This window comes from Carassius auratus, unplaced genomic scaffold (assembly GCF_003368295.1).
Source record: "Carassius auratus strain Wakin unplaced genomic scaffold, ASM336829v1 scaf_tig00217245, whole genome shotgun sequence".
Lineage (NCBI taxonomy): Eukaryota > Metazoa > Chordata > Actinopteri > Cypriniformes > Cyprinidae > Carassius > Carassius auratus.
Genome location: NW_020528961.1, coordinates 10,142 through 82,230, shown reverse-complemented (window position 1 = coordinate 82,230; position 72,089 = coordinate 10,142). Strand labels below are relative to the sequence as shown.

Genomic DNA, 72,089 nt, shown 5'->3' with positions numbered 1-72,089 from the left:
CATTAACTCTCAGAAGTCTGATTCGGCGTGTCACTATTGTTGTCATTGTCACTTGAAATGCTAAAGTCCATATCGATCTGGTTTGAAAATCAACAAATGCTGCACAATAGTCCGAATGATGTGTGAATATAATATATTCTTTAACTGACACATAAATTATCTCTGATTATGTCTCTAAGTCACATAAGATACTCTTACAATGGCAACAAATCAATTATTCATTGCATTAAACAACAAAACACCAAAAATGTCAACAGCAAAATAAAATTCTTAATAAATTAATTTAAATTAAAAATTTAGCTCCATTGTGCCCTTATAAAAAACAATATGTGTCAATCTTAGAAAGTGCCTAATATTTTTGACAAGTTGTATTCATAATTTTACAAAAAAATAATTGGGCTGCATTGCATACTTGAAAGGCCAACTGCTCTTTATCAAACAGAGGTCAAAATGACCTTAAGACAAATTAAAGGTTAAAATAAATGTCACTTAATTTGACATGTCATGCATTTTTATTTGTCGTTTTGGTGGTCAAATACTTTAGCACTTTTGTTACAATGACGCCCTCTTCTGACAAAATCCAATGTCTGTTAAACATAAACCTGTTCACATAACACAGAGTATGTCAAAATCATACTGTCCTCGTTTTGCAAAGATCCAGAGTGAACACATACATTTTTCATAATAATTTATCTGATGTCCAGGAATACTTAATGTGCTGAATGTTTTAAAGTCAGTAAATAATAACAAGTGACTTCTGCAGAACACACAAGGAGATTTTTTTGAAAATTGTTGTAAATCAAAACCAACACATTTGTCACGTATGGACAACAATGAGGAAGAGTAAATAATTTTAATTTCTGGTTGAACTATTCTTTTAATTAGGATGATACACTCATAATTAGGATTATACTATCATTGTAGTGCTCTATATCTATCTCTCTATCTATCTATCTTACTCTTTACAGGTGCAGAAATTAAAACTCCTAAGATGAAAAATGACCAAGGAACAAAAGTCACTCAAAAATTATCCATTTACACAGATTACGTTTACAAAAAGTGAACTGTAAACTTTAGGTTTAGCCAACCATTGTCATAATAAATTTAAATTACCAATGTTAAATTACCGTGTTAATTTAAAAGGGCAGACTCTTAAATTATACATGTAAACATGTTTTAACTTGTATATTAAATTAAAGGCCAATATAAAAGTTCAATGTTGTTCAACTAAGGTTTTTTTTTTTTTACGAAAATTATCTAAATAAAAATGTCCTAACTCTTAACATTCTCAACATTTTGTGTTTGACTGCTTTACTCCTGCGGTTATTTATATTAACTCCACTCCCCATAACACCATACTTCAATATGGAATCAATGGAATAATTTCTAAGAATCGGTTCTTTCAACCAACACAATTTCTAAGAACCACTTCTAAGAAACAATTTTTTTTTTTTTTTTACTTCACAATGTAAATTTGTCATCAAGTGATCAATGACATCCCGGCATGGGCTATAAACCAGGGGTCATCAAATGGCGCTTTTCCACTGCATGGTACGACTATGAAGGTATGAAGGTATGGCACAGCTCGACTTGACTAGGCTTGGTTTGCGTTTCCACTGCAGTTTAGTACTGCTTTAGAGTGGGCAGGTTTATTTACATGTTGTTATTGTTTCGCCGCCTATACTGCCACTGTCATGAGAAATCGAGTTCTCTTTCAAGCATACGTTTTGGTGTCTCACTATGGGATACGCCCCTTCCGCGTATTCCTCAGAAGCCCAATTCCATTAAGACATTCAAAAACCTCTTCTAGCTTCACACCAGAAGCCTACCCAAATCTGATATCAACTAGTTGCTGGCATGTCATTCTGGTACTGTGCTTATAGTTGATCTGTTGGCCACTACGCTGCTTTTGTCTACCCCTCAAATCGGCATTCCAGCTCATTGTTAGGGTAATTCAGTACCGCAACTATGGCTGCAACAATGCAGACAACTGTAGCTAGCAAGGGAGATCCGCGGCTTTGCTCATGCGGGAACAATAACTCATGCAAAGACACACAACAGGTTTGCTCTGCATGTCTTGGTCTGAAAATTGCTTAAATGGCAGTCGATAGTCCTGGATCCTGTGACCACTGCACACGTTTCACCATGAAGAGCCTCCGTCGCAGGTTAGCACGCCAAGTTAGCTTGTCTGGCCATGATCCCCAGGTACCCATTTCTGTAGAGCTACTCACAACAGCAATACAATCGTGGGGTGAACAAATGGATGTGTGCGCCCCTCTGGCCGAGAGCTAAACGGGATGCAAGACAACTCCTTCCAATCTTTCCAGAGCTTCTGGAAGAGGTTTCTATCACGCAGAAGGACAACCCATTTACTGGTAAAATGCCAGTGCAAAGGGGGGGTCTGTGCTCAACGTGGAGGGCATGGAGAAGGAGGGCATTTCTTCGCATGCCCACCATGGAGCCTTTATTTGCCGCACATCTGCATCCAAAGTGCACGACGGCTGCAAACCCAACATTGCCATCAAAAGCGGACCGCTCCTAGTGAAGCATGACGGAGCACGCTTACAAAGCAGTCACTCTCTCAGTCCGGGCCATGAACGGCATCTCTCTGCTCATTGCATACCAGGTGGAACTACAAGATGAGGTGTCTGTCACGCCAAGTCAGACACAGTGGGAAGAAATGGGTGTTGCACAGATCTCTCGCTCTGTCTTCAGAGATGTGCCGTTCAGGCTGCGGGGAAGGCCATGACCACAATGGTCTTTCAGGAGAGAGGACACTGGTTTAATTTGGCGAATCTCACAAAGAATAAGGAAACCATCTTAAATGCACCGGTAATCGCAGAAGGCATTTTTGGCTCAGCGCTGACATGGATGCAGATAAGATGAGAGGAAATGAAAAGGGATGACAAGGCCACACAGCCCCCCCCCCCCCCGTCGCTAATCCCCGACCCTCAGATGTTCAGCAGAGAATGAGTTCAGATGTTTACAGATGTTCTGTGGGGAAACCAGAGGCAAGTTGGTCCAGGGGATGCAGAGCAGTGAAGAGAATGAGAGACGATGCAGTGGTGTACACCCACCAACTAGTCACAAGCACTTCATGCTCAAAGTTCAATAAAGTTTTAATTGTTTCCCCCACAAATGTTGCAAAACACTTGATCAAAACACAACGTAACAACCACCTTGTGGAGTCATCGATCCGCGTAAGGTGGGGACCCACGTAAACTCGGTCCAAGCGCTAAGTGTTCTCGCATGCGCAGTACAGACCACAGACCCGTTTTCAACTCGGCCATATGATGGATAATGCGTCGCAGGACAATGCTCAATGCCCTCTGTTCTTCTCTCTGAAGGTTCAGAGCGCACCTCTGGAAATAGATCCACTGGCACACGAGTGGCCTCGTGTAGATATCTCCAGCCCTTCACAGAGTGAGGGAGGAGAGACTGAAAAGGATACTGGTAGCTCCATGGTGGCCAGGAAAATTCTGGCTGGCAGAGATCACACAGTTGCAATCACAATGACTCAACCCCTAATAGACTGCAGTACTTTACAAATACAAGGTTTTCTGAAGATCCAGGATAAAATAAAAATTGCATCTATAACTGTTCACTGGCATATTAAAAGTGGTATTGTCAATATATAATGTAATATTTTTGAGTTATAAGATTTTTGTGCGGCGAGTTGGTCCTCACCGCACACATTTGCAAGGTTCTATAAACTGGATGTTACAGCTCAAACGTTTGCACATGCCATTTTGAGTGTTGGATCTTAAGTTTTAACCAGCCCAATAATAGTTTCTTTGGTTGGCAGGAGACTTTGAGACAGGCTATCTGGCAATACGGGAGTTAGGATATCCCATAGCGAGACACCGAAACGTATGCTTGAAAGAGAAGTTACTTGCATAACCCCGGTTCTATGACAGCATTAAGTGAGGTGTCTCACCAGAACACCCTCCTTGCTGTTCGAAGCAAGGAAGAGGTGTGCTTGTTTTGAATGTCGTAATGATGTTACTGTCATGAGTCCGGACTCGGTGGTCCTCCCTCTCACCAACAGAGGGCACCACTTCCAGTCTCCCGGACTCATCACCTTCACCCACTCACACATTCATTTACACACCTGGTTCACTCTGTACACCGGTGCACATACTCACTTACACAGCTGTTCCCATTTTGCTCACGAGTATATAGTTTCGCCTCACACACCACTCTGTCTGGTTGCATTAATTGTCATTTGTATATGCTGTGGTTCTTGATTCTCGTGTTTTGGCTTGTCACGTCATTTGTTTCTGTTTTGTTTTTGCCGTGTTGGCCTTTTTGTTCTCATGTGTAATAAAGTGTTATTTTCCTGCATTTGGACCCAGACCCTGTTTCTTCCACGGCGCCGTCTCTACCGCGCCGTGACAGCTACGTCATTAATTTTATACAGAAAGGAGGGAGACACTACCTGACAACAACATCATGTCTGCCATCCAATTGGGGCTGGCGTAATGTAATTGGGGTTCTGAGAAATTAGCGGAAACGTTGTATCCCATTATCAATATTTAAAACAGATGAGTACTTTTTTTTCCAGCATTCTTTGATGAATAGAAGGATCCAAAGATCATCATCATCATCATCATCATCATCATTTCTCATATGGCTTCAATCAGCACTCTCCATTGTATTCGGTCCCTGGCAGCATGTTGGGCCTCTCCCCATGACAGGTTCATCTGTTCCAGCTCTTGTGTCACAGTTCTGCGTCAGGTGGTTTTGGGTCTCCCTGGTTTTCTTTTACCAGGTGGTGTCCATCTGGTTTTCTTTTACCAGGTGGTGTCCATCTTAGGGCGACTTTTGTGATGCTTTCCTGCTCCATCCTTAACACATGTCCTAGCCATCTCAAGCGTCTCCGTGTAATCTCCTTGGTGATACTCCAGCTTTCCGTTTTCTTGTACAATTCATTGTTGGAGAAATTATTAGGCAAAAAAATCTGGCATATTCGTCTGAGGCATCCATTATGGAACACTTCCCTTCCCTTCCTTCTCTTCATGTCAGTTTTGATAACTGGCCAGCTCTCTGAACCGTACAGCAGAACAGACTTTACATTACAGTTATATAGGATCATCTTCGTTTTAAGGCTGTATTGTTTTGATCTCCATATAGAACGGAGTTGTGAGAAGGCACCCTGAGCCTTTCCCAGCCTTGCTTTAATATCTTTAGATGCCCCACCGTCCTTACTGATGAGACTGTCCAGATAGGTGAAATTTTCCACAAACTCAAGTGGTTCCTCATTAACAAGGATGGGTGTTGTGGGATTGGAGTTGACACACATCACTTGTGTTTTGGAGGTGTTAATACTGAGCCCAACTTGTCTGGCAAAGTTGTTCAGCCTATCAGTTTTAGCCTGCATGTTGTACTGGTTGGTTGATAGGAGAGCAAGATCATCAGTGAAGTGAAGATATTTCAGCTGGGAGAGTAGAGTCCACTGGATGCCTCCGGGTCTGTCTGCTATGGTGTTGGTTGTGATCCAGTCTATGGCGACCAGGAAGAGGATAGGGGAGGTGATGCACCCTTGTCTCACTCCGGACTGCACAGGAAACCACTCAGAGAGGTGATTTCCCATAATGACACTACACTTAAAATGTTCATAGAATGTTTTTATGATTGAGATGATCTTTGATGGTATTCCATAGGATTGCAGTATCTTCCAGAGGGTGTGTCGATGGACACTGTCGAAGGCCTTCATGAAGTCCACGAAGTTGATGTAGAGGGGTGAATTCCATTCCAAGCACTGCTCTATGATGTTAGGCAAAGCACATATCTGGTCCATACATCCTCTTCCCTTCCTGAAGCCTGCTTGCTCCTGTCTAATTCTGGTGTCAATGGCTGTCTCCATGTGATTGAGAATGACTCTGCAGAACACCTTGCTTGGGATAGACAGAAGAGTAATTCCACGCCAGTTGTCACAGTTCTAAATGTTGCCTTTCTTGGGGATTTTGACAATGAGGCCTTTGGACCAATTTTCAGGAATGGTGTTACTGTTCCAGATGTTTTGGAATAGGTCCGTCAGCACTCTTGTTGATGTTAGAATGTCAACCTTAAGCATCTCTGCATGAATAGCATCTATGCCACATGCCATGCCACTTTTCAGGGTTTGAATGGCAGCTTTAACTTCAGCAGAGTCAAGGGGGTTAGTGTTGATTTCCAGGATATCCTCTGTTGTTGTGATGTTGGCTGGTTGTTCGGGCTCAGGGAGGTTGAATACTTCCCGGAAGTGTTGAACCCATATGGCTGCTTGTTCACTCTCTGATGTACAGATGTTGCCATTCTTGTCCATAACATGGCTAGTTTGGTTTGTGCATCTGCCGCAGAGTCGCATTGTGATTTTGTACACTGTGTCCAGATTTCCATAGGCTGCAGCTTTCTCAGCTTCACTTGTCAGGTGTTCAACAAAGACCCTTTTGTCTTTTCTAGCACTCCTCTTCACCTCTCTGTCCTTGTTTTTATATGACATCTTGGTTTTCTCGAGCAGTCGTTGGGACTTGGTGTTCAGCATCTTTGCCTTCAGCTCTTGCCTCTCTTCGATTTTCAGCCAAGTGTTAGGGGATATCCATTCTTTGGCCCCTTTCTGTTTGAAGCACATGACTTTTTGTGCTGTTTCAGAATATATGATTTTGATAGCATTCCATTTGCTGGGTTCTTCTTCTATTTCACAGGAAGCCTCTAGTGTGCTGAAGCGGTTTCTGAGTTCCAACACAAACTCCTTGATTTTCTTTGAATGTTGGAGTTTTGCAATGTCCAGTTTCTTCTGCCGGTGGCCTTGTGGGATTAACTTCTTCAACTTGAGTTTAATGGTGGCAGCAATTAGGCAGTGGTCGCTATAGGCATCTGCACCTCGGTAGGCTCTAACATCTTGCAGTGACCTGCACCATTTACCGTTAATGATGATGTGGTCGATTTGGTTGATGGTCTTACCATCAGATGACTGCCATGTGCGCTTATGGATGTTTTTTTTGTGGGAAGATGGTGCCGCCGATGACCAGGTTGTTACTCATGCAGAAATCAACAAGGCATTCACCATTGTTGTTTCTGTCGCCACATCCATGTCTGCCCATTGCTCTCTCATTGTTGAAGTTGTTGGTTCCCACTTTGGCATTCATGTCCCCAGTTAGGAGAAGAACGTCGTGTTGGGGTACTTTGGAAACCGCCATTTGCAGTTGTTCATACCAATCTTTTTTAGACCTCCTCTTCAGCCTCGTTGGTTGGTGCATAGCACTGTAATATGTTGAGTTTACAGAACTTTGAGTTGAGGTGTATTTGGATCAGTCTTAATGATGCAATGATGCAATGATGCAGTCACTAATGATGCAAAAAATTCAGCTTTGAAATCTTTGAAAATTACATTTTGAAATATATTCGAATAGAAAAGTTCTTTTAAAATAGGCAAGTAAAAATATTTCAAAATTGTACTGTTTTGCTGTACTTTGGATCAAATAAATGCAGGCTTGGTTAACAGAAGAAACTTCTTTAAAAACATTAACAAGTTACTGTTCAAAAACTGTTGACTGGTAGGCAACTTAAATTTTTCTCTAATTTCTAGATTTTAATTGGCTTAGAAATCTATAACTGCTGGAAAATAACAAAATAATGATTATTTGTTTACATACTACAAACACTTTTTATCGCATAATAAGGCAGAATAGTTTCTATACTGTCATAAATACTGTGTCAATTAGCACTGCATTGTTCATATACTTTATTTATAACCTGCATGAGATGACTATATATGAACCATATATTGTCGCAATTGTATGTTTAATGTCTTCATGTTTCCAAAAGTTTCTGTTTTTCTGTTAAAACAACTGTTTTCATATAGCTATAGCTGGACGCTTTTGTCCATATTAGGAATTTTCTGTTATGACTTTCTGCGCTTGAGCGCCTCTGGGTTTGTGTATGAATTAAACACACAATGCATGTGTGTTTAGCGCTCCGTGATGTTCATCTCGCCTTCTGGGTCCGAATAAAATATAAGGTCATGCACAGACTATCCTGTCTCTTTGAGTTTAAATCTATATTTATTCACACCAGCTCTTGAAAACCTCTATGTGAACACACTTGACCAAAAAAGTGGGGGGGGGGGGGTGGGGGGCTGAATTTCCGTGATATTAAAAGTGGGGGAACACGTCCCCCGCATAATCTACACAGTTTGGTAATGTTTTACAAATGAGGTCTCATTTGTTGAACATGGAATGATAATTTTCTATTTAAAAAAAAAAAAAAAACCTTTCGCCCCATAACACACTCCAATACTGTCAGCTCACTGGGAATGAATCCTGTCTGAAAAAGATGCGGTGCTTGGTTTCCTGTAAGTTGACTCGAGAACATCTCGGTTACGTATGTAACCATGGTTCCCTGAATAGGGAACGAGATGCTGCGGTGACGTCACCTGCTATGGGAACACCTTCGGTGTGACGAATGTCTGAAGCCCTATACCATCCCGCCCGCCAATCCTATTGGCCAAATAGCGCTTGGCACCGCCCTACGCATGCGTATGCATCGTATAACCCGGGTGCCTCGCGCCATTTGGCTCAGATTTCATGACTGAAGAAGAAGAATGCTATCAAGGTATGGCACGGCCAGGACCGCAGCATCTCGTTCCCTATTCAGGGAACAATGGTTACATACGTAACCGAGATGTTCCCTTTCATAGGTCACTTCGATGCTGCGGTGACGTCACCTGTTATGGGAACGCCTGACGTACCTGATAGCTTGGACCCGAGGAAGCATCTGCTCAAGCGGAGAGAACCCGGGAGCCAGGAGCCATCCTCACATTCAGACTGTAGGACTTGATAAAAGTACTCGGTGCGGACCATCCTGCCGCAGCACAGATATCATCCATAAAAGATCCACTAAGAAAAGCTTGAGAAGAAGCCACAGCTCTAGTGGAATGAGCTTTAACTCCTATGGGTGAAGCGAGTCTGCGCGCCTCATAGGCTAAAGATATTGCCTCCACCAGCCAATGGGACATGCGCTGTTTGTAACCGCATGGCCTTACTCCTATGTCCAAACAGACAAACAGCTGGTCAGACTCACGCCATGGGGCTGTACGATACATCCCTAAGGGGCAAAGACTTAGATCTTCTGACCCCGCCTCAGCAGGGGATAAAGCCTCCAGGACCATTTGCTGAAAGTGAAAGGGATTAGATGTGACCTAGGAACATAATTAGGCCTCGGTCGCAACAACACCTACACAGATCCCGGTGCAAATTCCATGCACGAGGGTGTGATAGAGAGAGCCTGTAAATCCCCAACTCTCTTGAGGGAGGATAAAGCCATAAGAAGAAGTGTCTTCAGAGTCAGGATTTTATCCGGTACAGTTTCCAAGGGCTCAACAGATGCCCTGATAACCCTGCAACACAATGTATAAATCCCATGAAGGACTCGCACGGGGCGGAAAGGCCTCAGCCGTCACGCACCTTGTATGAAACGAGAAACCAGTGGATAACAGCCGACTGAGGTACCGTCTATATATTTGTGGTAAGCTGAATAGCTGCCACGTAAACCTTAGAGTGACTGGCATCTCTCTATTCGAAAAATGATCCTGAAGGAACTCCAGCACTGAAGCCACTGGGCAGTAAACTGGATCCACATTATGATTTTCACACCATGTCGTAAACAGTCTTCACTTGAAAGCATATAAACGTCTGGTAGAAGCTGCTCTAGAATTCAGTATAGTCTCGGTAGTTTCAACAGAAAGACCGGGACATACTAACTCACTCTGCTCAGAGACCACGCCCACAGTTTCCACAGATCTGGCCTCAGGTGCCAAATCAGTCCCTGTGCTTGTGATAATAAATCCTGTCTGAGAGGAAACTCCATGGAGAGCCTGCTAACAGACTGGTCAGGTCCGCAAACCACGGCTGCGTGTGCCATCACGGAGCCACCAGCAGCAGCTGTTCCACTCTGTCCAACCTTATTAGGATAATACCGCTGGGATCAAATGAATCGGGGAAAAAACAAACAGACCGGTCCTGGGACAACTGTGAGCTAACGCAGCAAAGCCCAGGGGTGATGGGGAGAAGCATAGTGGGCAATGCATAGGCCATAAGAGATTCACTGTTTGGGGGTGTAATCTCCTTTCCCCTTGTTCCAGAGCCTGTCTGGATAGCATATCCACTCAGAAGTTCAAACGTCCGGGGACATGAACAGCTCGAATCGACAGAAATTTGTTCTGAGACCAAAGAAGAACATGTCTCGCCAGCCTGCACAGGGGGCGAGAGTGTAATCCTTCCTGATGATTCAGGTATGACACAACTGCTGTGTTGTCTGATCTGAGTAGCACAAGACGGCCGATCAGCAGATTCGTGAAATACTGGAGAGCCAGAAAAACTGCCAGTAATTCCAACTTGTTTATATGCCAACTGCATTGTGCCGCTGTCCACACTCCGTGGGCTGGTCGCCCTTGACAAACAGCTCCCCAACCGGTCAAAGACGCATCCGTCGTGACGGTCTCTGGAAAGCACAAATCCCCAGCTGAACCCCTGTAGGAGAAATTCGGTTGGCATCCATAGTTTTAACGACATCACACAATTCAGTTTCACCGAAATCGTACGATGCGGAAGACAACGGGGTGAAATATTTCGTCTTTTCACCCATTTTTCCACTGAAAAGGGCGCATGTGAAGTAACCCCAGACAAATTACGGGGAATGCCGCTGCCATTAGACCTAAAAGTCTGAGGCACAATCTCGCTGTCACTGTGCAACCCGCTTTGAAGCGCCGCATGCATGACGCAATCGACTGAGCACGCGGGAGAGAAAGCTTTGCTGTCATCGCGCGAGAGTCCAATTCTATTCCCAGAAAGGTTATCCGTTGAGAGGAGATTAAAACACTTCTCTGAAAATTTGTGTGTAAGCCCAGGCTCTTTAAGTGATTCAGCACAAGAACCTGATGAGAGTGTGCTTGAGTCTGCGATTGCGCTTAAACCTGCCAATCGTCGAAGTGGTTCAAACACGGACGCCCTGGAGCCGCAACGGGGCCAGAGCTGCATCCATGCATTTTGAGAAGTACGGGGTCATAATCCGCCGTCTTTTTTTTTTTTTTTTTACAAAATAACGGCTGTAAAACCCTGCCTCCATCTGAGAGGGGTGTACGTCTTCTATAGCCCCTTTGCTCAGCAGAGTTGGCATCTCCTGTCGCAACACCGCTATTTCCATTGGTTTAGCACAGTGGAAATAATTCAGTGGAAAAGAGGCGGGCCTCTTAAAAACTGAATGGTGTATCCGTGACAAATTGTGCGTAACACCCATTGAGAAATGCCGGGCAAGCGTTCCACAAGGCCTGAAACAATACTAGCGGTCTCAAAATTTCTGCAACGCTTTCCGCTTTCTGCAACGATGTCATACACATTAAATGCCCGTGCATTGGAAAAACCTGCGGCATTTGTGCACAGGGGAAGTGTATGCATAAACGCAATTGCGTCCCGTTGTGTATAATCTTGAAACGTGTCCACGGCAGGAATTAGGCCAACGAATTGAACATCGGGCTCTGCCGCTAACGAAAAGCGGCGGCTGTGCGAGCCGTCATTAACGGGTCGTCTGTGTAGGACCCTTGAATCGCCCCTCGAATTCTGAAAGCTGGATTGCTCTTTTTACGTTTGGTGTTACAGCCCGATCTAATGCTGCTCGAAGCGCTGTTTGCTGCGAGACAGTCAATGTTAGAGCGTAGGGACGGCAGTGAGAGTGTTAGATGTGCATTAGCGGTCCAACAGCACTCTATAGTGGAGGGCACAGTGCCTGGCAAACATGAAGGAAAGCGCATGTGTAAAACTCACTGCGTTTCGTTGTGTTTAATCCTGAAGCGTATCCACGGCAGGATTTAATCCAACAAGATAAAAATCGGGCCACGCCGCTAGCGAGAACGTGGCAGCTGTGTGAGCAGTCATAAACTGGCCATCTTTGCCAGCCTTTTGTGCCGTCCCTCAAACTCTGAAGGCTGGATTGTGCAGAGTGTCTGAGCGGGGGCGCTCAAATGATAGCTCAATCCAATGATGCTCGAGGTGGCTTTGCTGCGAGACAGTCAATGTTAGAGCATGGGGGTTAAGAACGAGAGGCTTCTCGTTAAGAACCGCCATAAAGAACCGTTCGGCTAGAGAGGTAGTCAAACGGCATCGCTGTATAATAGCAGCCATGCCGTTCGTGATATGCGCTGATTAAGGCTGCTTCCAGGACCTCGAAACCTCTTGGTGGAGGTCCGTGAGAAGGGTAGTTTATCCACCGTGCAGATAGCCACATAAATAGCACATTGAGGAAGGGGAGGCGCGTTTCTACTGTCCGCTCGGAGGGAGAGAACCACGTATGCCGGCCAGAGCCTACTCTGAGTTCGAAGCTGCGGTTAGACAAACATAGTAGAAACTGCTCTGATTAACGCGCTCGAGTGGGGCAGAGCGAGCAAGTGGAAAAACTCCATTACATAACTGTATTCATAGTCGTCAAGGCGCACATATCACCCCTAATCAACACCTCGTGCGGGGCCTCGGCGACCGCAGAAGCGAACGGTGGGGGTTAGACGCGAGGCTACTTAAGAAATAGACTCCAGAGCACGGATACTTTTTTTATTTTACCGTAGCCGTAGGCTATCACAGAGAGAACATGTAGAGAGGCTGCTAACGAATCTCTCATGAGTGCCTCCCTGTGATAAACCCATTATACGGCTCTTACCTTTCGTTGACTCATCGCGTCCGTGAAAGAGGAGTTAAACACTGCTCGTAGAAACCGCTGGAGAACGCGAGATGATTCTTAGGGCACAGATGATTTGCTTCCCTGAACGAATGAAATCTGAGCGAAATGGCGCGCGGCACCCAGGTATACGATGCGTACGCATGTGTAGGGCGGTGCCAAATCGCTATTTGGCCAATGGAATTGGCGGGATGGTATAGGGCTTCAGACATTCGTCACACTGAAGGTGTTCCCATAGCAGGGGGCGTCACCGCAGCATCGAAGTGACCTATGAAAGGGAACTGCGGTTACTGCTTCAGTCTAATTTGTGAACGAATTCTTTCAGACTGATTATATGAACAGATTCATTTGATTCCTTTAAAGATTCGACTGAAAAGAACGACTCACTCGCGATTCGAACGTCGCTATAACAACATTCTAGAACAGAGAGAAAGGCAGCGGATTCCTTTCCTGCTGCTACTAAAAGAGTCACACACAGACAGAGACAGACAGACGCATTTTCCCACATTAATGGAGGCACGGTCATCGGGCGCAATCAAACAGCCCTAAACATGGTGAAGGACCAAGAAGTGGAGCGCGTCGCAAAGAAGCTGGACAAAATGGTGCATAAGAAAAACACTGTAAGTGTGACAGATTTCCTTAAAGCAGCTGAAAAACATGTAGGAGAGAGAACTGTTGATTTCTGTTTGTCTTCATTAAACAAGCACATGATCTGGTTACTGTGTGTGTGTGTGTGTGTGTGTGATTTATCACCCGTTTAATTCATCCTCATCCAGATAACCGCCAGGCTCTTATTGGCCAATCTTCATGCACAGTCGGCTTTTACTCTCATGTTTGGAGCGTTTGTGCACTGTGATGAGCTGACAGCTGGTTGTTCTCCAGATTTCTCCAGTGTAAACAAATGCCTCATTTAGCCAACACTTCACACCAGCCAGTCCCAGTTTGTCCCCAAAACACAGCCTAGTTGTTGGAGTCTGTGTTTACTAATGCTTTTGAGAAGTTGTTGTATAACTGTCCTTCCACTTCGTTGCATTTTTATCTTCAGGATGGTGCCATTGACCTGCTTCGGGAGCTGAAGAACATGAAGATGTCTTTGGAGACCCTACAGGTATGTGTCTGTGAGCCAAGCATGTGCCACGTTGGGTTACATAATCATGGCTTTCTCTTCCAGTCAGGGAATCTGGCTTGTTTGGAATGGCGTACTGTTTGTACCATGTCTGCAGTGTCTAGAATGTAATCAGTGCTTAGTATGCAAAATCTAGGCATGCATAGAATATCTGGATGACCAGAAATTGCAGTACCCAACACACTCAAAAAAAATAACTCTTTGAATGAACATTAAAAAAAAATCATGGAAAGGATTTCCACATGATTAATTTGCTTTATTTCAGCATTATGCAATTCTGTTACTCCAATTTAATGTACTTACGCTGGGTCAACTTAACTTATTAAGGTTGATTCAACTTATTTACTATGGTTGGGCAAAGCTTAATTTAATAGTGTCAGCCCAACTAATTTGCAATGTTTTGGACAATGTTTTTAATAATTAAGTTCATTTTACAAAATAAGTTTAAGTAAACTTAACAGACCTTAATAGAGTCAACAAACAACAAATGAGTTAATTGTACCTGAAAATGTTAAATAATGATGACATAAAATTTGAATAATGCCACATTAGGAATGCCACCCCCTTGCATTAGGACCATGAGCAGCTGATTAACATTACTCTTCATTCAGACCTTTCTATAAGTATAGTTTATCAATTATGTCACAAACATATTTGAAACATAAAGCAACATATCAAACCATTTGTTTCAAAACTTATTAGAACAACTTCATTGCTATAAGTTGTATTACTCATCTACCTATCTAATGGTGCTACACTTCTCCAAGAGGGTGACAGAATAACAATTACCCATAATACACTTCAGAAATCCTCAGCCAATGAGATGCAAGTCTGTGTTGGTTTCATTAATCAGTTACTATTATGCAACAATGTTATGTTGGCTGAAAAAATAATTTTTAATTAAAGCTGACAATACACACTTTTTTGTTGAATGAACTAGATTAAATCAAGTTCACATTGTTAAATAAATTTTTTTAAGTAATCATAACATGAATGGATTAAGTAAAATTGGCAAAGGTGAAAGTACATTTTTTTGAGTGCAGCACATTTTGCATGTAATGTTAAATAACACAATGGAGTGTGCTCAGCCTTCAATGTCCAGTCTGATGAGTGAATAATTTGGATTTACCCAAATCACATCGATCCTGATAATATTTTCACACATTACTCGATCATAATGACTAAAATTACATCATTTAAACAATGCTAAGTAATACTTTTTCTAGACCTCAGATGCAGATGTTGCTTAGTTGCGTAGTTTTTTTTTTTTTTTTTATCATGCTTCGTATTAAATGCACTGCATTTGAAGAGCTGAAAATCTGAAAATGACTTCTTTTGATGTTCTTTTATTCACTTATGATCTCCCCTCTTTTGAGCACTTTATAGCAGAAGAACGATCAGGTAGTCAAAGCATCATAAATTGGTTATTCGATACTGGATTGGATGTTGTGATAATCCAGAGGTATATCTAATGTAACAAACGTGGGCTTCCCTCCGTTTAATTAATCCATGGTGCAGTCCACACGGATTGGGATGTCAGTGAATGCAGTGCGGAAGCAGAGCTCAGATGAGGAGGTGCACTCACTGGCCAAATCGCTCATCAAGACCTGGAAGAAACTGCTGGGTACTGCATCCCTATTCACACACACACACAGAAAGAAAAAGCCACTTATTTGAGAGTGACTGAGAACGAGACTGAAGAATTTCCTTCTAAAAAGTGGTGGGACGAAGCTGCTGTCTGTTTGCTTTCCAGGTTTTATTGTCTTTAGGATGTTACTAGTTTACTTGGTGATAGTGAATGTAGTGTGTGTGTCCTGATGTTAATGCTGGATTCTTTAATGTAGATGGATCTGAGAGTAAATTGGAGGAGAAGACAAAAGGAGTATCTCCCCTCCAGTCCTCATCTTCTAAAGACTATCCTGGATCCAGCGACACCAGGTGTGTGGAATCTGACCATTGAAGTCGCCATGAAATTACAATTCATTCTACTTATTTTCGAAATGCATATTACAGATCTTATCATGAACAATTCATCCATGCAAATGTTTCATTTTAAAAAGGGTAAAGAGTAAAACCAATAAAAACAGTTAATTTCATTTAAATATGAACGAAAGTTCATTGCACTTGATATAAAAGTTAAGTGAAATTGAGGGAACTAAAATGTTCAGATAACTGTTATTAAATGTATTTGTATTTTATTTGCAAAAGATGACTTAAACTTCGTTAGTGTTTAGATTAAAAATTTATAGTTGTTAATATATATATATATATATATATATATATATATATATATATATATATATAAATATAATTTTTTTTCTCTTTCTCCGGTGATTACCAGACAATAGGCGTAGACTGTGAAGACCTGGCAGCACAGATTGAAGACAATATCCTTTTCATAACCAAAAGTTACATTAGCTAGTGTTATGTCGGGATGATCTTTTTTTTTTTTTTTTTTTATACACTACATTACGTTTCCATTTGCCAATGAATGGTTTACTTACATTAGGCTTGCTGTGAAAGGTGAATATATTAACATATAAATAAGAATGCTTCACCTTTAAAGGAAAATATAAAATAATGCAGTCGAGTTTGTGCTTTCTTGACTGTACTTCATGACACGTGTCTACCAGGAGTTCAAGTCTACTGACATGAAGTACAAAACCAGACTGAGGAGTCGCATCTCCAACCTCAAGGACCAGAAAAACCCAGACTTACGCTGGAACGTCCTGTGCGGCAACATCTCTGCAGACCGCATCGCCAGCATGAATGCAGAGGTGCGTTTGGGTCGGACTTTGGTCCGCAAAGGGTTAAACTGCAGCTTCTCTGTTGGATGTGAAGCCTGTCTGAAAGGAAGTTTGCAAGTGGGCTTAAACTGCATTGAAGCGTGAAGTGAGCAGGAATGCACAATCTCTCTCCGCAGGTCCAGACACGCAGCGCAGATGAACCCATGACCACCTTCGTGCTGTGCAACGAGTGTGGAAACCGGTGGAAGGTAAGAATCTCCCTAAACACCTGAAAACTTTGAAAACTGTCAAATCCATTATGTGAACATGATACGTGTTTGTTCAATGTAGCCACAAGGTGGCAGTATTTACTCACTGTAGACAAACTTCACAGCTGTACTTTGCAATAAAAGTTTACCAGATTGACTGACTAAATTGGCTATAAGGAAAGAATGGATTTAATGAGGTTTATATTTTATAAAAAATATGTTTACATTTTATGGAAATGCAAAATGGCAGACTCCCATCTTAGCATGTTGTCACCAAAAGCAAATAAAATAAAAAGTGTGACAACTAGCCCCACTGTCTACACAATACATGTGTGACCCTGGACCACAAAACCACCAGTAAGTGTCCATTTTTCAAAACAATATTTGACTGAGATACAACTATTTGAAAATTTGGAATCTGAGGACGAAAAAAATAAAAATAAAATCGAAATATTGAGAAATATCGCCTTTTGCAGTTGTCCAAATGAGTTCTTAGCAATGCATATTACTAATCAAAATTAAGTTTTGATTTATTTATGGTAGGGAATTTACAAAATATCTTAACGGAACATGATCTTTACTTAATATCCTAATGATTGTTGGCATAAAAGAAAAAGATGATTTTGACCTATACAATGTATTTTTTGGCTATTGCTACAAATATACCCCAGCAACTTAAGACTGGTTTTGTGCTCCAGGGTCAAATATTCAGAATATCAGGGGGGAGGGAAGTATCAACTATCTTGCAATTTTGTTTCTCAGGTATTTTCACAATGAAACAATTATTCATCATATTCCACTAGTTGTTATTTTTCATTTATAGAATAGAAAACGTATATTCATTTGTCTTCTGTTTTTTTTCTCTTCATAGTTTTGTTAAAGACAAAAGTGAGCAGGATTCTTCATATGAAGAGATGACCTGAATTCATAGTGTAAGGAAATGTTTTTCAATTTTTTTTTTCTTTTTTTTTTTTTTTTACTTTTTTTGCTAATTTTATTAATTTTCATAGCTTTGTAATTTTATAATGAGTGTCACAAAAAGCAGTTCCTGTAATTAATTTTTTTTTTTACTGGTGTATTACCATTGCCTTTCATGTCCTCCCAATATCTTAGACCTAGTAAGTCAGCTGGCTTGTTCTGTCTCGCTTTGCCTTTTGATATACGGTAGCACTTGTGCCTTTCTGCTGTATGAGTGCAAAGTAATTGCTGAAATAATCTGTACACATTCATTTTTTGGGGGGTGGGGGAGGTCATGTGCTTTTCATATGTACTCTATATGATGGTTATGCACTTCGCAGCTGATTTATTTAACCAAATCTTGAATGGTTGGTTGCTTTTCTAGAGTTGAGGAAGACTTAAATTAATATTTGAGCCTCAGTGTAATCTGTAGTTTGCTTCTTGTAGAGAACCAGATGAAGGAAAAAAAACAGAATGTGGCCCATAATTGAAGGTTCATAGGTATTGTATGAATAATTGGACTGTTCTGTCTCAGTAAATTTGGCTAAGAATATTTGGTGGCTTAAGTGTGTGTGTTTTTGCGCGCGTGTGTGTGTGAGTAGGGAACAGGTAGAGTCAGGCGAACTTAAGCTGCTGAACATCATTTTATAAAGTGGTTTGTATGACTGTACACCATATTTGGAGCAATTCTGAAGTCATACAGTAACTTTAGGTGAGGAATAGAACTAAAATTAGTCATGACTCCTAAAATCTGTTCATCCATTCATATACATCACTGCTCAAAAGTATAAGGGTCGGTGAGATAAAAAAAAAAAAAAAGTCTTTGTTCACCAAGACTGCATTTATTTGTTCAAAAATATAGTAAAAATAATAATATTGTGAAATGTTCTTATTTTGTAAGTAATGATGCAGAATTATTTAGCATTGTTACAGTCTTATGGTCACCGACTTTTTTATCTCTCTCTCTCTCTCTCTCTCTCTCTCTCTCTCTCGCTCTCTCTCTCTGAGTGATTAACCACTTATTTTGGTAGCATGTACCACTTTTATGGTGATTTTTGTTGTTTTGGACTCTCCTCATCTACAGTCACTATATCTTTGTGTGGTAAACAGTTCAGAACATCTTTAAAGATATTTCTGTGTCCCACATAAAAAAATAAAAATAAAAAAAAAATATATATATAAATCCCCAGTAGTCGAGTGAAGGTGAATGAAGGTGAGCTAATGAATATCAAGGTAAACTATTCTATATATATATATTATCCAAACTAGTATTTGTTGCTTGGTTTTTATTGTGCTTCAGATGTTTTCCACTAGAGAGAGCAGTCGACCAATACTCAACTGAGAGTGAACAGCTGTTCAGTGCCATCATTTGTCTGCTGTATGAACTGAACTCTGTATCATGATCTGATGAGGCTGATGATTGAATCCAGCGTTTGATCTCCTTGATCCTGAGGACTTGGACATGAAACTGGCCCTGCTATACTTTGGAAACGTCCCATTAACATATTTGTATTACGAAGCTGACCTTAATCAAATCTGAGAATAGAACTGACGCTTTGTGACTTGTGTAAGGCACAGCTGGTGAAATATGTCTGGCCTTTGCCTGAGCAGTAATTTTCTACAAGCTGTCACAACATTTCTTAATTATGGCGACCGAAAATAAAAGCCGTCAGATGGTTTTGGATTGAGGAGATCAGTGAAGATGCTCATGAAAGCTCCTAAATGACACCACATTTGGGTTTAGTCCCGCCAGATCATTAAGAAATCAAAGCACTTTGAACCTGTGATGGAACATGGTGGAAATCTCCTAAACAGTTGTCTCCATTGAGCCTCCACAGAGGTCATGGGGGCTTTAGAGGGTCAGTAGACGAGCGATTTGATCTGCTGATTTCAAATGAATGGCTGGGTTTATGAAAATGCTAAGTGTTTGGAGGAATGTTATATGCCCTTCAAGGGAATACACCATGGATCGAAGCCCTCAGGTGAAGGAGAAAGGTGCTACATGTACACTTAAATACAGTATAGATAGCTCTTTAAGATAACTAATGGCAAGTTATACATATTTTTTACAGAGATACCATTTTTAGTTAGTTTTTTATGTAGGCTACCAGGAACGAAGAGTTGTTCTAAAGCAGGGTAAAATACCCATAGGGTCAAATGATATCAAAAATCTCAATCTCCATATCCAAATGTAATCGCATTCGTTCAAGACACACAAAAATAAGCATGCAACGTTTTAATAAAGTCACAGTGACTTAGAAATAGAAATATAAAATTAAATCTGATCTGTTCAGACTGAGCTGCGTTAACATCAATTTTAATTCTAATTGGATTTCAAACCACTCACAAATGTATAACTATAAGACTATGAATAACGAAAAGGTTTTAATGATGTTAGAATTACAAATTATAGCTACTGTAATAATAACACTAGCTTCTGATTAATTCAGTGCCTCAATCAAAACTCGGAAACGTTACAATAATGTTATTTGTTAATATTAACTACATTAGTTAGATGAAGTATAATAAATTCTAAAGCATTTGTTAACACATTTACTAACACGTTATTAAAATCAAAAGATGTAACTCTTAACATGGTTTAATGGACAAGGCTTACCATGAACTAACAATGCATGGTTTTATTTTTAATAACTTGCATTAGCATAGATTTATAAATACTGTAACAAATGTATTGCTCATTGTTAATATGCATTAGCTAATGTTAACTAATAGGATCTGACTGTAAAGTGTTATCCCAAGCATTGAAATACTTGATACCATAGTTTCTTTAAAAAATAATCAGATTTCTTTAATAAAAAGTCTGCGCTCCGAAGCATTAAATATTTAAGTTTAAGTAAAAAAAATAATAATAATTAAAAAAAAAAAAATTCCTAACTGAAATACAGTACATACATTGATTAAATTGGCAGAGGGTTAATTGGACTAAATGATTGGAGAAGTCACAATAACGTCTACATGCATGTACAAAATATATGGAGTGAATTTTAAGTGCATGCCAATTTTAAGTAGGTACACCGAATGTTATGCTGTCATACAGAGCAAGTTTCTCATGTCTTTGTCTATTAAGGGTCTGCTAGTGTCCTTCATCATGTAACTCGTGTGTTTTATTGAGAAGAGCAAATCTTCTCTGTCCAGATGACGGGTCTCGGCTCTCATCGGCGCAACCTTCTACTGCCAGTTTCTTGTTATCATGGCAGCGCGAACTGAGCTTTAAGTTCAACTGCAGGAATGTTTGTGGAACTTGAAGGGGGAGGGAAAAATGTCTCTCTGTATTGGTATTTCCGTCTCACATTTTTAGCCATTTGTTTTCTCCTTCATACATACTGTACAAACTTTATGCAGCACAGATGTTTTGAACAGTGCTGATGCATGCATAAAGCGTTTGTACTGTACACTGTTGCTTGTTCGAGTCAGCGGTGACCTACACAGCAGAAACCGAGAGCCGCCTGACTGCTGCCCGTGTTTGTCTTGGCAATATGACAATATTTCCATACATGTTCTCAGAGATGGCAACAAGAACGATAAAGCCAGAGAAAATCCCTCAGCATTTTAGGATTCTCACACTGGGTTAGATATTGTATGTGGTTACGGTTAGTCCTGCCGTTGAAAGGATCCAGTCAACACAATAATAATGAAAATGATCATAGGAAACCTCTGTAGTCCAATCCGAAAAGGGCATTTATAGCTACTGATATTATTAATAAGGCAAGGTGAGGAAAGACCATTCATATTTCCATCATCTAGAGCTCTTAATTATAAACAAAATGTCCACAAATGCTGCTTGCATCCCAGTCAACTTCCTTAAAGTAAAACCAGATGTGCAGAAGGGGGTCAGCTTAAGTGGAGGACCCAACTGTCCTATATTTTCTATATCACACAATGTTTCATTTTGGGTTGGTGATTACATCCTAACAGGGTACAGTGGGGTTAAAGGCACAACTCACTTTCACTACATATCACTCCAATAATAATGCATGATTACAGAAAAAAATGAAATAAAACAGTTTGTCCACAATCTTTGAAACAACAAACTTGCAGTACCAGTAGACACCATGGTGATAAATGTTTGTTTGAGGGGCTTAAGAGATGCAATTAACTCTACACACTCATAAGTAACTTCTGGAGCAAAATAAAGCTTTCTTCAAACTATCAAATGTAGTAGATTTTGAAAGGCTTTGAGTTCAGCTGAACATACAGGTATACAAGAATACAGTGTCTGAATATGTGTGCTTCTATACTATTTAGAATGTGAAAAACATAAATAGTAGTAAAACTCATAGTATTCGAAAATAGTAGGTGAAAAGTACCGGATAATTGGACATCTACTAGAGTGTGCACTCAACGGACACTTTACAATCCAAAGAGGTCAGTGATTGGCAGTGAAACAACACAACTGGTGCTAGACGTCATGTGACAGTAACAACGTGATTTTATTACTACCCATATTCATATTATATAGAACATACTTAAAAAAAAAAAAAAAACGAAAAAAAAAAAAAAAACTTGATGTAGTTCTACACAGTGAATTCAGATGCAGTGTAAGCATTCGCATCGAAACTGAATTGTACTTTGAGCTTAAAGGTGTTAGGGTTGAGTAGAGTGAGAAAAGCACTTTTGGGGGTCACAGTAAATCTCTTGGCAAGCTGTAAATGAATAATAACACAAACATCTTTATTTTTTATCTTTATAGTCATATCTTCTCTATAAAAAAAACATAAAAAAAAATCTGCAACCAAGTCAAAAGTAATGGAGTATAACAGATGAGTTCTTGATGAAATCAACTCTGGGTAAAAAGGAACCTCAAGTCCCAACCACAACCTGAAGAGGGCGTCCTGCTATGGCACCCGAGGATGAGGGGAGGTCACACAGTAATGGTCACCGACTTTGGGAAACAAAGACAAAAATCCATAAACATACTCTTTAAAACATAACATGATTTATTTTTATACAAAATATAACGCTAATGTCAATAAATAAGTGTCCATAGAAGTCCAAGAGTCACTGACCGGTCTTACTGCTGTATGTCATGGCACTGCAGATCTCGTGCATGACAAAAAGAGAGAATCTCACAGAGCGACCGGTGAGAACGTAAGAAAGTGAGGGAAGACAGACAGCATGGCAAAACCTCGAGGCTGTAGCATGTGAAGTGAGCGCTTGACACTGAATCCAAACATATTGTAACGAAGAGCAGTGGGAGCATTTGATGACGGAGACACATCGGTTACTGACAGATTCACTCCTGCTCCAAACAAAGCTCCTTAGATTGAGACCGTTAGAAGGCTAGATTCATTTTGGCACCTTAAAGACATTTATGTAAACATAAGCAGCTCTAGGTCACAGTCCCTGTCTCCAGTCAAATACAAGTGTGTGAAAGTTTGTCTGATTTGTGCAGCTGTTGAAAGAGTATGAGGGCAACTGCTAGTGAGTGATACAACGGAGTAAAACACTCCTATTATGAATTAACGAAGTTGGCTGCACTGCAAGCATGTGTTGAGATGCATGATATCTTGGTACCATATTGGTTTTCAGTCAATATTAAAGAATGTATATTTAATTGTGTTGCTTATTTCACATATTTTGACATAATATACACTATAAAATATAAGGCCTGAATTTAATGTAATTGAATTGCATATAAAGTTTTCATTAATTTGGATCACTGTTTAACTTATAAACTTAATGTGATGCATATTTGTCAGTCATACATAAATGCATGAGGTAAGAATTATGTAAAAGGTTGTTCTTATCAATAAATTTGTTTCAACATGTTAACTAATTGAATGTTGCTAGCCATATTTTAACCACGTTTCTGCTTTAACTGAATACATTTGATTGTTTGAACAATGAATAAATTAATTCTGATTCTAAACAGTTTTAATTTATTTTGTAAATATGATTATTTAATAATAATAATAATTGGGGCAAATAGTTATTAATAAACTATAGCTTGATAATTTTTTTTTTACTTTTTTAATTTTTTAATTTATTTTTTTTAAGTACAGAAATCTTACCCATTTCATTTATGTATGACTGACAAATATGCATTGTGTCATCCAAATAAATCAAATAAAAAATCGTAAATTTAAGCCTAAGTATTTTTGTGTAGACCGCCTTCATCTAATATTCACTTAAATTTGATCTTTTAAAATACTAATAATCTGTAAAAAAAAAAAAAAAAAAAAAAAAGTGTAAATAATAATAAAATGTAATATTTAGCACACAAATAATGAACATCCATAAATGAATATCCAATTTTATTAACTGTACAGTACATTATAATGTTGTAATGCCTAAATTAACTTAAATAAATTCAGATTTTAGTGTTTAGTGTTTTAACAGCTTACTGTTTCAGGCCAGAATTTTAATATCAGTGCATCCTTATGTATTTCGCTAACTTGAAGCATAAATACTAAATTTGAAAATAATTACACATTTAAATGTTTAAAAGCATTTTTTAAAAAGTTGAAAATTATAACATTCAAATTTAAATTAAATGTTAAATCCAGCTTGCCTTATTTTCATTTTGATTATAATAGGAAAGTTTAAATCTGTTGCATCACACTGGTTGCAAAGTGTACACACTGACAGCGATTTTGAAAGCAAACTGAAGTAGCTTTCAGTGTGAGTTGACAATCTGAGGCAATGTAAGCGACAGCTGAGCCGAGTTCATGTGATCCACTGATACAGTACAGTACAGTGTCCTCTCAATCGCTTTCAGTGTGAATGCAAAGTGCACGTGAAACATTGAGAGGTCCACCAGCAAGCTTCCCTCTTTGAGTGTGTCTTAAAGAGCGGGACGGTGCGTAACTGTGCGTATCCCTGTGTAATTGAGTGTTCACTGTCAAAGGCAGCAATGACATTGACATCTATCTCCCATTCTCTTAAGAATGTTCACTTTGATCACACTCACTCACACACTCACACACACACACACATCTGGCTTAAGTAAGACTGGTCACATCATTTCGGACAATATGAGCAATACTAAATATATGTTCATGTACATATATAACCATATACACAACTATTTTACACATATTCCAAAATGTACATATTCATGCACAACTGATGAAACAAACTAAATAAAATAAAAAAGTGTTTTTTTTTTTTTTTTTTTTGTACTACAGTACATGAAGTTCCTCTAAATTGTCATGTGACACTCGAAATCCCACTTTCAGAGTCCTTAATTCATTATACATTTATTTACTGTACATATAAATATTTACAAAGGACCAAATCCTGAAAGTTCCAGGATGTACCAAGCGGATGTGAATGATTTACCTCATTTCAATGTGAAATGACACATCTGATATTAAGGTTTCTTTGCTCAGACTAAAACAACTGCTTAAGGAAGGAGAACATTTAGAGGAAAAAAAGAAAATCTGTTTTTCAGATCAGCACTGATATAAAAAGCCTAACTCTATAATACAAATTCTTTATTATTGAGGACTCACTCGCACAGTACTGGTTGGTTTCAGATTCACATTATGAAATGTATAAAATATTTCATGATACATAAGTTTCGAGCGGTAGCGCAGCTCACAGTGTTAACATCAGTCCAGCCAGCTCTCTAAAATTCCTATTAATTTCTAAATATGGAGTAAGTTCAGAGTCTGTTGAAGGCATCTGTAAAGAAAATGAGTTTTAGCACGAACACTGAGCATTGAATGTGAATAAATGAAGTGCACTGGACCAGTGAAATCTTTTGAATGGGTTTTACAGCAGCTCATGGCTTCTTTTTGAAAATTTCCTGTACAATACTATAAAACCTGTGCAATGCTTTTCTTATTCGCTAATGCTAATTGCTGACATTTTTTTTTTTTTTGTCATTTGAGAGACATTCTCTTTAAAACGTATGTTGTGTGATAAACTGACAAAAAAAAAAAAAAAAAAAAAAAAAAAAAAAAACTTTGCTGACAGGAAAGAGTTAAATTCAAATGTATCATATGCTATTACTGCAACAACATAAATTGTTATTAAACTACAACAATTTTGCCATGATTTTAGATAGTTTTAGAGGTGGATGCAAGTTTTGACATTTACAAAGATACGGTATTTTCCGTGGAATAACGTGCACTGACCAATAAAGCTAATTTTGATTTCACGTTGACTAAGATCGTCTGCTTTTGCTTAAAGAAAAGGCGGGAACACTGAAAAACGGCTTGCAAAACTGCCTACAGGGGGCGCCAGAGAGACTTGTGAGTTCCACACTCTTCACCCTCCGTCACATTTACACACAGTGAGGCCAGAGAGAGATACAGCGCAATTGAGCACTCACCACTAACAGCTTGCTCGGTATGTCGCGTATGTTCCAGATTCTCTTTCATATATGTACAGGAAAAACGAATCTGGTCACAATTTAACAAAATAAAAAATAAATAACATTTAAAATACTCATTTTAAAATGTGAGTGACCAGTCTAATTAAGACCATGTCATTCTCTCATCTCTCTTATGTTTGTTTCATTTAATATATCTATATAAAATTGGCAGTCCTCCTCTTTTTTTTTTCTTCTCTCTCCTGTGTTACCAATATTGTTGTTTGAAATTAACAGGCCCACATGAAATCTGTACATGCAGAAATATCAAACAGAATAGTTATGCCGTCTTTTATAAAATTCGATGTCCATCTGCCTTTGTTTATTCATTTATTTTGGCCAATTTGATAATGCTTTCAGCTACCAGTATGAGTTTAGTGCTCTCATTTTATCATATTTAAATCCCTTCCTCAGATTTTCCCTTAGGATCAGTGCAGAAAATCTGTAAAATTCCATCTGGGCCTGGAAACTGATTTCCATTCTAAATAATGTGTAAATATTGTTGTACCTATCTGTGTAGCACCTTGAAAAAGTGTCATTCCTCTCTTTACGATGCAGCCAATCACGTCTCGACCCCTCGCCTCAGAGAGCCAATCAGAGCACAGAGACAGTGGACAGGTCAGGGGTCAGGCCCCTCCAGTGTATGTTATTGCAGAGGCCCTCTCAACTCTCTTCAGCTAGAGATGTCAGGAGATAAAAGTAGCATGTTTGCGTAAAAAAAAAAGGAGAAAAAAAAGATGGTTGTGAAAATCAGTAGTTAATGCTGCTGCTGCCACATACACTTGGAATGATGGTACAGAAGAAAAAAAAAACAATAATAATAAAGATCTGAAAAAATGACAACTGCTGTCTTCCTGCATCATTCTGTCCGGTTTCAGGAGAAACACCTCCCAAAAATGAGGAATTCCCGTTAAAATGAAAGCGGAACATGGAATAAGCAAAAAAGAAAAAAAAGTAATCCAACCATGACAACAACAACAAAAAAAAGAGTACTTTCTCCTCGAGTGGTTGTGCAATGTTGAGAAATGGGGAGAAACTGGGTGGAGAGAGTGAGAGAAAGAAAGAGGAGGGAGTCGGGGGTCTATGACTCGGATGAGGAGCGTGAGCCCCCCTGCACCAGTGATCTGTAGACAGAGGAGTTGAGGAATCGTGGGTAAGAGTCTCTGTGCATGAGAGTGTAGATCTGCAGCTGTGCGTCCTCAAATATGTGAGGGGTGGGATCCTGCAACCTCCTGTTGATCACTTCCCTTACACGAGAGTCCAGACTCACCTTAAAGACAGAAAGACAGCATTGTGAATGCCAAGAAACATAGTTAGGATAATATTGATTCAAATGCTAATCAATAGTCATTTTATGATAATGCTCAAGGTTAGGAAGGTCAAAATGTAGAATTATGATTAATGAGTTTTAAAGCCTGGGATAAACAGACTTTTGAAAGGGGCTTTTAATCCTGAGTTGTGAAGGTCTGCTTCGAATTCCATATGCTAGAATCGGTTAACCAATCAGAAACTGAACCACGCTTGCCTTTACTGAAATTTGATGCACGTTGTACAGTTGCAGAATGGATAACAAGCCGTTTTGTTTCAGCAGCTATACAAAAACAAATGTTGGACAGTGACATTTTGACCAACAAATTTCAGTTTCCTCAAAAAATATGATGCAACATAACATAACAGCAACATTGATGATAATAAGAAATGTTTCTTGAGCAGCAAACCAGCACATCAGAATGATTTCTGAATGATCATGTGACACTTAAGACTGGGGTAATGATGCTGAAAATTCAGCTTTGCATCACAAGAATAAATTGCATTTCTAAAATAGATTAAAATAAAAATCAGTTATTTGAAATTGTAACAATATTTCCAAAATTTTACAGTTTTTAATGTATTTGCAATCAAATAAATGCAACACTGGTGAGCAGAAGAGAACAAGCATAAATGTATCTCTTAAAAAAAAAACTATTCTAATCCCAGTTTTGAACGGCAATGTACCTAAAAAAACAATTCTTGGATATATTTTCAAGTTTCAGTCCTATGAATCTCTTAAACTTTATGAAGCCTGTACGCTATTGGACGTGACTATCGCTGACCTCTCTTTCACTTTCTTTCATGACTCTATATAAGGATTCCTTTCATTCTCATACCAGACACTCACAAGTGTACAAGTATTGGAACTAGGAGCTGAGGTCAACATAGAGCTCATCCATCTGAACTTACTGACTCCCACTTTTGCTCTACGGCCCCATTATATAACCGCTTTACAGTAGAGTCCAGCAGGGATCAATTTATAGCTTCCTTTGCTCAACCTTTGCTCCTTTATTTACTTCTAGAAATGATGTTTTCCTCAGCTGCCTCTTGCATGTTGTGGAGTCTGAAGGTGTGAGTTCTGGCTCCGAGGATGAAAAAGCCAAGAGGCACATTCGGCATGTCAACATAATGAATTAAACAGCATACCAGCAGCACATGTGCGCACAGAGAACACTATGATAGTGTGTACAATACATCCACACCCTGCTGTCTCACATCGACAGGAGATAAAACATAAAAAATCGTAATAGAAAGCAGAATCAACCGCCACATATGGTTCTAGATGCCTGCATCTCAGGAAACGAGCCTTATAAAACATTAAGCTTCAATCATACATCTGGCAGAATTCCTTCACGCCTCGTTTCTTTGTCACACAAAATCTTAAATGTTTACTTTCTTAACATTTAGTGGTGTGAAGTTCATGCCAAGCATCCAGATAAATTTAGTGGGGTGAAGTTCATGCCAAGCATCCAAATAAGATTTTTTTTTTTTTTTAAGATAAGGCCCCATTCGCTTCTCATTGGTGAGAATGCAGCCAATCATAGACCTGCACATAGCCTGAAATCTGCATTCCACGGAGGGGAAACAAGACAGAGGTGATAAAGAACAGCTAGCCATCTTTCCGCTGCAGCTACAACTGGTCTTTTTATGGATATAATATTCTGTGCCTTTCTTAGAATAGATTTGCATACGTACATGCATGAAACCTCCTCCTATCCAGATAGAATACAGATATCTGTCTGTATTAAACCTAGTGATTCTCAACCTGTTAAACTTGAAGCCCCCCACCCCCACACTGGTAAACACAATAACTAAAGGTCCGAATCACACGATCAGAATAACTGTCTAAATACTATGCCTGATGAAGTAAAACAGTAAAACTGTCACTGAGGCAGTAGTATTAAAGGGACCTTAGCTGGTCCTAAAAATGCATTTTAGTACCTATATGTACTAATATGTACCATTAAGGTACTACTATGAACATTTCAGGGGTAAATAAGATATGTCAATTTAAGGGTGCTGCTCCAGTGACAAGATGTTGTACCTATAAAAGTATAATATATTAACATTTTTACTGAGATACTGTAGAAGAATTCTCTTCAATAGAAACAAAAAATGTTGAGAGGGGAAAATGAATTTCATTTTATTATCATTATTATATATATATATATATATATATATATATATATATATATATATATATATATATATATATATATATATATATATATATATATATATATATATATATATATATATATATATATATATATATATATATATATATATATATATATATAATTTTTTATTTTGTTGTCCTGCTTTTTTATCAAAAGTACATACATAAGAGGCTTAAAGGCACAGTGTGTAATTGTTTTTGCTGCTAGAGGGCGCATATTAGAAATAAACAAAGACCAGGTAGCGTAGTTTGATGACACCGTGACTGAGTGTGGAATCGTGGGAGAGGTCTTCATCCCTACAGATGATGCAGTCTAATGGGACTCGGGCAAAAATCATGCTCATGGATGAGCTAATGATTTATCAGCATAGTAGAATGAAGCAGGGTAAGGCTGAAAGTTGTCGTAGTGAAACGATTTCGCTGAACGAGCGCTACACACAGCTCGAAAGCAGTGGAGCTTTTATTAGTGTAGTGTAGACTACAGGAGCACTGAGCAGCATAGAGCGCCCTCTCGTGGCTGTAGACGGTAATGTTTTCTCTCGGTTCATTTCTCTTGGTTCATGTCAAATTAATTTTGATAAATAAGTCGCACCTGACTATATGTCGCAGGACCATCCAAACATAAAAAAAAAAATAGTCCGGAAAATATGGTAGCACTGTTCTAGTGGTTTTGGACATTTTACATATTGTGCCTTTAACAGTATTTTCAGATGATGCACTCTCTCACAGTTGTGCTTATAGGACAAAACCTTGATTATAAAGACAGCGAAGAAGTTTACTCTGAACCATTGTGCTACTTCACACTGTCATTATGTGTGTGTGTGTTGATTAAGGTGTGTGTGTGTTCGTGTCTGTGTATCAGTACCTCTTTGGGCGAGAGGATAGAGATGTAGTCTTCATAGATCAAACGAGTCTTCTCCTCGATGGCACTCTTGTTGATCTCATTCCTCAGGTCCTCGCAGGCCAGCCAGAAGAGCATGTTCTCCTCGCTGTACTCCGTCCGCAGGAACTCACGGAACTTGTTCCGTCCTGCTGGGTTCTTCATCAGCTTATCGAAAGACTGCGCCCACTGTTTAATATCTTCTATCGTCGGTTTGGGGCTGATAGAGAGAGACAGAGAGAGAGAGAGAGAGAGAGAGAGAGAGAGAGAGAGAGATAAATTAGGTACGTTTACATTCCTAACAAACATACAGTAATAGTCCATGATTACTTGGTTGAGAGAAACAGCTCAACCCTCATGATGAAAACAGTATCTCATGTATGTGTGTGTTCTCACCAAGGTTCACATGGAAAGGGCTCCAGCCTTGTCTCCTGGGCTTTCCTCCGCTCACGCTTGTCATCTTCACTCCTAACAGTGAGACTAGAAGGTGGTAAAATGGCATTGAGAAATAACAGCAGTGCCTGAACAAAACAAAAAAATCTAGACACACACGCAACATTCTCACATGCAATATGAAAGGCCCTTCAACTTCATGTTCAGGTGAATTCACTCAATTTGAATTTTGTAAAAGAACTGGTTTATAAGATTTGTTCGGGACTTTGATGGACTACTTTGCTAATTTCTTAACTGACCTAGTGTTGGCTGCAGATAAAATTGTAATTGTTGGTGATTTTAATCCATGTACTGTAGATAATGAAATAGATGCACTGGGATCAGCATTTATAGACACTCTAAACTCTATTGGGGTTAGACAACACGTGTCAGGAACTACTCATTTTCATAATCATACTTTAGATCTAACACTATCACATGGAATTGATGTTAATGGTATTAAAATTGAAAGATTTTAAAATCTTCCTTATTACTTATGAAGCCCTGAATGGTTTATCTCCTCAGTACTTGAGCAAGCTCTTATCGCATTATAGTTCTTCACATCCTTTGCAATCTCAAAACTCTGGCCATTTGATAATATTTAGAACCTAATATAGTCCGTTTTATTCTTATTTCAAGGTCACCGTAGTCACCCAGATCTAGTCCATATCCAGATCAGATGGTCATTGCAGCCACCATGATCCAACCCGTATCCAGTCCAGATGGTGGATCAGCACCTAGAGGCGACCTCTATAGCCCCGAATGTCATTGGAGACCATGTCAACTAGATGAGTCCCTGAGACAGATCCCATTTGAAGACCTTGTTGGCCATTGGTACAACGCCATGAGAACCAGACGAGTCCTTTGCGCAATCTGGCGTGCGTTGCAACCTGGAATTAAACCACACCATGCGGGTTTGGTCTGGCAAGGGGAGAATTGGCCCACTGACTGAGCCTGGTTTCTCTCAAAGTTTTTCTTCTCCATTTCTATTACTGATGGAGTCTTGGTTCCTTGCCACTGTTGCTTTTGGCTTGCTAGCTTAGTTGGGGAACAGTTTTTGGCAACATTGTTGACTTGACTGCACAGTCACTATTTGAAGATAAATGAACTGAGCTGGACGGTGACATCACTGATTCAACAATGAATTGACTTTAACTGATAAACGGACTGCTTTCTATTGTCCTCTTGTATTATCAGCACATATTTTTCCTGTTTAACACTATAAAGCTACTTTGACACTATCTGTATTGTATAAAGTGCTATATAAATAAAGGTGACTGGACTTGACTTAAAAAAATAAAATAAAATCTGAATCAGTTGGACAATTCTGGTCATGCTGTATGGTTTTCATTCACCAGAAATAACCAGTTTATAAAAGGCATTCATTTGGAAACTGTTTGGACTACATTAGTTGCACTGCATGGCTTTGAAATCTTTAAAGACAACTGTTCATAATTTGTTCACAAATCAAAAAGAACTTGTTCATATACGTCATTCATTCGGGAATCGTTTGGACCACACTGATTAAAAAGCTTTGAATCACAAATTATTATTTTTTTTTTCTGAAATATCTACGGAATGAGCTATATTAATGAAATCCTGTCATTAAGAAGTCATGAGAGTTTGGATCTCAGTGGTCACTGTAAATAGCTGTGTGCAGCAGGTGTGTTTGAAGAATGAGTGTGAGTGTATAAGTGTGTGAAAGATGTGTGGGTGTGAATATGCCTTCCGTTTCCTCCAGGGCTTCTGGTGTAACGAGAGCAAACTTAACCACATTTACTCTCCTGACTCATAGTACACTTGAATTTCACTCATCCAGAGAAGCGCACACACACTTACACAGCAATTAACGTGTGTGTATGCTCACAGAAGCATGTACTCACCTGTACTCATAAGCATACCATATTTCACACTGAAAAACATTTCATTTACACGCATATAAAAATAACTGAGTGTTGTGTTGAGGGATCTTGATATAACCGTAGGAGGGAGCGCTTCATAGCATATTCAACTCAATGTGGCATATTTGCGAGTGAAACTGAATATCCAGACGCAAATAACACAGGATTGATTTTGTCCTCAGGGATTTGATTGTATCATAAAAAGTAGGCTATTATATTATTGCATTTAGGAAATTGTATTACAGTTTGATGACAAAAAAACAAACATTTTAATCTTTAGGATAACATGCAATGACGAATTGTGCACCATAAAACAAGGAAGATGTTTTAAGAAAGTAAACAAGGTCTATTATTAGTTATTGTTGACTTTAAATAGAAATCAAACACACATATTATTACTCGATTCAGTTTTTCATTACCATTTTCTTTCTTTGTGTTTATTGCTTTTTAAGACCCGTATTTAAATAGCTTTGCATGTAAATAAGTAGGAGTGAATTGCACATTTAATTCATTCATTACATTACCCTTTCTAACAATAATAATAATAATAATAATAATAATAATAATAATAATAATAATAATAATAATAATAATAATAATAATAATAATAATAATTTATGAATCAATAAATCAATTCTGATGATTGTATTCAGGCTTCCATATTCATTTGGGAAGATTATCATAATAAACACAAATTTTAGCTGATCACAAAGCTTGTTTTCTGCAGTAATCCAAAAGCGAATAGAAGAAACCCATGAAGTTTTTGCAGAGAATAAAAGTGACACTAACTCATCACTGCAGTGCTCTTTATGGAGGTGAATATAATCACAGTGAAGGATTGGTGGAATGTAACTCTAGCAGTGGAGATGAGTGGAATGTACCATGTGGAGACAGAGACAGGTGAGTGGGTCGTACCATGAGCAGCTACAGCAGCAGCACCAGCAGAAGCAGCAGGTGTTGGGTTTCTGTGTGGACGAGGGATGCTGGGCGCGACTGGGGGACGGCTCGCTCCGCGTCATCGGAGACTCGCGGTCTGCCGGGACAGGCCCTGTGTACTGATACACATTAGAGTAAATACCCACCCACTCACGGACACACACACACACACACACACACACAGGAAATCCTCTACATCTGGTGACTTGAGTTTGGAAATTAACATGCACATGGTCATGAGGACCTAATCAGTCCCTCTAAACAACCCCACACGGTCATAATCCTCTGACAAACATACAAATATTAGCTTCCACCAGCAATCCATCCTTGAAGGGGGCAAAGACTCAACCTGTCACTTAACGCAGCCAATCAGAATGAAGACTGGAGATTATCAGTGAGCATGGGCCCTGATCGAACCAATCACATTTCAGATGTGACGGAGCTAGTGAGTGGCGATAATGAATTGGAGCATGTAAAAGAGACCCAGGGACAGAGTCTATTAGACCATTATGCGATATGGGAGTAGCTTGATTGTTGTCAACACAAGTGCAAACAGAAACTGACTGGAATAACCAGAGAGGAACTCAAATAAACAAATGTATCAACCAACCACTGTATAAGAATTCTTCTTCGATTACTTTATGGGCAATTGTGGTTCATGAACTTTTAGAAAAGAAACACACTTTTCACTCCCATGAGATGAATCTGTCCACTTACACACTGCACATCAGAGAAGAACGGTCTTTTTTTCTGAAAGTCATGAAAATCCCCACCTTATCTTAACTGATTTATTGAGTTTAACAGCATTCAGTGGCATAAATTACATTTTACGGTTTGATAGGAGTAAAATTTGGGTGACGCCTCAAAAGTATTGAGTTACAAATAAAATGAAGGTTTCATATAACAATTTCCATTGAGTTTACCCAGTCAAATCACTCGTGGTTCAATGGCTTAAATCTTTCAACTGGAAGATGTTTTTTTTTTTTTTTTTGTTTTTTTTTTTTTATAATAATAATAATTCCTATGAGACTATTAGTAATTTATGTCCTAAGATAATTTTTTGGTGAAAATTACAATTTATACACAGAAAAGCTAGGACTGTTGTTAATTTTGTAGAAGCTGATGTGATATTTAGGTGTTTCTTAATATCAATATCTAAAATATATAAAAGTAATTTAACAATTTAACAAAAAGACACTTTGACCAGAAATGGGCATTCCGATAAATGACTTATCTGTGTTTTTACAAACTAAGTGACGAGTCAATGATTTTCTCTGGTAATCAATAGCATGATCCAGTATTGAACCTGGAACATTCCTTTAAAGTGGAACAGGGAGTGGGGTGTTGTGTTTAAACTCCCCTCTCCTCCCCCAAATGACCTTCTCAATTCAAAGGTTATTTTTAATTCGCTAAAAGGCCTAGGCCATAATTCTTTTCCAATTACATTTGGGCCAGCTGTCTTAAATAGAGAGGCCCTGTCCTACTGCATACCAAACATCTCTAATGCCATCACAACAGACACACAATCATACATGTGTGTATGTGTTTGTTGATGTAGGGAAAGAAAAATCACACAGCATTATAACAAAAGGCTTTTGTGTTGTTTAATGACAACTTCAGAGTAAACGGGTCATATTCAGATGCATGTGTTTTAAAATCCAATCTTCCATACACACAGACAGACAACTGCTCCACAGTCTCAGGAACTTCCACAGTCTCTTGCATATCCAACAACAAACCCCTGAGTGTCTATGGATTGAAATGAGCGCCTGTCTGCAAGTGAGGAAAGGTTGGTCGCTGTAATGAGGAAACGCAAGTTAAAAAGGCAAGAGGAAGCATGCGTGAGGGTGACAGGGAAGTAGTGCTTTACACCCACAATAGCAGTACAATATGGCGGAATGTGTCCCTCTCCTTGTGAGTCTGCCTTCATGGAAAAAAACAGGGAGTACAGAGCCTTTTATGGGGTTTTGAGGCCAGTCATTCTCTCGTGATGGCTGCAAGAACATTTTCTTAGTATAAAGAATGTTTTAATAATCAGAAGAAACTATTCCCACTTTAAAGAATGCTTTGTAAAATGGAAATTATGGATTTTAAAGATTCTTCATGGAACCAGCGATGCCAATAAAGAACCTTTATTTTGTAAAGTATGTAATGCTTCATCCACACCAGTAGGTGTCAGTATAAAACATTAAAGATAAGTGACTGAATATTATGAAGAACCGAATATTTTTTCAGAATAATTTTAATGCTGGCAAACAACTCATAAATGGTAGTAGAATCATAATGAAAAGGAAGCAGCGACATGTCTTTTTTGCTACATAGTGACGTAAATCGAAGTGTAATGGATAAACAAATTAAGAAAAACATAATAATAGTTGGAGAAGGCACTTCAATCGTTCAATCCAATGGTTGTTGATTGGATAGAGGCAGAAAGGGGCAGGGTTTAAGCATATCTCACCAGAATAAAAAATTTATTTGCAGAAAAAATTACGAAGTCAAATTTATGTGAATGAAACATTAAAATTGTTCAAAATAAGATCAACAACATGGGCATGCTTTTAAAACATAGACAGGATAAATTGAAATTTTGTGACACAACTTCTACATTATTTTGTCTAATTAAATAAAAATAAAACATTAAAATCTAGAGAAAAAAATGCATCCCCTCCTATGACCCATGATTTATCTGTTTGTGTATTCAGAGCCAGTGAGAATAATAATAATGAAAAAGTGAGAATAATAATAAAAATTAAAAAACTGCATTAATGCGTGATAAAATATTTATTGGCATTAATCATATATATATATATATATATATATATGCACCTTTAATGTATTAGCCAAAGGTGTCTATGTTGTTTCTATCATTCTCAAAAGAAGGCAAGTTACCAGGCAGCTACAATTAACTAACCCTTCTTTTTTTCTTCTTTTCTCTCAGCCTTCAGTGGGCTGTAAAAGAGGCATGAGGAGACATCCCCTCAACACCTACTTCGCAGTTTTCCTTTCTTGACTTTCATTTGATTTTCCAAAAGTTTTCACAACTTTTCTCCTCATTCCCCCTCGCATGTGAAATTCTCTCCACTGTAAAGATGGCTACAGCCGCCTGAGGTATTTTTAGATTTTGGCAGACCCCCATTCATCCTCCCCTCTCCAGCTCTCTTTTTCTTAGCTGGAGAGCTATTTTCTGTGCCGGGGTCAGCAGTGGCCAAAACTTTTGACAACACACTCCACACTTCACAAATACTGTTGAAGCAAACAAGGGATAAATCCTCCCCCATCCCTTTCGTTCTCAAGCCGCGTGGTGTTGTATTTCCCTCCAGAAATTCTGTCTGTATTAAACACCTCTCCTGTTTGCTTTTTTAGAGTTGCACAATGACAGTCTCAAATGAGGTCTTGTAAACATTTGTGTTTTGTTTAGTCTGCGTCTTTTTCTTCTTCCTCTTTTTTTTTTCCTCACTGTAAATCAAAGGGTCACAAGTTTCCTTGACAGACTACACACAGGGAAATAACATGAATGTACAAAACTGCGTTAAGCACTGCAGAATCAATGGCATGTAAACCATAACACGCTTTATGTATTTATGGGTCTAATACACGATTCGGCCAAATATAAATAGACAAATGAGTGTGTTGGTCCAGTGTTGAGGCGTAGTGGCAGCTCAGTCCTTTCTATTCTTGTTAACCCTCCGTCCAATCTTGTTAGATTGTTAGTGGTGACCAACACCACTGACAACTTCCTCATAAAATAAAATAAAAATCTAGGTTGAATAATCGCTGTTTTACATTAAAGGGGGGGTGAAATGCTCATTTTCACTCAATATCCTGTTAATCTTGAGTACCTATAGAGTAGTACTGCGTCCTTCATAACTCCAAAAAATCTTTATTTTTATTATATTTATAAGAGAAAGATAGTCTGTAACGATTTTTCCCGGAAAAACACAAGCGCCTAGAGGCGTGACGTGTGGACGGAGCTAAAGAATCACGAGCGCCAGTAGGCTTTTGTGTTGAGAGCGTTTGGAAGCTGTGACACAGATCCAGAGGCTGAAATTTAACGAGAGCAGCATCAGCAAAGGCGTCTCTATGTGGTATGTACTGAAACTGTATATATTTGCTTAGCGGTTTTGGAAAATGACTAAGTTCCACTTTATGTCGTCTTTTTTTTTTTCTTTTTTTAAGCTGTACATGTGGAAAGTGCAGTTTGATGACAACGTCGCATGTTGTTTACTTGATGTGCTTACACGGTGATAGCTAAGTTAACAACACAGAGATATTTGAAGCAGTTTTACTCACCGCATGCGGTTCCAACACACGATCGTGACCCTTTTTCGTTGGGATTGCATTATCCTTAAGAAATAAACGATGTGCAAATCCGTCGTCAAACTGGGCCTTGTTTGTAAAACAAGCATCTTCGAAATGCAGGGAACAAACACAAACACTTGCACAACTCTGTCGATGCTCTGTAAAAATAAACTCCATCCACTGGTCCCTTAATGCTGTTTCTCTTTTGGTAATCTGTGCAGGATCGTCTTGCCCTGGCAACCAAAAACACACTCCTTTTGTGACTTTTCGCGACGCTCTCGCTCTGATCAGTGAAATGTGTGCTCAGCCTCGCTATACGGGAGCGCGCGCTCTTCCGGCAGACGTGCCCTTAGGACCCATATAAGGAAATTCCGCTCCATCTAACGTCACACAGAGCCATACTCGAAAAAAACTTTCCGAAACTTGTGACAAACTGGAAGAGGTTTTTTTGGAACAAAAATACTCCTTCAAATGTACAACTTAATTTTTGAAACTTTGTCCATGTTTAGCATGGGAATCCAACTCTTTAACAGTGTAAAAAACTCAGTATGCATGAAATAGCATTTCACCCACCCCTTTAATGTCTAGTTTAACAAAAACACTTGAAGTAATACAATACAGAAATACAACCTGGAGGAGATCTATTTCTGCAGATGAGAAACAGAGGAGAGGCTAATAGAGTGAGCGAGAGACAGGATATGGTGTAAAAGTGATACAGGCCACTGGGAGCTACAGTGTCATCAGGGCCCTTGTAAAGCACATGGCAGAGGCAGAAACTCTTGAGAGTGAGAACCAGAATGGAGGCATGCTGGGACGTGTCTCTCTGGGTAATGTTGCTCTGGTGCTGGAGGACTGAATGAAGCTCTGCTGTTTATGCCCTGGGGCTTAAAGCAATTAAGAGCTCATTTGAGAATTAATCTGTGTGATTATTCCCTCATTATATCACACACAGATCAGCGCTAGAGGACCAAGGACCGCTTGTTTAAATAATGCCAGGCAATTCAAGCATAATGTAGACAAATGAAAACAGGCTCTAAAACACACACATACAGTATGTAAACATGATTGCACAACAGTTAAAGAGAAAGCTGTGACCGCCCTCCTCTAACGGTCTTCAGAAAAAAAAAAGAAAAAAAAAAAAAGAAACATTTAAGAACTAAACAGCTTCATAGTTACACATTGTTATACGAACAACCAGTCATGAACCTAAAGTGTACATCACATTTCTGCTATCGGTTTGAATTGGAAATAACTACAAAATGATTTGCAGGGATCAGTTGTGAGCAACTGAGTATGATTCAATGAGTTTGAAGCTGTATTGTGAAAATTTCGGAGAACCAGTTCATAAGAGTTATTTCTTGTCACATTTGCAACCATTTTAGTCGCAGTCTGCCTAACAAAAATGACGTAATTGAGTCTCAAGGAGTTCTAATATATATAGAGAAAGTATTCTGTCAGCATTCTTTTTCATCTCAATTGGTACTGGTGTGAATAATTGATGGTTTCAGGTTTAAACCTTTTGAAATGCCTAAAAGGAAAATGAATGGGAAATATTCAGTAGTTCCAAGGCTGCTTAAAAAAAGTTAGTAATCACTACACTGCTTGATGATGTTTTGATTGAAAGATGTTCAGCAGTTTGCACTAAAATCCAATGCTGGCAAGATTCCTCAAACAGGCAGAGACATGTATATGTAATTTACATACAAGACAAGTGAAAACACACACTCTCTGATATTTGAGACAGGAACCTCACTTTGGCATAAAAGCAGTACTCTTAATGCTGGTACTTTTGGTGTGAGTCAGAACTGCCGCACCTTAGGGGGGGATTTGGTGTCCATTACAAGGAAGGTCAAAGGTTAAATGTATTAGGGCAAAGGTCGGACAGATATTTCATTGATGCAAAAAGCCCTTACACTGCTTCAGAGGAATTCCCTCTCAACCGATGTTCACAGCAAATGGAAAGGTGTAATAGTGGAAATTCTCTAAACTGAACGACAATACAATACAATAGAATACCCTACACTACAATACACTACACTACAATACAATACCCTACACTACAATACAATACACTACACTACAATACAATACACTAGACTACACTAAAATACAATACACTACACTACAATACAATACACTAGACTACACTAAAATACAATACAATAGAATACACTACACTACACTACACTACAATACACTAAAATACAATGCAATAGAATACACTACACTACACTACAATACACTAAAATACAATACAATAGAATACACTACACTAGACTACAATACACTAAAATACAATACAATAGAATACACTACACTAGACTACACTAAAATACAATACAATAGAATACACTACACTACACTAAAATACAATACAATAGAATACACTACACTACAATACAATACAATATACTACACTACACTAGACTACACTAAAATACAATACAATAGAATACACTACACTACACTACAATACACTAAAATACAATACAATAGAATACACTACACTACAATACACTACACTAAAATACAATACACTACACTATAATACAATACACTACACTACAATACAATACACTAGACTACACTAAAATACAATACACTACACTACAATACAATACACTAGACTACACTAAAATACAATACACTACACTACAATACAATACACTAGACTACACTAAAATACAATACAATAGAATACACTACACTACACTACACTACATTACACTAAAATACAATGCAATAGAATACACTACACTACAATACACTACACTAAAATACAATACACTACACTACACTACAATACAATACACTAGACTACACTAAAATACAATACACTACACTACAATACAATACACTAGACTACACTAAAATACAATAAATTAGAATACACTACACTACACTACAATACACTAAAATACAATACAATAGAATACACTACACTACAATACACTACACTACAGTACAATACAAAACACTACACTACACTACACTAAAATACAATACAATACACAACATCACACTACACCACACTACAATACACTACACTACATTACAATACAATACAATACACTACACTACACTACACTACACTACAATACAATAGAATACATAACACTACACTACACTACAATACACTACACTACATTGCAATACAATATAATACACTACACTACACTACAATAGAATACACAACACTACACTACACTACACTTTAGGGGAAGTCGTGGCCTAATGGTTAGAGGGTTGGACTCCCAATCGAAGGGTTGTGAGTTCTAGTCTCGGGCCGGATGGAATTGTGGGTGGGGGGAGTGCATGTCCAGTTCTCTCTCCAACTTCAATACCACGACTTAGGTGCCCATGAGCAAGGCATCGAACCCCCAACTGCTCCCCGGGCGCCGCAACATAAATGGCTGCCCACTGCTCCGGGTGTGTGCTCACAGTGTGTGTGTGTGTGTGTGTGTGTGTGTGTGTGTGTATGTGTTCACTGCACTGTGTGTGTGCATTTCGGATGGGTTAAATGCAGAGCACAAATTCTGAGTATGGGTCACCATACTTGGCTGAATGTCACTTCACTTCCACTTCACTTCCTACACTACACTACACTACAATGCACTACACTACAGTACAATACAAAACACTACACTACACTGCACTAAAATGCAATACAATACACAACATCACACTACACCACACTACAATACACTACACTACAATACACTACACTACACTACAATAGAATACACAACACTACACTACACAACAATACACTACACTACATTGCAATACAATACAATACAATAGAATACACTACAATACACTACAATACAATACAATACAATACACTACACTACACTACACTACACATAGAAACCACTACACTACAATACAATAGAATTCAGTAATTGGTCAAGGCAATATCAGTCTTTCACTAGTATAAGGCTAAAAAATTGGTTCTGTCCAGCATTTGTTCAACGTTTTAACACACATACAAGCGATGTCAGGCAAAATGAGCATTTGAAGCTCCTGATAAAGGTCCAGGGGTCCAAACTTGGAGCTCTGGTGAAGTGGATTTGGTCACAGATTCTCAAAAAGAGGCCAGCCATTCAGACTGGGTGTTAAGTTACCTGTTACACAGAGAAACTATTATAAAACTTCACAGAAGAGAAGAGCATTCGCTAACTCTGATCTTGTTCTAACAGGCTCTGAAACTCAAGCTCCCAGTTGAACAAAGAGAACAAGTTTTCATAACTTCACTCACTGTATGTACACACACACACACACACACACACTAATCTACGTCAGCTTAAAGATTTGTGAGCTAAGAGTAGAAGTACATTCTCTCTTAAATCATCAGCTAACACTGAAAATTCAAAAATCTTGTTTGAAATAACAGCCATATAGTATTATCACACACAGATAGTTTATTTGTTCAATAGATATTTTAATACCAGGAGCTGCAGTAAGTATCCCCCAGAGTTATGTTGTAGTTTGATGTCCTTGTAAGGAGATCCCACTTTAAATTTCGGCTCATTTTGTACAGTCACAAGGGAAACTAAGACCTCAACTATAAAAACCATCAAGAACACCATAATGCTTCACATTGAACTTGCACACTGCCCTTTGATTCAAATATTTAATATTAATAAATAAATAATAATAAAAAAAAAAATATATATATATATATATATATATATATATATATATATATATATATATATATATATATATATATATATATATATATATATATATATATTCATTTATTTTTTTATTGCATAATTATTTCTTTAAATATTCAAGTTAAATATTTATTTAGCACTTTTCCATACAGTGTGCCCATCATGATTGACCTCATAAATATGCAAATAAAAAAATAATCCAGGGTTTACCATAAAAAAAAAAATAGTGTACAGAAGTTTACAGTGACAAGTTTCAAGTGTGAAGAGCCCAAAAGACAGAGAGATAAAGGGACAGTCGAGGAGAGGAAGTGTTGTAACTCTTCAGATGTTGTAAGTGGCACACGGCGGTTGAAATCTAATGAGTCAGCCGCCACCTCTTCCTCTTTCTAGACACTCACCTCTCACCAGATCAAACCGGATGTCCTGACAAACAGTGAGTCCACAACACCACAAATAACGCAGCGCTCATGCTAACATCAGTGCACAATCGCACATGCGCCCTTCATCAGATAACATGCACACCAACATCTCGGCTCAACACAGCTCAATGAGTTGGCTATTTGATCATCTAACTCATCCGGTCTAATGTCCAGTAGCATCAAGATGAAGATTTGGAAATTTCAGCAAATACACTGAGAAAAAAACTCAATGCAACAGCCCCTTCTCCTTAAGGGGATCAAAAGGTGAATTTTTGATAAAAACAGGGCAAATGTGAACTGTAACTGTTACAGTTACAACAACATAAACAGGTGACTGATTAAAGAAATTGATTTTCTTCAGTTAGAAAGTGCTCTCTAAGACTACAGGGGCCTTTCAGATCCACCATTTCTGAATAAAACTAACAGTGTTCCAACGTCCTGCTGGGAAACTCCAATGGGAACTGAGAAACGGTGCTGACATCCTCTTTTCCCTTCAATAGTGGATGAACTCCTCACATGGCATCCCATGATCCCTGATACACTATGTGATTCTAGCGATCTGTTCTAGTCCTACAGCTTTAGGGCGTCTCATGTCTGGGCACATATAATAGATCAGCATGTGAAGAGAACTGAAATTCAATTTAACCGGTGACATTAGAAGTAAACCACTCCACATTTGTTAGTTAAAAGCATAAAAACAAGGACTTAAGCTGTACAAAACAGAGCGAAACAATCAGATGAGCATTAGTGGTCTACGAAAGTAAGAGTTCAGAAAAGAAGGAGCTGCCATACAGAAACAATGAGAAAAGGAAGTGGTTTCATTGAAGAGCAACCGCAACAGAGCAGCGGCCCACCATGAACTGGCTATGTTTTGGTCTTAAATCACTGCAAACACACTTTGCAGCCATTTAAAGCAACACTGAGCTGTATTTGTAGCTTCTCTTTCTTTCTGTCACATGACTAAACTATCACATTTGTTTGGTGGTTACAGCATGAGGCTGAGCAGAATCACACACACTGCAAATTCACCCAACTATCCACTGGGAAAACTGGTGACGTCAGTTCATTTTTCAGTAAGAAACCACATTTTTTTTAAGTTTAACAGAGTGTCTATAACAGTTAGCTGCTAGCACATGCATTACTACTAATAAAGATGTCACTGAATAGAATACAACAGGAGCTTTAACATGCGTTCATGCCATGACACAATTACCGTAATTATTTGATGACAACCTAGACGTTGGAGAAATCAATAGACAAAACTTGTATTGATAAACTTTTAAAGTTTATTTAGTTGTTTTAGCAGGACATTATTGTTTATTGTTTATTGTTTATTGTTAATTTGGATCCCCATTAGCTTCCACAAAGTGGTTGCTAATCTTCCTGGGGTCCACAGAGTTGCACAATACAAAAAAATCATTCAAACAAATAAAATAATAACAAAAATACAATTGCTAATCCAGTCACATTACAAAACTATACCCATACATATTAATAGTAGCAGCACAAGCAGAAGTACGTCTATACCTTTAACAACATGTTTACACAATTTCTTTTAAACACATGTGTTGAATTACTTTTACGTATATTTATAGGAACAACATTCCAAGCAGCAGAGCCACGATACAATACAGTCTTTTTCAGCAAATTTGATTGTGGACATGGTAAAAACAGTTGAGACTTACTCACTTGACGTGTTTTATGATCGTGTCTAAAACCAACATATACAAGCTTTTCAAAGAAAAAACATGGTGTGTGATACTTGATTACCTTATAAAAATATACCAACACTCGTAAATGTAATTTGTCCTTCACTAAAAGCCATGATAATTTTCTATGCATATCAGCAACACTGGCCTGAAATTGATAATGGAGCACCAACCTAGCTGCTCTATTCTGAACAATCTGAAGTTTTATTAGACATTAGTTAGATCCAAATCTGTGCTACCTGCATTAACTTGTATAGTATGTCTTTTCTTTACTTTGAGATTAACCTTGCATTATTAAAGTGCCCCTATCATGCCATTTCAATTACTGCCTTTCATGCAATGTGTAATATAGCTGTCTGTGATTCACATAACGCTTGCTCTTGAAAGATGGATCAGTGCCCACTTTAGACAAGATTGCTCCTCTAAAAACTCTGTAAGTATAATTAATAATTGATGTTTATATTTTCCAACAATCATTCAAAATACACTTAATTCCCTATATAACAGATGCCTTATGCTCTGCTAATCCAGAAACGCTCATGGAAAGGAGGGGTTTAGAGAGACTGAATCGTAGAAGTGCTTTGAATGAATCGTGACACAAATGCAATGCAATGAAATGTATTATTTTTAAATGAAAAAAAAAGTTTTTTTTTACCTTGCTGTGTTTATTTATCATTATATGCAAAATAATTCAAAAGTCATTAATGGTTATATTTACATACGAAATTGTCATAATATGAATATGTTGGAGGTATGGTTATTAAATTGTCATTAAATTATGTAAGTTTCATCATTTTAATTATTTAAACTGTACGTGCTTTTGATTAATAAAATTGAATTTAGTCCAGAGCATTTCGAAATCCAGAAAAACGTATGTTTTCATGGAAAAATCTAAATTTGAAAAAACAAACAAAAAAACTATAATAATAATAATAATAATAATATAAAAGCATGTGGAGAAACAAACACACAAACATACAAAAACATTTCATAGGGCCCTATATCTAGCTGCAGGGGCTAACAGGGTCAGGCTAACTAGTTAAACCTTGACCACATGATTGCACTAAAAGAACCTCTCAGTATACAGTGTATCCTGCACAGTATTCAGTACACTAGCATTCTGTTCCAAACATAGCCCACAAAGTTCATGCATGATCACTACAGCACACCAGCACGGTGACTGTTAATCAATCCTTGTAAGACTGGAACCTTTAGCTTTTTGGAAAGCAGCCCAGATCCACTAGGCTACACCACCTCCATCCCTTTTAAAAAGACATCGGCGGTTGTTTTCTAAAAGGAGTATAAAAACCAACTGGCTTGAGAGCACAGAGCACCCCCAACCTGGCATCCAGCGTGAGAAACCCAGGGATCTCCTTAGGGCAAGAAACTTAACCCAGCAGAGGAGGAGGGAGGGAGAAAGAGAATGTGCACTGCTGTTCAGCTTTATACATAAATATATGAGTCAATCACTAATCTATGGAGCTGGGAGGAGCTCTGCAGAAAGAAGTGCTGGAGAATAAAATAAACTGCTGGAGATATGAGTAAGCTTCTCTGTGCCATTAAAGACAAGAGGAAAACTCCCTTAGAACACACTCTCTCTCTCACACACACACACACACACACACACAAACTGAATGAATGTCTGTCTGCTTGTCTGTTTTTAGATCTTGCTTTCCCACTAACTTTATCCAGATGCCATGGCAGACTGGCCATGAATCATGTGACTTATCGCTCCCTCCCTCTGCTGACTTCTCCATTCTGTCTCTCATGCTGTCTCAGCTTTCCAGCAGTCTTTGTCTCTTGATGAAGATCTCTGGATCTCTTGTTCTCTTCTGCTGTTCGTTGAGCACTGATATCACCGGGACTAGCCAAGGAAGTGTGTGATTTGTTTATGTGCGATTTGAGAAGTGACACATTTCTGAAAATGTCAGAAACTGTCAAGAGCTTAAATTGAAATACAAACATTTCAGAATACGTCTTCGAGGATGCAGTAATTATAATTTAGGCTCACTTAAAATAAGTTTATGGGAGGTTCTAATAAATTGGTGTGTGTGTTTGTGTGTGTGGAATAGGGAAGGACAGGAGGCAAGAGGAAAAGAAAAGAAAAAAAGATGACAAAGGAGAGGAAAGCAAAGCAGAGGAAACCAGATGGGTCGTGAGGAGATGAGAAAAGATTAGGCGAGAGGTGAGGTGAAGAGAACAAAGTTGAGGAACCGAGAGGAAAGAAGACTTGAGCAAAAGAGGAGTTTGTATGCTACAATCAGAATTGTTCTCTCAAGTTTTATAAACCAAATGCTTCGCCAGTTAAGAAAAGAAAACACAAATGATCCTAAACATCAGTAGGTTTGCTGATATATGGGTTTATCCAGGAACAGCGTAGTCTGAGTGCAGACAGGTATGATACTTCTGCCATGATTTTGGAGGGAAATTTCTGGATTGAGGTTAAAATTAGTTCAGCAGACTGAGCTGGAAGTGTTTCACTCTGGTATCTTTATCAACTTATCCAAAACATTTAAAAACGATAGTTCACCCAAAAATAAAATTTCTTTCATGTTGTTTTCTTATGCGGAACATGAAATAAGACATTTAGAACAATTTTGGTAACCAAATTTTGTTGACCTTTGACTTCCACTGTATTTTCTCAGAATATATTTTAACTTCCACAGTTCTTTCAGATTTGAAACGACATGAGAGCGAAGGCACTTTGTGAATTATGGGCATTCCAATTCCACTCTAAAAGTAAAGGTTCTTTATTGGTTTATTTTTGGTATATGTGAACCTTTAACATCCACAAAACATTTCCAATTCACAAAAGGTTCTTTGGAAAAAGGCTCTTTAGATTATGTAAATGTTCTTTTAAGAACTGTTCACCGAAAGGTTCTTTTTAAGAGTGCAATTCCATGTGGACCTGAATTCCTCGCACAGTTTTCATCAGTATCTTATCAGGACTTCACAGTAACCAAAATGAACAAAGCAGTGCACATCAAAACACTCTTCAATCCACTCACACGCAAATAAACCACCACAAAAACAAACAGCAATGACAGAAAAAGGCCAGTTACCAGAATGTCCATCATGGCTTGGCGGAGGGCAGCCTACTAGTCTTAAAGTCCTCAATGATGTTAAATGCCTGGACACATGCATGTCATCCCCCTGCAGGCTGCGGACCTCTCCTTCACACACACACGTGTAGCACAGGCCGGAATACACATGAACACACAGACAGGGCAACATTAAGACACACAGAGACACACAGAGAGGGAGAGAGAACGGTGAGGGAGAAAAAAAAAATACACTTAATATTAGTTATACTGTATCAAGCAAATATTCACAATTAAATCTTTGACTTTGTGTTTTATGAATTAGGCTAATTTAGTCAGGCTGGTATGCTAAGTTTAATCATCTACTAAAATTTGCATTTGGTAGCAGGATGTGAAACTTAAAATAATTATTAAGGGAGAGATTAAAATAAAAACTTTTTCAACTAAATAAATTCAAGGCAAGTAAACACTCTGGATGGATGGCCGGTCCATCAAGGGAATTTTATCATATAAGATGCATAAATCATGGAAAGAATAGCCTTACAAAACACTCAAACTTACAAAAACATTTCACACTGTGTCCTAACTAAATATGACGCAATAATGCAACACGGTTAGACTTGCCTCCCATTGTTCCAATTCCCTCCTCAACATTAAACTATTGTTAACAATTTGAAATAATTGTTTTCTATCGGAGTATGTTTTAAAATTGTATTTCGGATGCAAAGCTGGATTTTCAGCATCATTACTCCAGTCTACAGTGTCACATGACCCTTCAGAAATCATTCTAATATGCTGATTTGCTGCCTAAGAAACATTTCTTACTAATATAAATGTTGAAAACAGTTGTGCTGCTGAATTAATTTTCATGTTCGTGATGACTAGATGAGGAATGTTAAAATCATAGAGACTGCACTCACAAAGATTGAAGCAATACCGAGCATAATTACAAAAATATATATAATGTCATGATTTTTCAATGTTTTTTAATGATTCTATTAATTTCCATGACTTTTCTAGGACTGTAAATTTACATGTATTTATTTTTTTATTTATATTTTTTTAATTCCTTGGTATTTCCATGTTTTCCAGGACCATGGGAATGCTGGGAATGAAGTACAGTCTGTTCAGTAGGTTGCATCTCAGTGTCATAGGTCACATCTGATTTTCACAACCAGTGCTTTCTGGAGTTTCTATATTTGGAAAGCTTTGGTAAAACGTAATTCCAATGTTTTGCTGGCTGATCTATTTACATCAATGTACACATTCGCCTTTTATTAAATTCCCATCGAATCAAATATGGCAACCAATCCTCTAAACCAATACTGTACAGAAAATATCATACAAATGACATGAAATCAAATCTACTCTGCTAAACATCAAAGTCTAGTACATCTACGGTCTAATACATTTTGAGAACTAAACCACTATCGAGCATTTCGAAATCACCATGCATCACTTGTCTAAATTTGTCTAAAATGTCAAATAAAGATCTGCTAGAATTCGGCAACAAATCAAGATTACATCAGCCCCAGACGTTCAGCCAGCTGGCATATGATCTTGGATATGACAGAAAATTTTACTTTTATTAATATTTATCATGTTCCATTCATATTTATGTCACTATTAATGCCTACTACAAAAACTGCTACTAATATCATTACAAGGAGGACAAATATAATGTTACTTCCCCCATATTTTCTCTAAAAAACAATGAACTTTTAATCTTACTATAGATCAGGTAGACTGATACTTACATGGCTGCAGGTTTTGTGGGGTAGATAAATATCTCTGGGCTGTCACCTAACCTCTACTAGATCTTCTGGAGAGGGCTTTGTGACTACATAGGGAACTAAAGGCCCTGCTGAATCTGCTATGGCCAAAATCTCCTACTTCCCTTTTGACTCTGTGAAGGAGAGAGGAGGAAGGGGAGCCAAACATGAAAAGAGGAAACGGTCAACAGAAGACTGGGCAAGAAAAGCGGACATTGGCGAGGACATGCGTAAGAAAAAGCAGAGATGGAAAGCAAAAACATGTGCGCTCGAAGTAGGAGGCACTGGTCTCTGTTAGCCAGCCTCTACAGACACAATGTGATGTTTCAGTGATGTATTATGAAATGGCATTTGGAAACCTGAAAAACGGCATAACCAAACTGTTTTTCAGCAGCAAACAGTTAAGAATTGTTTGGCCTAAAATAAATAGTCTGTCTTTATTTATGTTATTCCAAACGTGTATGACTTTCCTTCCTCTGTTGAATATATATATATATATATATATATATATATATATATATGAACACAAATTTGTAGATTAAAATGTTAATTATCTCATATATATATATATATATATATATATATATATATATATATATATATATGAGATAATTAACATTTTAATCTACAAATTTGTGTTCATTTGAGAATCACTGCTACTGAATCATTAAGTCAGTGAATTGAATTCTAAAACAGAATCTGTCGATTTCAAAAACTAAGCATTCAGACTGATTTGTGAACAGAATGAACCGATTTTCTGACATGATACTACTCAAATTTATGTTTTTTTTTTTTTTTCAGAAATCAGATGCATGAGGAAGAAAAGAGTGGGATTTTAAGTTGATTTTTGAGTAACAACTGAAACTTCAACCTATTTTTCACACAATGGAATCATACGACTTCAGAAGGCTTGGAATATTACAAAAGATTTGTACGCACCACTTTTTGACCTTTTTTTGCAACCTTTTTCTTAAGCTTGTAAGAAGTCTTATTATTATAATTGCATGGAAAATAGTGATCAGTATGAAGTCATACAGTTTTAGGACATGAGAGGTGAGTAAATCATTTTGCAAGTTGCAATTATTTAGTAAATTTAGTGTAAAGTGAGAAACAGAAAGAGGAAGTACGGAGGAAAGTGGCAGACAGAGAAGAGTGAAAAAATGAGGATTGTGAAAGAGAGAAAAGACAAGAAGCGGAAAGAGTAGTGTGATGAAAGAAAGAGAAAGAGAGACAGAGAGAGAAATGTCTACACCTACAGAATGACAAAGTGACTTATGGTTCCTCCTTAAAATTGTTTTTTTTTTTTTTTTTCTTACAAAGACACCAGGATAATTTTTGGGGACTTGCACTCCAGACTTTCCAATCAAACCAAAATCCACAAAGCAACAATGGCGAAATAAATTTTTGTTCACACAGGTTGTTTTTTCTGTACACTTGAACAAGTTCTAAACTGAATGGTCTCATCCCAAAGTGAATTCTTTGCCAGCCTGCTCAAGTATTATTAATAGCATTATTTTTCTGAACTGAGGTCTCAGACAGCATCAATTTGCCATATCACTTTTTGAAACATGTCCAAGTGGGCAAATCATGTTCAAAAGACCTGAAATTGACATCAAACACTGATGTAAAAAAAAAAAACAAAAAAAAAAACAGGTCAAATATCCAAATCAAACTGACGTCAGAAACTTGATGTCCATTTTACATCCACATACTCGTGTCCTTTCTAATGCCCATTCAATGACAGAGCTTTCTCTGTTAGCGCTAGGCTAGTAGTGACGGTCTGCTTCAAAAGCATTGACAACTATAAAACAAACCGTGACCTTGTGTCTCCACTCTCAGGTGGAGATGTTAGACAAGTTATCTTGGGTAACTTTTAACCCTTTAACTTTTAACGACTTTGTGCTGTGACTATTTCTAGTAGTTTTAGAGTATGCATGGGTGTCCCACGTGGTAAGAAAAAAAAAATTACATTTACCACTGTAGCATGCATGCGACACAGTTTGTTTGTGTGTGAGGTTAATACATGAGACACCACTTTTTCACTTGGTTCATTTTGCAGTAAAAACCCATTTCCTGGCTGCACTGTTCATGAGACCTATATGATTTCTGCGAAGCAGACAACACAGAAGGAACTGCAGAATCCAGACATAAAACCACAATTCACTGTATAATGCGGAATGTCACACAATTTGGCCAATTTTGAATTAAACAATCAGGAAGAAGCGCTGCACAGCAAATCAAATTCAGATGGTGATATAGAACAATGTCAGTAGTTGTTCATCTGTTGTTCTGCGATCTTTGTTCACAATTAGAATAGGTGCATTTCTTTTTAAAATTTACATTTGTATTACTGATTTAAAGATTGTTGAATAAAACGTTTCTTTCATCGCGTTGCTTTTGTGTCATTATTTTTGACCTGTTTTTTGACACCAATGTTTGATATCAATGTCTTTTCAACACAAAGGTCAATGTATTTTCAAATCCTATGAAACTTGATGTTATTTTGACCCACATTCATCTTTCACTTGTTATAGTCAACCTTTTGAGTCACAAGTTTCTTGACATGACCTCATTCTTGAAAACCATGAACAAAACTATGCACGATGCCTGTCTTTATCAGAAATGGGTCCTGATTCAACTTCTAATTTAAATTCTTAAAACTATTTGAATGTTTGCTTCACAGATGACCTTTAGGCTTCTCTGCAAAATGACGTCACTTTCCAAACATCAAGTTTTACCCCGGCATATAATGTGAATACAATGCCTCTCTGAATTATTTTGACAAGCAAGATGGTTCATGTCGAGGCTTGGTTTTGCCAGGCAATGATACCGGCACTGTGTTTCATCATGAAACAAGCAGCATCATGAAAAACAATCTTGGTTGTTCCCAGACAGCATTTGTCCCTTTAACAATGTTCTGACAATTTAACAACCCAATCCTCCCCTTTTTATCTTTATTGATCAATAACCAGTTTTACGCATAAAGCTTGTCAAAAATACCAAACACTTTTACTATACCTAAGTAATTCATCATTTAACTGACATTTTTCTCAAATACAAAAATGCATCTAACAGTCTATCTAGAAGCCAAAAAAAAAATGATGATTTGTGTGCAATTTAAAAACTACAACACATTGGCACACCCGTTATTCACAAAGTTCAACACATCAGAAGAGTGATTCATTGACGAATCGACTACCCGGGCCAGAGCGCTCTGTATGTTTGCTTTTTGCATTCAGCAAAGATAATAGAAAGACATGCTCATTATCTTTCTACCTTATTCTTCTTCTAAACAACACATTGGATCATATTTGAATTCAAAATCAACACAAAGACAGGTCATGACTAAACTACACAGATTTTTATCCAATCAAATGTTCTCTAGAACGAGAATGTCCCACACCCTAATACTACCTGCAGAATAAATAAATAAATACATAAATAACAGTTTCAGGTCTCTGATCAATAGCAACTCACAAAAGCTACAGTATGCTACAGTCAGCTGTTTAACTTTAGCTTCTTGTATATAATGTAAAAATGGCACATTTGCAACTTGCAATGGTGACTCCGTTTGGTTTCAAAATGAGCTGTGTTTGCTAAACAGTGTTCTGATTGAATTAGGGCTTCAGAGAGGACGACTGGCCCCTTATGAACCCTACACAACCCTGAAGGCCTTGAATAAGGGAATCATTTATTCTGGATTCTGCTCCAGTGACTGGTCACATTGCTTTTCTATTTTCTCTGGTTTTGTTCATTCAGGAACCGCTGTTGAATAATGCCTATACAGCAGACAGAATGTTTTTTTTTTTTTTTTTTTTTTTTTGCAATAGGATGTGGTTTAAGATGTCTATCTCTGCAAACCTTACTGGAACTTTTTTTTTTTTTTGCAAAAATATGCAAATATGCAAAAACAATGCACATTTGTAGATAATTAAACACTGTCTTTAATAGACAGTAACTGTAAAATTATACTAAACTAACAAATGTCTAACTATATTTGGAAATGTATTTTCAATCCAGAGATTTGAGTACCAAAGTACTCAATATGTACAGTACTTGTGTGTAAACAGAAACAATGCATGATTTCCTGTCTACATTACACATCCTTGTAAATAAAAATGAGACAGAAGCACTACCCGCACTGAAAAGAAAAGTGCAACAATGCCACGAAATCAAACTTTAGTTTAGTGGCTTTCACTTGATGCCTATAAACCCTGAGGGCATCTATATATGCACTTTATAAATTGATAAAATGAAATAACATCAAGAAAACATATCTTTTTATTTAGCTGTTCTTTGGGCTGCATGCAAAACCAAATATACTACATGACCAGAGTAGTCTGATTCAAATGACTCTTATGAGCTAAATAATTTGAAATCACAATGGAATGGAAGTAGCACAAACATTTTCTTTGGTAGAGACATGGCGTTGCGCATTATTTGTTGATTGGTATTTGAGATGTGGGTGTTGCACTCAAAAAGTGGAGGCAGATGAATGTGAGATTGCAGGGATGGGGTTTAATGATTGGACAAATAATATGAGGATAATAAAAGAAATCTCTTTTGTATTTTTTTTTTTTAATCGGAAGATCTGGTTATGAAGTTTTGATTTTGACACATTTTTTTAATAGTAATATGCATTGCTAAGAGCTTCATTTTGGATTTATTACTGATTTATTGGTCCAGGGTAAATCTATATAAACGTACACTGATTAAAGAAAAGAAAAGAAAAGAAAAGAAAAGAAAAGAAAAGAAAAGAAAAGAAAAGAAAAGAAAAGAAAAGAAAAGAAAAGAAAAAAAAAGAAAAGAAAATAATAAGCCCGCCCAATTATCTTGCTTAAACTTGCATCAGCACAGGAAACAAAAATAAAACACTACTGCTACTACTATTAATCTCTTTGGGCCTTTTTTTTAAGGCTTTAATTCCCTAACAAGAGCAAAGGTACTGGTCATGGGCACTCTATCTCTGCTCACATTTTCATGAGACAAACAGTCTGATTTAATTGATGCCAAATGCACCACAAGAAAGACAATGCAAACACAATGTTCTCTGTAAATTAAAGAGTGTGACTTTGTGGAACAAATGAAGTAAGTTCACTGAATCTCATCCCTGGTGCAGCAGAGATGGTGAAGATATCAAAGCTATTGGAGTTTGACTGGCATGCCCAAGTGGAAGCTTGCTTGGTGTTTAAATACGTCATTCTTTCTACTAAATATAGCCAAAACCTTATTGTTGTCATCACAAATTAAGAAGGCTACATTCTTACACTATGATTTCTAGTCAAAGACATGCCTGGGATAGGGTCAAAAAAAAAAAAAAAATCCAGGCTTGACTTCCTCAGAGAAACCAAAAGGTCACGTATAGTCATTGATTGGACATAAATATCTCTTAACCTCGGGAATTCTCTCTGACGTCAGAACTGCTCGAGCGCTGTGTCTCCCCTCCGTTTCCGCAGCGACACGCGCGAATGCGTTCAAGCTCTACGCCGCCACGCGACACCGCGGGCCCCGCCCCCTCAACCCCGCCCTCCCGAACGCGGCGACCAGTACGCGCACTCACAATTCATTCACCCGAAGGTCCCGCGCGTGCATCGCGAACGCGCTTTACTACACAGCCAGCTAAAGGGGGAAAAGAAGAACATCATCTTTCCAAAAGAAAACACGCGAATACACACAACAAAGGCGTTCGAGATGTATTCTAACTGCTTCAACATCAAGGCAGTGACAGATGATAACCTGAGGTTTACCCCCACAACTTCCAAGATGTTTGGTTTGAAAATATTCCGATCATACAACGATATAATCCGTGCATCAGCTTTCTCTCCGGTGCACCGAAATACCCCCGAACCATCAAAAAATAAACAGCCATGGCTACTGCTTAACGGATAGCGAATTAAAACATCGACTGAAGTGAAAACACAATATGTCGCAATGCCTATATTATTATTATGATTTATTTAATTATTATTATTTGTTTTTATTTGTTTTGATGAAAGAATCAAGCCCGTAATGCCCGTGACACACACACACACCGGGCGCACTCGGTCTTCCTGTAATAACTGTACACTGAAAACACATCACTCCCGGAGCACGACTGCTACACGGGGCTCACTAAATACATCTTACAGCAGATGACAACTCAGTTTAGCTGGCCAACCACACGTCTAACCCATCCTGATAAAGCGAAACGAGCAGAAACTGAGACGCGAAGATAAGCGGCATTCCCTCCTCGACTGCGAATTCGCGCTGGAGTCTATCTCGGAGACATTCAAGCGCTTTATTTCTAGGAAAGCGTCGTTCTCACCAAGCTATAGAAGTAAGTCCCTGCCCATTAGACTGTGCAAAAGACAAATGCAGAAGCAGAAGATTAGGATTTACGGAGGACGACCCCATTCTTCGGGGGAGAAAAACGGGAAAGAACCCACCATCCACTGGCGAACTCAACGTTCATGCTGTTGGAAAACGCTAAGGATGACAATACTTACAATTTTGGCATTAAAATGATCTGGAGGGCAGTAGCCGTTTCGTTTTCTGAAGCACATCCGTTTGTTTTGGGGCTGTTTTGTGGGTAGAATACAGTAGATGTTTTCCTCCAATGTTCCAGCTTGAGAATCGACACCCTTACGGAGACAGGCTGGGGATGAATTGCGCATGCGCTGATTTAGACAGTTCTACTCAGTCGATTGACGAAGGACTTCCTCAATTATTGTCATTTCCAGTGGAACTTTTCAAGTTGATCTTCCTTTAATCAGGCAGCTGAATTAGCACACAATGTGTTGATTAAAAGTGTTTGTATAAAGGCTTTGTATTACTGAACTTTTATGCAGCCTATATCTTGACAATCATTTCCCTTTTGTGTTCTCTCTCTCTAATACACGTGAACAACCCTAGCATTCACTTAAATGTGCTTATGATATGTTTATAGGAACATTACCGTTTATTGAGGATTTCAATTACATAGAATTTATTTCAATCTAATCATCAGTAGCCAGATCAGTAGTTCATAGATCATAATCATGTATTTAAACAAGTCTTGTAAATTTCCAGCAGGGGGCGCCAAACACTAAGGTGTTCCCCCAACAGCATTTCTGCAAGATTCTTGAAGATAGAACTGCTCACTATCAAAGAAATGCAACTCAGCTGTGTGAATACTCCCATTTCATTGCTTTACATAATCGACATTATCGAGATTCTGCATGCTTTTACTGATAGAGTGCAGCATTGCTACACCTGATATTGTAAAGAGTGAAGTAGGCCTACTGCATCTCTCTTGGTAAAGCTCCAGTTACTTCAGCAGTTAGAGGGTAACATAGGCCTCCTTTAGGTGATGGCTGAGGGTTACGAGGGGACATCTGTGTGATGGCCACTTGGTGTCAGTAAAGCTCTCTGGCTCTTTGGCTGAAACCCTATGCACCATTAAGATGCCCACAGTTTGATTTATCATATGATTGAATGCTTATCCATCCTAAAAGCACCTACTTTGCTGGGCATTTCGTTAGTGGGAGCAATAAGAATGTCTTTAAAAAGCATTTGGTAGTTAAATTCCTTTTAAGTATAAGTAATGGTAGTCTATGTTGTTAAGGCTACAGGCAGTTTTCTGTCCTTTAAGTAGCAGCTCAGCTAATTGTATTATCTGCTTCCTGTCATCTTTGGCTTCATCCCCATCTTTAATATAAGACATGAAATTGACCTGAAGTGAATTAAATAATTTCATCCTCCCTCCTTTCTAATTGCAATGCTGACATAATGACTTTAAACCATACAGTAGTTACTGTAGGTCGAATTCTGGTTTAGTTTACCTGCCTCTGATGACGAGAACCAAAGCGTTCACTCAGAGTGAAAAGGTATATTCACACCAAGGACAATAACTATAATTCTGAATTTAAAAGAATAGCAGAGTCCACAACTATAATGATAATGGCTAAAAGGAACAGCATTAACGAAATCACTTTCACGAGATCTTTCTTATTGACAGTCAATTAGAATCCACAATGCTTTAAAGAGCTAGAACATTTAAAGCAACAAACGACATACCTGCAGTGCACTTATAAAAACAGAACATTATCGTGCATTGGTGTGGATGCTAATATAGTTGGTTACCCTTCTTTCGCAACAAAGAAGCTTTTGTGGAACAGAAAGGTTCTTCAGATGTTAAAGGTTCTTTATGGAACCATTTAGACAAAAAGGTTATTCTATGGCATCGTGAAGCAGCTTTATTTTTAAAAGTGTGTCGTTCTTGATGTGAACGGCCCACATTTGGTTCACTTTCTATTCAGGTTTAAAAACACTCAACGTTAGCTTTTGCTTATGACAACTATAAACAATCAGAGAACATAATGACAAAAATAAAACAGAAATGGGAATCGCTGGGGGAACATTCAGTGTTTGCTGCGAAAGTCCAGGACATAACTAATAACAGCTAACAGCACAGAGAAAACATATTTGCATGAAAACAATGACAGCCAATCTGAATCCATCCTGCTTTATAAGAGCTTTAGAATTTGAAGCAGAAGACAACAATTTCGTTTTATTGTTTGTCGGTGTAGATGTAGTTATATAGTAATTGTTCTCGGTGTGAACAAGCCTAAAGTTTATAATTTTACTATGTTATAAGAATTGCAGAGTATAAAGACAAAGGCCCATTCACAAGGATTCACAAGGATATTAGGAGCTCACTTTCTATCATAACGTAAGCAATCTGCAAGGTTATTAGAGGGCAGTTCTGTTCCTCGGACACTCACACATACAGACTCATCATCTGCTCACAGTCCGACCCCCCGCTGCCAGGTTCACCCCCTGATGCTTCACAGTCACTTCACACCACCGGCGGCGCCAGGGGGGGTCTTGGGGGGTCTCAAGACCCTGCCAAAAAATGCCTTGACCCCCCATTTGACCCCCCAGCCTCTTCCTGATTAAAAAAAAATATATATTCGGGATAAAGATCCAAAAAATGTTTCTCTTCAAACTACGCAGAACAATAATAAATAATAATTATTTCGACATTTATTCATACACTGAACCGAGAACCGTTTCTGTCGGACGCATCCGATTCGAGAACCGATGAGCTGATGATAACTGCGCATGCGTGATTCAGCGTGAAGCAGACTGACACAGAGCGCATCTGAACCGAACTGATTCTTTTGGTGATTGATTCTGAACTGATTCTGTGCTAATGTTATAAGCGCGGGTAAACCAAAGGCTTGAATGAAGGGCAATCATCGCCAATGACGGCATTACATCGAGCGCAAAAGAACCGGTGAACCATTTTTTTTTTTCAGCTGGTTTATTTGATCGAATTGTCCGAAAGAACCGGTTCACTTGAGCACCTGCTCCTTTGCCCCTTAAGTGCCCTTTTGTCAAAGCAAAATTTCCTCAATTTTTTTTTTGTAATAACATAAACTTTTGTTAATGCCTGCCCACGCGCAATCATAATATTAGTACAATTTATTAATAATAATTTAGCCGTAAATAAAATGACCAACATGATGACCGTTCACCTGACTACGACCTCATCCAACCGGGAAGATTCCGCATGCTGCACGCGCATTTTTTAATTGCTAGAGGATATTTTCAACATCGTGGCAGCTGGTAAGTGGTGTTTCATTCTCAGCGAAGTGATTTTGGTGTTTATTTACTTATTATTATTTTACAAGAACGATGTGATGTGAGAACATGCAGATACGTTGTTTATATTGCTGTGTGTAGCCTGTAGTGTAGAAGTAACACTAGCGTGCTGTTTGAGGGAGGAAAGTTTCACAGGCATCGAGGGGTCTGGTCTTTTTTATGTTATTTGAATAAACTTTTATTATATTACAGTACTTATTTATTTTTAACACGTAAAAATAATTATCACAACACTGGTAAGGCTTATTCAGATTTTCTCATTCTCTGAATTATCATTATAAAAATAAAAACAATTCAGATTTTAAATGTGATGCAAATATTTTTTCTACAATAGCAACAGTGTTTACAACAGCAAGACCACTTTAGCCTGTAAACTCAATAATATCTATCTGGAAATAAATGTAAAAATATCAATGTCAATAAAAATGCATAATATACCTGACATGAAAGTGCACTGTGAAGGATATGAATAACAAATGTAGCCTGTCATTTGTTTACATTGCAAAGGTGTTTTTGTTGTTTAGTAGCAGAAATATGCAGTTATTAGCCATGTCCACTGTATTTTTTGTTGGTTTTCATGAGACCCCCCTTGAAAAGACCAGGACCCCCCCATTGCCCCCCCAATCAAAATTGTCTGGAGCCGCCACTGCTTCACACATAAAAAAATAAGCCTTGCTGCCAGGAATCTGTGTTTGACTGCTACTGACATGGCAAGCTGCCTGTTCTTTACACTCACTTCTGTTTGCGGGTAATGTCTGTTTCTTTTTTCACCCTGGAAACCTCTGTGCCTCAGATGAAGACTTTCATTTTGTCTAGATGAGTTTTTGCTCTCGATCATAATCTGCTGAGATGGGATTACTGAACATCCAGTCTCCACTTTGTCATCCCCGTTTGGTTTCCACATGAAACAAAAGCTACTTTGGAGACATAAAAGACACTATAAAATACAATATAATAAGATCAGAGGTTTAGACTTCTGGTTATTGGAACTGCAGCACCATGTATTTTATATAGCAGTCCTAGTCTTCTAATCTAATACTGTTTCAATTTGAATTAATATTACTGAAAAATTTACAGAATTTAGGATACATGATATTGTATACAGGTTCCTGGTCAATACATATTCAATATATATAACAAATGCATATCGAAAAACTTGAACTTAAAACCTTAATGAGAATTTTAAACTTTGCCTTAGTATACTTACATAAATTGAAGGACTAAAATTAGTAAAACTGTAATAAAAAGCTAACTAAGAAATATTAGTAAACAAAATAATAATAATAATAATAATAATAATAATAATAATAATAATAATAATAATAATAATAATAATAAACTAATAGAAAAGCACAACTAATAAAAAAGTAAATAAGAAAATTACAAAAATGTAAACTCAAAGTAAAACTGAGAGCATAAAATAGCTAATTCAAAATATTAACAAATACCACAATAGTGTAATATAACTGGTTAAATGTAATGTATGATTCACATTTAGCATTTAAATGTTACATTTTAGTATTTAATATTTTATTCTTTATTTTTATTCTACCAGACAACACACACACACACACACACACACGGACACACACAGACACACAGACACACACACACACACACACACACACACACACACACACACACACACACACACACACACAAATAAATAAATAAATAAATATATATATATATATATATATATATATATATATATATATATATATATATATATATATATATATATATATATATATATTCAAAATGTTAAAATAAAACTATAATAAAATAAACTGTAAATAATAACAAATAGACTGCTTTGTGGGTACAAACAAAACAAACAAACAATCACTAAGATGCTTAACAGAAGAAAGAAAGTCGTACAGGTTTGAAAAGAGTTGGAACAGAATACAAAATTAGTACATATGATAGTTAATTTTTTGTAAGCTTTAGGTGAAAACAAACAACATTTACCTGTCACTTGTCATTAATGAAAAACAAACAGCTGATGAAGCCCCAAAGTTTTCATAGAGATCAATGATTCAGGCACATTATATTCGAGTGTGCACTTTTCTCAACCAAACACAATAGCTTTTTCTGAATCTCTGAACACAATGAATGTTATGAGTCAGTCCCATCACTGTAGGGTCTCGCATGGCAGCTGCTGAACCAAGTATCCCAATGTCACACAGATTACACTTGACACTCCATTGACATTTTTCATCTAAAGATAACATGACTTTGAAAGGACAGATTAGGACCCTTGTCATGATTCACAGAAATGCTTTTTCTTTTTTCTTTTTTTCATTGAGGAACCCTTTAGGGTGAAATAAAGGTTGAGACAAAACAGAAGTAGTCACTTAAATATCCACCTGCTGAGGGAGATAATGGGAATGCATTCCTCCACCTGTTAAGAATATGTGGAGATTTGAGCAGATCCTCTCTCTTTTTCTCCGGTCATGCTAATTTAGGAGATATGCATCATGATGGTGATGGTCAATGTGAAATTGTCAGCTGGGAGCTGCTTAACATTACTACGACATTACAGCAGACAGAAAGGGGAAATGAAGCAAGATCTGCTCCTCCTGCCATTGTCGAAGAACATTTTAGGTCCTGACTGGCAACCTTGCTTCATTTATAATAAAAGTATTGGCTATCTATGGGATTTTTAGACGTTTTAGGCAAATGTATCCACCTGTAACTGGTGCAGTCTGTGTGTTGTTTCTTCCTCTCTCTCACGGGGAGTAGTTGCTCCAGGTGCACAGCCCTCTGTGCATTAGACTGGCATGAAATCATTGAGTTAATTTCCTGCTCCTGGACATTTGCAGATGAGAGAGAGAGATTAGACTTTTAGGGAAGCATCGAGGAGGCAAAGGCTGTATTGAATTTCCTTCTGAAGATTTGGGTGAGATTTATATCATTAATTTGTTCACACTTGGGTAACTGTGGGGGTCATGTTTTTAATTTATTTTATATATATATATATATATATATATATATATATATATATATATATATATATATATATATATATATATATATATACAGTACAGACCAAAAGTTTGGACACACCTTCTCATTCAAAGAGTTTTCTTTATTTTCATGACTATGAAAATTGTAGAGTCACACTGAAGGCATCAAGGGCTATTTGACCAAGAAGGAGAGTGATGGAGTGCTGCGCCAGATGACCTGGCCTCCACAGTCACCGGACCTGAACCCAATCCACACTCAAAAAAAAAAAAAAAAAAATTGTTGAACGAACTTAATTAAATTAAGGAAAGGTTTTCCACGAAATTTTATTACATTGTTCCAACAAGATCTAATTTGTTTGATATGATTTGTTGTAATCTTGTTGTATGAACTTGAATTCATTTAGTCAAGACTTCTAAAAAAATAAGTGTTATTCCTAATAGATAAAGTTTTGCCATCACTAATAGAGAAAATCTTTTCAGGTTAACTAGGTCTAATTTTGCCATGCCAACTCTAAAAAATAATGCCCTGTTAACTACATTTAATTGTGTCATGTCTAATATATCTAACAAAGCCATGTCAACAATATACATTTTTGTCCTGCCTACTAGATAAAATTGCCAACATTATAATGAAAAAGTGAAAGTGAGAAAGTGACATGACATTCAGCCAAGTATGGTGACCCATACTCAGAATTTGTGATCTGCACAATGGTAACTCTCACAAAATACACCAATATAAAGTATTTTAAAATATCCACATAATAGAGCATTAGACATGAAAAAGTCTCCTTATTATCACATTTTACTAAAAACTGCATAAAATAACACTTTATTTCAACATTTTCTCTCCCCATATCCAGTCCTGTGCAAAGCATGATGGGAAGTGTAAAACGTATTTTGATTGAAACATGTTCTTTCAAAATGAAAACTTTATGTTAAACCAACGAGTGACACACACAATCATGTTGAACTGAAAAATAGCCAAAATGGCATTAATTCAACATGAATTGTTCAGGTAAAGTGAAAAAAACTGAAAAATCATTTTTTTGAGTGCAGATGGTTTAGGGGTGAGCTGGACCGCAGACTGAAAGCAAAAGGGCCAACAAGTGCTAAGCATCTCTCGGGGAACTCCTTCAAGACTGTTGGAAGACCATTTCAGGTGACTACCTCTTGAAGCTCCTCAAGAGAATGCCAAGAGTGTGCAAAGCAGTAATCAAAGCAAAAGGTGGCTACTTTGAAGAACCTTCAATATGACATATTTTCAGTTGTTTCACACTTTTTTTGTTATGTATATAATTCCATATATAATTCCACATGTGTTAATTCATAGTTTTGATGCCTTATATATATATATATATATATATATATATATATATATATATATATATATATATATATATATATGCATAATAAAGATGCACTCTTTACAATAAAATATGATGATGATGATGATGATTATTATTATTATTATTATTATTATTATAATCGTTAAAGTTTTTCCTAAACAAATTACTTTTGAAAAATTAAAGTAGCAACAGATTGATTTATTATGATTTATTAAGACATCATTACCATTAATATTACTATAGTTAGGTCAAGATTAAAAAAATAAATAAAACCTTAACTTGAAGATAGTGTAATATTAATTAAATAAAAGGCCACTTAAATATAGGCTACTTACTACACTTGCATGACTATGTTTCTTTACATACTTTAGTACACTTTAAAAAAAAAAAAATTTAAAAGTGTATTTTGCAATTTTATCTGTTGTTATATTTCAAATGTCCTTAACTGCAACCTTATCATTATAAATATGTAATTGTAAATATATTTAAATACATGACATATACGTTTCAGTAGAAATTATATTAAAGTACATTCAGTCTCACTTAAGTATTTATTTTTTTTTTTTTTTTTGTATTTTCTAATAAGTAGCCACTTTTAAAGGTATGCCTTACAAGTAACCCAGCGAAGCAGTTTTATTTTGCATGTGTATGCCCCATGGGGTAGAACTCTAAAGATCACACGATCAGCTAAATATGTTTAGACTATTACATGTGTAAGAAATAAATAGCCTAAATCATGGCTGACTATGCACAAAAATCATTACTGCTAAAACAGCTACTGCTCTTTTCTTTTTTTCATTCACAACAATAACAAACTGTAGGCTACAAACTGTAAAAAAACTAACAAACTTTTCAAATGCCCAGCTAACATTCATTTTATTATTATAATTATTATCATTATCACTATTATTATTATTTACTGAATGAACATTGTATTAACATTAGAACGTAACTTTGAAGGAACGTTAGTCAAAATTCTAAGAATGTTGTTAGCTGGGTTGGCCTATCATGTTCATTTTTTAAGCTAAAACAATTATTGATGTGCACTTTTCAAGGTTATACTTATAATTATTTAGGAAATGTACAGAGTGAAAATGGTTTTAAAGTAGGCCTAGGTTAATGCGGCAGATTGTTTTTTTTTTTTTCAGCGTAGGCCTATACCCGTTCACTTCTCTCTTGCACACTATAAACACTGTTGACTTAAATGTTTCTAAAATGTCAAATTTAATGTTTAATTAGTAAAATGAATAATGTGGTTGAATAAGGAAGCAATTCATAACGCACAAAAGATACTTTTCTGCGTTATGAAGTTTTAAAAACCTCATCGTAACATTTTAAGCAAACATGTTCAGATGCATCTCTGCTCATTTCTTTAGATATAAACATCCCAGGTTTCTGAATAAAACATAAAACTATACTGTATAGGATGTGTGAATTGTATTTAAGACTAATTTAAACTTTTTACCTCACAAAACCCAAAGCAGCTCCTCCCTTCTGTCACAGAAGAAGTAAACTTTTGCTGTTTACTAAAGTCGTCATGGTGACCTGTTCTTTGTCTTGTAGACAAAAGCAATGAACGAGTTCTGTATCGTAAAAGCGTGTGAAATGATATTGTAGTATTCGGATCCTATAACAGACTGAAACGCGTTTCAGTTCATTTAAACAACAACTCGCACGTGCTGACATTATATTATAGTGTTCAACAGAGCCGGTTCTAGACATTCGGAGACCCTACAGGCAAAATTCATGTTGGAGACCCCCCACAGAAATAGCACTTGAAACAAATATGATTCCTAACCTTTTTATTTATACAGTTCATTTTAAATGTTGTATATTTTTACTTATACAGTGCCGGCTGAATTTTCATCAGCCACACACGATCCATGAATATGATTATTATCAATGTTGGAAACAGTTGTGCTGCTTAATGTTTATTCATTATTATTTTATAACCTGTGATACTTTTTTAGGAATTCTGGATGATTAAAAAGTTGAAAAAAATTAAAATAAAAACAAATAATAGAAATGTTCAACTATCACTAGTTTTTGAACATTGAGGCACTTTGGGATACATATTGTATCATGGTAATTGAAACTGCTAATCATTCAGTACCATGTTATTGGTTGCACTTTATTTTACAGTACATGTACTTACATGTACTTATAGTGTACTTACAGTGTATTTATCTAAGAAAGTTCTGGTAACACATTGTATCTACATGGGGTAGGGTTAGGTTTAGGGGTAGGTTCAGGGTTAGTACCTAGTTATTACATAGTTATTGCAATTACTATAATAAGTGCATAGTATGTGCATGAGGATCAGGACTGTAAAATAAAGTGCTACCGTGTTATTTATAAAAGTATTCCCATTTGATACCACGGTACCAAAGTAGTATATTTAAGTGATCTTATATGGCATATGTTTAACTAAACCATGTTATGAAACAGATGAAGTGAACAATAACTGCATCCAAAAATAAACAAATAATAGTAATTTGCATGTGTCTTGGCTGGTCAATATGTTTCTGTAAAGGGAGGAGCAGATGATTGGCACGTCCCAGCTCCTCCTCATGACAGGTGCTTAGAAGATGAGAGACGGGATACACGCTGTCTGTTCGCATTCTGTTCTGCAATGAGTAAACAAAAGAGGACAGGAATACAAACATACACACACTTCCTGAAAACTCTCTTTTCTCACCTCCCTCTGTTGGTTATAATTGGTGCACCGCAGGAGCTGCTACAGTAGAGGCGAACTGGACTGGCTGCTCATGTCAGCATGCGATTAACATTGATCTCAGCATGCTGTGCAAAGTTCAATGTTCTCCATCACTATGGATCCCGCGGAAGCACACTGAACCCCGGCTGTAATCTGTGAACTACCTGAAAAAAACATTCTTAGCAGAACATTATATACCATTATACAACTTAGTTTCCATGGCAATACAATGGACAAAACCCTATGACAACCATAAATTGATGATAAAACTTTACAGCTCAGATAGTGAAATATTACAGTTTTAATAAACTCAAATTTGTTCAAATAAGGCTCACAAGAAGATTTCATTTATTTCAAATGTATGAGGTCGGTATATAAACATGGTTATTGTGTTTATGGTCATTAAAAAAATAAATAAATAAATGTTAGTACTATATTAGTACAATTGTTTCATTAGGTGTGACTGGAAAATACACATCACTTTTAGTTGAATAGTTTTATTATTATTATTTAACCATTTTAGTTTTCATTTTATAAGTTTACCATTTCTTTATTTTTTATTTAAGGAGTCGATTGAACTTAATTAACCCTGAATGAAACTATCACTGCTTTGTAGAGGGAGGACAACCTGTCCATCTCTTTCAAAACTTCATTTTTGAAAAATGTGTTTCTAAGAGCTTTTTTTTGCGAGCCCATCAAGGCCCTGAAAGCTCTTGAAAGGAATGATTCACAGTCTCTCTAAGGATGCTTATATTAATCTTTGGAAACCCACTATATATTTAACTGTAGAAAAATTCAGAACTGTAGAAAAATTCAGTTGCTTGCATGTGTGTGCGTGTGCAGATTTCCAGCAATAATCTGACACACTCACTCTTTGAGTGTAATTCATGCTGCTTAGTAATTGTATTTAATAGAGCGAGAGAGGGAGGAAATATGACATATTTCTCTTTAACAGCAGGACATTTATTTATGCACCGCTGAGTGTGTCTTTGTGGGCATTTAGGATGCTAAATATTGAATATATTTTTTGTCCTTTAAAAACAAACAAACAAACAAACAAACAAACAAACACATAGCCATTAGCCTGTAGTTAACATCACAGCAGGGCAAGTTTGGACCCTGAAAAGCAAAGAAGATTAACATTCAGCTGTGGAGTATTTCTCACCACAACCTTCGTCTCGCAGACCTGCCAGAGTCAGAGAGCGATGAAGAAGAAAATGAACCTGCGATTATTGGAACCTGAGTGTGAGGGTGACTGTTCTGATGAAGGTTCACCTTCAGCAAATATAGGAGGACGCACATGTCCAGATGGAAGGATGGAAGGACTATGGGAACATGTGATTCCAGAGAGCATTTTATTTGACAAAATCTTGTATGTACCATGCAGTCGAGATGACTTCATCAGTTTTTTTGGTTAAAAAGGAAAATAACTGTATATAATTATATATGCAGAATTAGATATATAATTAGTATATTTTGTTTTATTTTCCATTTTATTAGGTTTTAATTTTTGATTGTGTAAGAATGTGTAATTTTCTACCAGTAAACATTAAAATACCATCAAATTTATAATAATAATAATAATAATAATAATAATAATAATAATAATAATAATAATTAAAGCTGCAAGCAGCATTTACCGGGGTTCAAGCACATTAAGGCCTCTGAGGTGGTCTGAGCCAACCTGGATGCATGGATGACAGTTATACACATCCAAAATGGAGAACAGGCTAACAGACAGACACACACACTGAAAGTAAATGATTAGACTAATATATGTATACTCTATAAGCATATGCACACACACACACACACACACACACACACACACACACACAGAAAGACACACATATACATGCACAAACATTTTGTTGCAGATATAGGTATTTGAGATAAGTGATAGGTGACAATAAACTTATTGCAAGTCTTCTCTTTTTAAGAGTTTAGATGTCATTTTCAGGTTAAACTGTGATCACAATGTGGCAAAATAGTAAAAACTGATATATCTGTAAGAACAAAATGGAAAACATTGACTCAATGAGATTTAAAATGTTATAACAGTTACATTTTTAATGTTTTGGGATGAATTGATGAATCCTTTCAACAGTACTGTTCAACTTAACTGAATGAGCCCATTAGTGGTCTTCCACTGCCATCTAGAGGTTATAAATTGCATTTACTCAAGCAACACTGTTTTTAAACATAACTGTTATAGTGTTTTTTTTTTTTTTGCCCAATCTCTCTTAAATTTTGCATGCTTGTTTAGAATGAAATTATGCATTGTTTTACACAGTTTTGATAATGTGTGGGCTTTCTGTTTGTATTAATAGGCCTTTGTGTACACCATGAAAAGAACATACTATAAAATTACTGGTTTATAGTTGTCCAAATGCAATTGTTCAACATGTTTTTGATAATTATTGACCTTCAGAGTCTAGAGAATTGTACTTCAGTGGTTTTATTGATTTTCATCTTAAACCGTATCACAAGTATGCCAAAGTAACTTTTTTAAATAATCTTGAATATTTAATTAACAGCTTTATTGACAACATTGGTCCCAGAGGCAAAGTTGTTCAGAATGAGGAGATCTATCATATGATATGAAGATTTAGTGTTTTTGAGTGAATATATGAGCATTTTCAAACAATTTGGGGCCATTTACCATATAAATCTTGTGTTTTGAGACCTTTTCTACTGTTATAGCGCCACCTATGGTCTGATCTCCATGAAACTTTGCATGCTTGTTAAGAGTCACCTGATACATGATTTCACTTAGTTTCATAACGTTTTGAGTTTTCCTTTAGGTTTTATAGGCTTTGGGGTATGTTTGGCCACACCCCTTTTACTAAATTACGCTGTTACAGCTAACCAAAGGACAAAATTCAACATTTTTTTAATAATTATTGATCTAGAGAGTCCACAGAATATTACTGCAGTGGTTTGGTTCCGATCGGACAAAAAACCTAGGACTAGTTCGCAAAAGTAGGTTTTTAACATATTTGTGAATAACAATTGAACGATTTGATTGACAGCAATGGTTCTTGAGGCAAAGTTGTGCATTATGAGGAGATCTATCAAATGATATGCATATTGTGTTGATATGTGAAACACCACGTGATTACAGAGCCATAAAACTCGTTAGCGCCAACTAGTGGCCGATTTCTTTCAAAATTCTTACAGACCTTAAGGTTCATGAGTCGAACGTACCCAGCGAGTTTCGTTCCGATCAACATCCGTTAACCCTTTCAAATAGGTGCTTAAATTTGTTTGGCCAATGGCGGCCATGTTTTTGGAGATATGCAAATGTCCTCATAGGTACTTGTGCCCCTTCAGACCAAGACACTGCATACCAATTTTCAAGTCAATCGAGCCAACGGTTGCCTAGTTATAGCAATTTATGTGTTTTTTCTATCTTATAGCGCCCCCAAGTGGCAGAGATGTGCAATTTTTTTGATTTGACCAAAGATTGAGCTCATACATATGTGTACCGAGTTTGGTGAAGATATCTCATTCCGTTCAAGAGTTATAGTTAAAATAGCATTTGGCTAACGTTAGCATAGACGCTTCTTGGCGTACTGTTTCGCGTATGAATTGAAATTTCAACTTTTTTTTGATAATTATTGATATTGAGTGTCCAGGGAATATTTATGAAGTGGTTTGGTTCTGATTGGTTGAAAATCCTAGGACTAGTTCGCAAAAGTAGGTTTCGGATATAGCTCGATTTTGCGAGAAAACGGTGCGTCGTAGACCCCAAAAAGGCGCCGTGCACTTTTGTTCGGGCTAACCCAAGGATTGCAACAATGCCATGTTTTTGAGTCTACGGCTAACGGTATACGATTTACGGCCAAAAATGTCCCAAATTTTTGCTTTTTGCACTGTAGCGCCCCCGTTAGGCCGATTGGGCTGAGACTTTGATAAGTTCTCCCCAAAATGAGCTCTACGATCTGTCCAAATTTCAGCTCTCTAGGCCTTACGGTTTGGGCTGCACGTTCAGTTCTAGGGCAGAAGAATAATAATTAAAGCTGCAAGCAGCATTTACCGGGGTTCAAGCACATTAAGGCCTCTGAGGTGGTCTGAGCCAACCTGGATGCATGGATGACATTTAAACACATCCAAAATGGAGAACAGGTTAACAGACAGACACACACACTGAAAGTAAATGATTAGACTAATATATGTATACTCTATAAGCATATGCACACACACACACACACACACAGAAAGACACACATATACATGCACAAACATTTTGTTGCAAATATAGGTATTTGAAATAAGTGATAGGTGACAATAAACTTATTGCAAGTCTTCTCTTTTTTAGAGTTTAGATGTCATTTTCAGGTTAAACTGTAATCATAATGTGGCAAAATTGTAAAAACTGATACATCTGTATGAACAAAATGGAAAACATTGATTCAGTAAAATTTAAAATGTTATAACAGTTAATTTATTAATGTTTTGGCAAGAATTCATGAAAACAGTGCTGTTCAACTTAGCTGAATGAGCCCATTAGTGGTCTTCCGCTGCCATCTAGTGGTTATAAATTGCGATTACTGAAACAACCCTGGTTTTAAACATAACTGTTATAGTGTTGTAATTTTTTTTTTGCCCAATCTCTCTTAAATTTTGCATGCTTGTTTAGAATGAAATTATGCATTATTTTACAAAGTTTTGATAATTTGTGGGCTTTCTGTTTGTATTAATAGGCCTTTGTGTACACTATGCAAATAACATATTATAAAATTATTGGTTTATAGTTGCCCAAATGCAATTGTTCAACATCTTTTTGATAATTATTGACCTTCAGAGTCTAGAGAATTGTACTTCAGTGGTTTTATTGATTTTCATCTTAAACCGTATCACAACTATACCAAAGTAACTTTTTTAAATAATCTTGAATATTTAATTAACAGCTTTATTGACAACATTGGTCCCAGAGGCAAAGTTGTTCAGAATAAGGAGATGTATCATATGATATGAAGATCTAGTGTTTTTGAGTGAATATATGAACATTTTCAAACAATTTAAGGCCATTTACCATATAAATCTTGTGTTTTGAGACCTTTTCTACTGTTATAGCGCCACCTATGGTCTGATCTCCATGAAACTTTGCATGCTTGTTAAGAGTCACCTGTTACATGATTTCACTGAGTTTCATAAAGTTTTGAGTTTTCGTTTAGGTTTTATAGGCTTTGGGGTATGTTTGGCCACACCCCTTTTTCTAAATTACCCCGTTACAGCTAACCAAAGGACAAAATTCAACATTTTTTTAATAATTATTGATCTAGAGAGTCCACAGAATATTACTGCAGTGGTTTGGTTCCGATCGGGCAAAAAACCTAGGACTAGTTCGCAAAAGTAGGTTTTTAACATATTTGTGAATAACAATTGAACGATTTGATTGACAGCAATGGTTCTTGAGGCAAAGTTGTGCATTACGAGGAGATCTATCAAATGATATGCATATTGTGTTGATATGTGAAACACCACGTGATTACAGAGCCATAAAACTCGTTAGCGCCAACTAGTGGCCGATTTCTTTCAAAATTCTTACAGCCCTTAAGGTTCATGAGTCGAACGTACCCAATGAGTTTCGTTCCGATCAACATCCGTTAACCCTTTCAAATAGGTGCTTAAATTTGTTTGGCCAATGGCGGCCATGTTTTTTGAGATATGCAAATGTCCTCATAGGTACTTGTGCCCCTTCAGACCAAGACACTGCATACCAATTTTCAAGTCGATCGAGCCAACG

General features: G+C 37.4%; 2 protein-coding genes across 5 annotated transcripts; one reads left to right on the top strand and one right to left on the bottom strand.

The window, feature by feature from the left end:
* Window positions 1-13,111: 13,111 nt before the first annotated feature.
* On the top strand, window positions 13,112-14,072 carry LOC113100314 (transcription elongation factor A protein 2-like). Its single transcript, XM_026265102.1, has 2 exons — window positions 13,112-13,325; window positions 13,751-14,072. Exons 1-2 carry the CDS (start codon window positions 13,257-13,259, stop codon window positions 13,940-13,942), a joined length of 261 nt encoding a protein of 86 aa, XP_026120887.1. The 5' UTR covers window positions 13,112-13,256; the 3' UTR covers window positions 13,943-14,072.
* A 6,332-nt stretch (window positions 14,073-20,404) lies between these two features.
* LOC113100315 (regulator of G-protein signaling 20-like) lies at window positions 20,405-56,490 on the bottom strand. 4 transcript variants are annotated; one of them, XM_026265105.1, is made up of 7 exons: window positions 56,168-56,306; window positions 49,668-49,816; window positions 47,932-48,042; window positions 33,740-33,879; window positions 30,888-30,971; window positions 30,477-30,711; window positions 20,405-27,391 (listed from the first exon to the last, which is right to left on the bottom strand). In XM_026265105.1, the coding sequence occupies exons 3-7, from the start codon at window positions 47,944-47,946 to the stop codon at window positions 27,203-27,205; spliced, it is 663 nt and encodes a 220-aa protein (XP_026120890.1). In that variant the 5' UTR covers window positions 47,947-48,042; window positions 49,668-49,816; window positions 56,168-56,306; the 3' UTR covers window positions 20,405-27,202. The 4 variants fall into 4 exon arrangements, with proteins under 4 accessions (XP_026120890.1, XP_026120891.1, XP_026120888.1 ...); XM_026265106.1 differs by lacking the exon at window positions 49,668-49,816 and having other exon boundaries at window positions 56,168-56,304; XM_026265103.1 differs by lacking the exons at window positions 47,932-48,042; window positions 49,668-49,816 and having other exon boundaries at window positions 56,168-56,490.
* Window positions 56,491-72,089: the final 15,599 nt, after the last annotated feature.

Excerpts from the sequence above, each read along its gene's own strand:
- LOC113100314 (XM_026265102.1), top strand. The coding sequence starts at position 13,257 with ATGGTGAAGGACCAAGAAGTGGAGCGCGTCGCAAAGAAGCTGGACAAA. Across the intron at positions 13,326-13,750 it reads TGGTGCATAAGAAAAACACT|GATGGTGCCATTGACCTGCT; the intron begins GTAAGTGTGACA and ends TTTTATCTTCAG.
- LOC113100315 (XM_026265103.1), bottom strand. The coding sequence starts at position 56,335 with ATGCGCAATTCATCCCCAGCCTGTCTCCGTAAGGGTGTCGATTCTCAA. Across the intron at positions 33,880-56,167 it reads ATCATTTTAATGCCAAAATT|TACACAGGGCCTGTCCCGGC; the intron begins GTAAGTATTGTC and ends AATGTGTATCAG. Across the intron at positions 30,712-30,887 it reads CCCTTTCCATGTGAACCTTG|CCCCAAACCGACGATAGAAG; the intron begins GTGAGAACACAC and ends TCTCTCTATCAG.